At 37.4% G+C, this 72,089-nt stretch overlaps 2 protein-coding genes and 1 pseudogene across 2 annotated transcripts; 1 reads left to right on the top strand and 2 right to left on the bottom strand.

The window, feature by feature from the left end:
* The first annotated feature begins 24,443 nt into the window (after positions 1-24,443).
* Positions 24,444-25,732, top strand: LOC100934107 (annotated as a pseudogene).
* Positions 25,733-40,391: 14,659 nt separating this feature from the next.
* On the bottom strand, positions 40,392-44,267 carry LOC105750620 (hornerin-like; the record flags this gene model as incomplete). The annotated part of the gene is given in 6 exon segments (XM_031968724.1): positions 40,392-40,951; positions 41,040-42,128; positions 42,131-42,308; positions 42,614-42,717; positions 42,913-43,201; positions 44,118-44,267. Coding segments are annotated over 6 exon segments (2,370 nt in total), but the record flags the coding sequence as incomplete, so codon positions are not given.
* Positions 44,268-59,566: 15,299 nt separating this feature from the next.
* HRNR (hornerin) lies at positions 59,567-67,373 on the bottom strand. The gene is made up of 3 exons (XM_031967559.1): positions 67,294-67,373; positions 66,257-66,410; positions 59,567-64,547 (listed from the first exon to the last, which is right to left on the bottom strand). The coding sequence occupies exons 2-3, from the start codon at positions 66,386-66,388 to the stop codon at positions 60,663-60,665; spliced, it is 4,017 nt and encodes a 1,338-aa protein (XP_031823419.1). The 5' UTR covers positions 66,389-66,410; positions 67,294-67,373; the 3' UTR covers positions 59,567-60,662.
* Between the last annotated feature and the right edge of the window lie 4,716 nt (positions 67,374-72,089).

The following is a 72,089-nucleotide window of genomic DNA, read 5'->3' on the forward strand; positions in this document are numbered from 1 at the left end:
CTTTTGTGATTAGCATTCTCTCTCTCTTGGAATTACTTTGCATATACTTCATCTTTACATAGCTGTATATACATTCTCTTCCCTGACACTCAGGTGCCCCTAAAACTGCCCCCTGTACAGGCCTCTAACCCTGAATTTCCCAAATATAAACTACTGGAAGGTAAGGAATTTGTTTTTGTCTTTTTATCCTAACTGCTTAGCAGGAAGCTTAGCACATACTTGGGAATTAATAAATGTGTTGAATTGAAATAAAAACAATATAGATCCCAAGATCTAGGCATAAAAGTCAGAAAAGAACCTTGAACATGCCCAAGTCACAGGTAGTTTCTCTTTGAAAATAATAAAACCCCACACATCATGGGTGGGATCTAGAGGAAACTCCTCAGAAGTGACCCATCTAGCAGTGTAATTTGGAGACAGGTAACTGATGAAATTAAGGTGTTTCCCTAGGAATTGTCAGGAAGCAACCACCCTGAAAATTTAATCCATGTTAAATCCTTGGGCACTTGGAAGTTTTTAGCACGTAATGAAAAGATGCTGAAATGAAGAAGGATCAGGTGGAAGCAAGATGGCCCTGTTGACTTGGAAATTGTAAAATAACTCCTCAAATCAAATTTTGGAGGGGCAGAGCCAAGAAAAAGTCAGAGTGAGATATTTTTTCACCCTAAGACAACTTAGGAGGTTTGCAGGAGAGGTCTGTTATATTGAGATGGGAGCCACATTGGAACTCAGACTGTGAAGTCCTATTGTGAGGGGGCTGTGATAGCAGCAACTTAGTAATAACTTCAGGAGCTCTCAGCATTGACTTGATAAAGGAGTTGGACAAATTGATCAGAGATTATATGGGACCCTTTCCTGACACTGGGTACAGTTGGTACCTGATTGACAAATTTATTTACTCTATGTAGTTCTGAATCACAGTTTCAGGGTAGAGAAGAATCTTGTTAGTCATTTACAAGAAAGCAAGGGCTCTGGTTACAGTTCTGAGGCAAAGAGGAAGACTAGAATTTGTGCTGCAGAACAGCCAGAGTGCTGGTTATAGTTCCCGGAGGAGGCCCTTCTGGGCAAAAACCAGATCACAGACAATAAAAATTCCTAAAAGAGTTTTAAAGTGATGAATGGTAGAGGAAAATTTGGGAAAAGAAATTAGAGTGATTCAGTAAAATTATGATAAGAGAACTCAGCATGTAAAAGAGATGCCAAAAATATTGAAGAAAATAATACCTTAAAAACAGAATTGGTCTAATGGTAAAAGGAGCAAAAAAAGGTAAAAGGTTAAAGGAGTTCCCTGAAGAACTCCCTAAAAAGCAGAATAAGCCAAAAGAAAAACCTTTTTACAAGCCTTAAAGTGTCATATACATATCAAGTATGATGATTATGGCACCATAATTTTTTCAGTTAACATTTTCAAATCTTGGAATCATCATTGACTCTTTCCTCTCATGTCTAATTAGTTGCAAAATGCTGTCAATCCTACTACCAAAATATCTTTGACACCTGTCTTTTTCTTTCCACTCCTATTGTCCATTCTAGTGCAGGTCCGCTTTACTTCCTTCCTGGATTCTTGTAACAGTCCTCCTAATTGATCTCCTTCCTTCCAGGCTCTGCTGCATCCTTCCTACAGCTGCTTATGTAATCTTCCCATTGCACATGTTTGATAGTTCATTTCCTTGCTCAAAAAACCTCAATGGCTTTCCATTGTGTACTAAATAAACCACAAACTTCTCTATCCAAGATTCTTCATTCTTTGGCTGCAAACCTCACTATTCAGTTTTATTTCTCAAGCTACAATTTTTGCATTTTCCCTGCTCTAGCTAAAATTGGACTCCTTATTGTTTTTTTATCTGGTCCTTCCCTTTCATTCATCTCTTATTCTTTCATTCTCATCTATATGAAATCTTGTTCTTTCCCAGTTGAAATGCCAACTTCCCTTATTCCCTCACTTAGATATGATCCTTCTTGCCTTTATATGAGTCCTAGCCACTCTTAGACTAACTTTTGGTTATTTGTATAGGTCTCTAACTTTGTTCCTTGCATAATACAAGTTCCTTGAGAGAAGACACTCCCAGTTTTTCACCTTTGCATTCCTACTGCCTAATGTGGTTCAGGTACTCACTCAATAAATGTTTGTTGAATGCAAGGGGATTGACATCGATTGTTCAATCAGCAAACATTTATTAAATACTTATGGTACTATGTGACAGACACAAGACAAAAAGAAAATAATCCCTAAAAACAAATAAGTATTGTGGATCCAGAAGTATATCATTTTGAGAATCACTTTATTTTGTGTACACATATATTTCTATACTCTCCCATTAGTACTTGCAATACAAGCACCCAAAGTAGGATGTTCAGTGGTAACCTATTGTGCAATAGGTTGTTCTGAGAAAGAATCTAGTACCCCGCAGCTCTTATGAAGAAACCCCTAATCCTGCAATCGACCAAAAGTGTTATTGGACCAGATCAGCTTTGAGCCTTAGCAACAACTATGACCAAACAACTTTTGGCCTGAACTCACTACCCTATTCCTCACTCCTTAAAACTTTTGTAAACCTTATATCTTATTCATTTGGGGAGATTTCATCTCTTTGGATGAGACTCTACTGCTGGTGAACTTAAAAAACTCTAGTTGGTCCAAGTTATGTGTCTTGGCCAATCTGTTGATGATTCCATTTCCAATACTGACAGAATATATACAAAGTATATTCAAAGCTTTTGTATGTGGTTCTTTCAGTCATTTGTGACTTCTTTTGGGTTTTCTTGGCAGGGATACTATAGTATTTTGCCATTGCCTTCTTTAGTTTATTTTCTAGAGGAGGAAACTGAGATAAAGAGTTAAGCGATTTGCTCAGGATCATAGATTTAGTTATTGTCTGAGTCTGGATTTGAATTCAGGTCATCTTGACTACAGATTTGGCACTCTATTCACTGTGCCACTTAACTGCCTTATATTTAATTGCCCATTCAAAGACACATATTGGTAGAGTTCTCTTTGTGGTATCAGAGAAGTGGAAATTTCAGGGATGTCCATCAGTTGGGGATGGCTGAACAAGTTATGGTATGTAATTGTGATAGAATACTATTGTGCTTTAAGACATGATGAGTTCATTAATCTTAGAAAAACATGGAAAGGCTTACATGCAATAATGAAGAGTGAAATTAGCAGAACCAAGAGAATATTGTATATAGCAATAGCAATATTGTTTAAAGAGTGACTTTGACTGAATGTCATTTTGACTATTAGAAATACCCAAATTAACTATAAAGGACATATCCACAAGGCGCTAACTGATTATAGAATGAGGGAAGGGGGGAATATTATATAATAAATTGGGAAGGTAGGTTGTGCCAGGGCTTGTTTTCAAGGGACAATGCTAGTACTTTCTCTGTATGGTTTTCTCCCCCAGCATGTGTTCCATAGCATATAACCTGTGCATAGAATTGGAAATGTGCCAGGATCTTACCCAAAGGGCAAGCTTCCAATTGCTTAATTCATCTGAAAGAAGCTACGTTAGAACTTTTGGAAGGTATCATTTTCTGTAATTGCCCCTCCCTTCTCCAGTGCCTGTCAAGTTCTCCTTTCTTGAGCAGAAGCATGAGTATACATGGATGGTCCAAGGGTCCAAGGGTGGGAATCTTAAGAAAGAAAGGTACTTCCTAGAACAGGATCAAAGAACAAGGGAAGAGTTGTCTTGGGTCCTGGGGATGAGACATAGTTCCAACTGTCTAATCCACTTCCAGCTTTAGTTTTGCCATTCTATCACCAATTCTGCTTGTGCACATAGGGGTTTAATAAATGTGTGCATAATAAATGTATCCTTCCAATAATCCCCTGACTCAGAAAATGGTATTGAATTGCTAAACCTCAGACTTGGAAGGGCTTTCTGAGTTATAGTTGCATATATCCCTGAAAAATGAAGGCAATTGGGGGTAGTGGTGGAGAGGGAACTGATAAGCTCCAGTTCACCAGCCCCCCCAAATCATCATGCATAGAATACATGATATGATGACCAAAATGCCTGCAGTACTTCCCTCTTTGGGTTATAGGGAGAACCAAATAAGATAATGCATATAAATTATTTTTTATAATTATTGAAATGAAATATAAATGAAGCTCAGTTCAGAAGGGCATTGAGTTTGTCATCAGCAGATATCTGAGGTCAGATTTCATCTCTAAAACTTATGAGCTGTACAGTCTTGGGCTAGACATTTACATCTGAGTCTCAGTTAGCTTATCTATAAAATGAGGATAATAATACCTGCTGTACCTAACATATTCTGACAGGAAATTTCTGGTTGCTGATGTGGGAATCACTGCTGACTAAGATGTCTTTGCCTAGTCAGACACCTGACTTGTTTGAGCAAAGATAAAAATTAATGCCCTATTAGAAGAAAGCATAAAAAAGACCACTTGGTATGCATTTAGAGGAACTTCAAATTGACCTATTAACATAAGAGGTTGCTTCTTCTAAATGGGAAGCTAGATAAAAGATGACAATGACATAAACGTCTATAATTTTCTAATGAATTTACTTATATAAATCAATTGTTACAATAAGAAGAATAAAATAATCTAGAAGCTGCTTTAATCAAAATGGATCTTGTTGCCAAATGGAAAAATGGCACAACCAAGTGCAATGCTAGTTTATGACATAAAATTGTTCATATAATATTGTGGGGATCTCAATGGAAAACTAGGGGAAAATTTCCAGTATATTGGATAGATGCTTGTTGAGGATATAGGGGAGCAGATGGACAAATCACACAGAAGAAGATGTGAATGACTTGCAACCTGTGATCAATAAGATCCCAGATCTGTGAGAGTATGGAATTACTTGAAGGGTATAGAAATATAATATATGTGAGAGGCTTCATAAAGACTGTAAATACCCACAGATATTCTGTACTCCAACCTCAGCTGAGATATGAATCCCCTATAACATTCCTGAGAAATGGTAATCTAGCCTGTGCAATAACTTTTTTTTTTTTTGAGGAAATTGGACTTAAGTGACTTGCTTTAAATTACATTGATAGTAGGTGTTTGAGGTCAGATTTGAAGACTAATACTCTATCAACTTTACCACCTAACTGCCCCCTTCTGCAATACTATGGAAGAAGAGAAGTTTACTTACAAATGTTCTCTTCCTTTCCTTTCTGATCTGCTGGTATCAAATTATACCTTTTAAACCTATTCTTTATAAAGGTATCAAAGTGATTTTCCTAATCACTTTTTCTTAATCAATTTTCTTAATCAATTCTATGGTTCCATTTCTTGTAAGATCAAATATGAATTCTCCTGTTTGACTCTTAAGACTCTTAGCAACCCGACTCCAATCTACCCTTTTTTACATATTACATGTTTCATGCATATTTCAGCACAACATGGTGATTTCCTGCAAACATTTTTTTTAGATCCTACTATTTTGAGTCTCCTTATGATCATAGTTGTTTTTTCAATGAATTCCAGTTTATTTATTCCCTTCTTAAAATTTGGTGGCCAGAAATAAATATATAGAATATCCTCTGAAGCTCCTTCCCCAACTCTCACTCACATTGGTGATCCTGGTCCTAGAAGGACAGCTGCTACTATGGATACTCAGGATTTTAAAGGGTTATTATTTAGGATTTTTCTATATCTGATTCACAAGCCCCCACTGATATACTTCTCAGCAATTGTCAGTCATTTGCTTACCTCTTAGGAAGAGTATTTACTAAGCAAATATAGCAAGAACAGTTTTTATAAATCATTCCCCTCTTCTACACACAAGGTTGCTGGAGGAGAGTGGGATCAAATTAAAGTAAAATAAGAATGAGGCTCACATATAGAAAACCCATGCCACAAAGGGGGTGATTCACAGCTCCTGGTTACTAGGAGTCCTTTACGGTATTTATGAAATCCTCATAAAGTTTGTCATATGTATAGGTTTTTTCTGGATGTTGAGAGTTGGTGCCCTCACAGAGCTCTGTGTGACCTCAGTGTGTCAAGCTGTGTTTCTCTATTGTTAACAAAGATGCTGCCGGCAGCACTGATATTCTATGTCACTGCTACCAACACTGCCAGGTTATCAAGTCTTTTTGCTGGTGATCCACCAAAGACCATAACCCAAAGACTAAATGCAGGTTTATTGACCGACTGATCAATTTTATTTCTGGATATTCAGTTACCTTTTCTTGTGGAACCTTTTGCATGCTCTGGACACACTTTTCTCCATTACTGATTGTGTTGTCTTCTGCTTGCTGATCCAGCCTCTGGGAGAGGGGAGCAGATAAAGGGAATTTTGGAGCTCTCTGTCACTTGACTGATTGATTTCAGACTAGCTTGTTGTTTATATTTATAATCCAAGAGGTGAAAATGATTCTCTTCAGTTCATCACAAGATTTTTCTACAAGGAATTAGCTTGTGTTCATTCCAACAAGTACCAGAAGGAAGCTCTTGGACTTTCAACTACTCGCTGCTTGTTTATGCTTGCTTGAGTAACCTGCTTATGCTTTTTTATTTCTTTTTCTGAGAAGAGACTAGCTTTTTAGATGATGGTCTTTCCTTGAATGTTCAAGTGTTTTCAAGTGGCTAAATGATATTGATTTCCTTTCTTCAGGCACTAATGTTTTAGAGGATATGAGGGAAATCATTTGGAAGTTGAGGGACTAAAGCCATGTCATATGAAGACAACAGGTCTGGACTTTGCCAGTTCTGTGATTGTTATGGTCACGATGACTGAAAATGATTTAGGATGTCATGGGTAACCTTGTTCCTTTTAAATTAACGTCTTTCTCAGATCTCAGTTTATCTTAGATATGTTTTATAGAAGCATAGATCCAAATAATAAAGAAAGTTGGAAGCCATTTGGCCAGCTTTCTCATTTTACATATGAGTCCCATAAGGCTTAAGGAATTTATATGACTTGTTCTCTTTGAAAATGAAGAACAAATGGCAACAACATTATCATGGTTGCCCAAGAGCAAAGGTCTGATGGAAAGGAGAATAATTTTATTTATTTATTTTTAATTAATTATTATTTTTTTGGGGGGGAGAATAATTTTTTTAAAACAGCCTCTCAAAGTGTTATCTTCTGGGAGAAGTGTAATAAATCTGTAAACCTTTCTGTCAATGAGGCATACCTACCTACTTTGTCTCTACCTCCTTCTTTAGACTCTTTCCTCCCATTGTAAAGATCATTCTCAGTTCTGTTTTCTCTTTGTCATCTATTCACATTATTCCATTTACCCCAGGCAGACCAACACCATCTTTATTTCTCCTTTTCCCTGATGTAGTTTTAAAGACCATTTCTGTTGTCCTTGGCATATTTTTATTCTTTAGGCTTTCCCATTCAGTTCTTAGAAGTTCCTATTATGATTTTATAATTTTCTTGGGTGATCTCCAAAGAAAACACTTCAGTTTTTCATACATGTTCTCTCTGTATCTGAGTCCATCACAGAGCACCTGGTGAAGCCATGTTAGTCTCTTTAGATGTCACTCCCTTTTCTTCCCTATTGGGATATTTTTCTATTGTAACATCAGAATTGCATTCTTGAGAACCTCATATTCCTTTTGAGTCACTTTGGGTGTCATGGGTTGGTCTCTTTGGAGCCTTTCAGTCTATGAACCTATAAGATTTCAGGTAGTCATGATGTTTATGCCTCTGCTACAATTACTCTCAACTCTGTACATCCACATTTAGTTTTCTTAGAGTAGGAAGTTTGGAAAGAGGCAAAGGAGGATGACTGGTAAAACTTTGGAACTCTTAAGGGAGGCAGAATATTTTTGTGGAAATAACACTGGGTTTGAAGTTAGAGGTCCTGGATTCAAATCCTTAAATGCTCTAGAAAATGTCTGAGCTCTTTTTCTGCCCTAAACCCTATGAAAAAGCTAACATTTATGGGTGCAAAGTCAGCTTGGGCTGACTCTGCCCAACTCAAGTCAGAGTCTTATACTCCTAAAGCACTTGGAGTGTCTATTCTGAGTTCACCCTGGGAAAGAAGTTCTGAGAAGTGAAGGACTGTAGATATTGAGGTGAAAATCTGAGGGAAGATAATTCCCTCTTACTTCAGGTGGACCACAAGCACAGAGAAGAGATCTCATCTAATTGGAATCATTTAAATGTTAAGTAGAAAGTAAGATGATTCAGCAGGCTTTTTGTCCAGGACCAAGTCTAAGATTTCTTTTTTATTTTATTTTTAAATTAAGATAAGTAGGTGGTATAGTGGACAGAAGGCTCAATTTGGAATCAGGATGACCTGAGTTCAGACATTCACATGACCTCTCTAAGCTTCAATTTCCTTATGTTTAAAATGGGAATTATGATATCACTGTCCTAATGGGGTCGCTGTAAGGATCAAACGAGATAACATATATCAAGTTCCTTGCAAATTTTAAAGGACTATTTAAATGTTAGCTATTATTACTATTAAATGTTTTATTGACGCCTTTTGTTTTTTACGATGCAGTTATGTGGTTTATATGCCTTACTCCCATCCCTAACCCCCTTTAACCTTGAATGTTCCCCTAAAAAGGAAGCACATTTAATAAAAAGCAACTGATTTAAAGCTCCCTCTTACAAGACAAGCAATATTTCTATTGTGGTAGAATATCTGCACAGAAGATAGAAGTATTGTTCATTACCGTATCTGATCTCCAGTTTGAATTCTCTTTTTGAAAGGCTTTTCTTCTACAGAGCTTGGAACTAAAGAAATGAACAGTCTCTGTAGACACCTAGTGGCAATGTAGAGACATCAGGTACATGATATTTAGGACTCAAAGCCCATAATTGTGCCTGGGGACTCATTCAAAATAATCTTGTCCTGCATCTAAGGGGCTCCTGTTTTTCAGTCTAACATGTTCAGCCCAGGTTTCTATAACATATAAGGAGTTATATAATTGAAACCTATGTGGTATATTGGAAGTCAGTCCTGGTGTTTTATATAATAAAGGATAATTGCTGACTTTAAATAGAGTTTTAAGATTTTCCAATTAGTTTATATTTACTATCTCATTTATTCTTCATAACCAAGATGTGAAATAAATGGTACACTTATTATTATTCTGCTCCAATCCTGAATCTATGGACTTTTTCCTACCATGCCACAAAACAGCCTTCTCATACTGGAAATTGACTCAATCTTTTTAGCCTTCTCACATTGGAAGTATACTCTGCCCCTGTAGCCCATTCTTCCAAATGGTATGTCCTTTCCCAAATCTCCATTTTATTTATTTATTTATTTTATTTATTTATTTATTTATTTTATTTAATAGCCTTTTATTTACAGGATATATACATGGGTAACTTTACAGCATTAACAATTGCCAAACCTCTTGTTCCAATTTTTCACCTCTTACCCCACCCCACCCCTCCCTAGATGGCAGGATGACCAGTAGATGTTAAATATATTAAATATAACTTAGATACACAATAAGTATACATGACCTAAAACATTATTTTGCTGTACAAAAAGAATCAGGCTCTGAATTATTGTACAATTAGCTTGTGAAGGAAATCAAAATGCATGTGGCATAAATATAGGATTGGGAATTAATGTAATGGTTTTAGTCATCTCCCAGAGTTATTTTTCTGGGCATAGCTAGTTCAGTTCATTACTGCTCCATTAGAAATGATTTGGTTGATCTCGTTGCTGAGGATGGCCTGATCCATCAGGACTGGTCATCATCTAGTATTGTTGTTGAAGTATATAATGATCTCCTGGTCCTGCTCATTTCACTCAGCATCAGTTCTGTAAGTCTCTCCAGGCCTTTCTGAAATCATCCTGTTGGTCATTTCTTACAGAACAGTAATATTCCATAATTTTCATATACCACAATTTATTCAGCTCATTCTCCAACTGATGGACATCCATTCAGTTTCAGTTTCTAGCCACTACAAAAGGGCTGCCACAAACATTCGTGCACATACAGGTCCTTTCCTTCTTTATAATCTCTTTGGGATATAATCCCAGTAGTAACATGTTGGATCAAAGGGTATGCACAGTTTGATAACTTTTGAGCATAGTTCCAAACTACTCTCCAAAATGGTTGGATTCGTTCACAACTCCACCAACAATGCATCAATGTCCCAGTTTTCCCGCATCCCCTCCAACAATCTCATTATTTTTCCTGTCATCTTAGCCAATCTGACAGGTGTGTAGTGGTATCTTAGAGTTGTCTTAATTTGCATTTCTCTGATTAATAATGGACTTGGAGCATCTTTTCATATGACTAGAAATAGTTTCAATTTCTTCATCTGAGAATTGTCTGTTCATATCACTTTGACCATTTTTCAATTGGAGAATGGCTTGATTTTTTATAAATTAGAGTTAATTCTCTATATATTTTGGAAATGAGGCCTTTATCAGAACTCTTTGACTGTAAAAATATTTTCCCAGTTTATTGCTTCCCTTCTAATCTTGTCTGCATTAGTTTTGTTTGTACAAAACTTTTCAGTTTGGTATAATCAGAAATTTTCTATTTTGTGATCAGTAATGATCTTTAGTTCTGCTTTGGTCATAAAGACCTTCCCTTCCACAGGTCTGGAGAGGTAACTATCCTATGTTCCTCTAATTTATTAATAATTTCATTCTTTATAGCCTAGGTCATGAACCCATTTTTGACCTTATCTTGGTGTACGGTGTTAAGTATGGATCAATGCCTAGTTTCTGCCATATTAGTTTCCAATTTTCCAGCAATTTTTATCAAACAGTAAGTTCTTATCCCAAAAGCTGGGAACTTTGGGTTTGTCAAAGACTAGGTTGCTATATTTGATTGACTGTTTTGTCTCTTGGAACCTAATCTATTCCACTGATCAACTAATCTATTCTTAGCCAATACCAAATAGTTTTGTAACTGCTGCTCTATAATATAATTTTAGATCTGGTACAGCTAAACCACCATCATTTGATTTTTTTTCATTGAATTCCCTTGAAATTCTTGACCTTTTGTTTTTCCATATGAACTTTGTTATTATTTTCTAGGTCATTAAAATAGTTTTTGGGAGTCTGATTGGTATAGCGCTAAATAAATAGATTAGTTTAGGTAATATTGTCATCTTTATTATATTTGCTCGCCCTATCCAAGAGCATTTAATATTTTTCCAATTGGTTAGATCAGACTTAATTTGTGTGAAAAGTGGTCTGTAATTTTGCTCATAAAGTTTCTGATTTTCCCTTGGCAGATAGATTCCTAAATATTTTATATTATCAGTAGTTACTTTAAATGGAATTTCTCTTTGTAACTCTGACTGTTGGATTTTGTTAGTGATATATAGAATGCTGATGACTTATGTGGGTTTATTTTATAACCAGCAACTTTGCTAAAGTTGTGGATTATTTCTAATAACTTTTAAGCAGAATCTCTGGGGTTCTCTACGAATACCTATCATGTCATCTGGCAAAGGTGATAATTGGCTTCCTCATTTGCCTATTCTTATTCCTTTAATCTTTTTCTCAGCTCTTATTGCTATAGCTAGTGTTTCTAATACTATATTAAATAGTAACGGTGATAGTGGGCAACCTTGTTTCACTCCAGATCTTATTGGGAATGGTTGCAGTTTGTCTCCATTACATATGATGCTTACTGATGGTTTTAAATAGATGCTGCTGATTATTTTAAGGAAAAATCCATTTATTCCTATACTCTCAAGTGTTTTTAATAGGAATGGATGTTGGATTTTATCAAATGCTTTTCTGCATCTATTGAGATGATCATATGGTTTTTGTTAATTTGGTTATTAACATGGCCAATTATATTGATAGTTTTCCTAATATTGAACCAGCCCTGCATTCCTGGTATAAATCCTACTTGATCATAGTGTATTATCTTGGAGATGATTTTCTGTAGTCTTTTTGCTAATATCTTATTTAAGATTTTAGCATCAATATTCATTAGGGAGATTGGTCTATAATTTTCTTTCTCTGTTTTCAGCCTACCTGGTTTAGGTATCAGTACCATGTCTGTGTCATAGAAGGAATTTGGTAGGACTCCTTCATTCCCTATTTTATCAAATAATTTATATAGCATTGGGGCCAATTGTTCTTTAAATGTTTGGTAAAATTCACATGTAAATCTATCTGGTCCTGGGGATTTTTTCTTAGGGAGTTGTTTAATTGCCTGTTCTATTTCTTTTTCTGAAATGGGACTATTCAAGAATTACTTCCTCCTCTGTTAGTCTGGGAAGTCTATATTTTTGGAGGTAGTCATCCATTTCACTTAGGTTATCAAATTTATTGGCATAAAGTTGAGCAAAATAACTCTTATTATTTCTCTAATTTCCTCTTCATTGGTGGAAAGTTCTCCTTTTCATTTTAAGACTACTAATTTCATTTTCCTCCCTCCTTTTTCTAATCAGATTTACCAAAGGCTTATCTATTTTATTGGCTTTTCATAGAACCAACTCTTAGTTTTATTAATTAGTTCAATAGTTTTTTACTTTCAATATTTTAATTTCTCCTTTTAATTTTAGAATTTCAATTTAGTATTTGATTGGGGGTTTTTAATTTGGTCTTTTTAGTTTTTTAGTTGCAAGTCAATTCATTAATCTTTTCTTTTCTGTTTTATTCAAGTAAGCCTCTAAGGATATAAAATTCCTCTTATTACCGCTTTGGCTGCATCGCACAAATTTTGGTATGATGTCTCATCATTGTCATTATCTTGAGTGAAATTATTAATTGTATCTATAATGTGCTGCTTCACCCAATCATTCTTTAAGATGAGATTGTTTAGTTTCCAATTACTTTTTGGTCTATTTCCCCCTAACTTTTTGTTGAATGTAGTTTTATTGCATCATGATCTGAAAAGAAAGCATTTACTATTTCTGCTTTCTTGCATTTAATTTTGAGGTCTTTATGTCCTAATATATGGTCAATTTTTGAATAGGTTCCATGAACTGCTGAGAAGAAAGTATATTCCTTCCTATCTCCATTCAATTTTCTCCAAAGATCCAACATACCTAATTTTTCTAATATTCTATTTGCTTCTTTAATTTCTTTCTTATTTGTTTTGTGGTTTGATTTGTCTAATTCTGAGAGTGCAAGGTTAGAGATCTCCTACTATTACAGTTTTGTTGTCTATTTCTTCTTGCAACTCTCTTAACTTCTCCTTTAGGAAGCTGAGTGCCATACCACTTGGTGCATATATGTTTAATATTGATATTGCTTCGTTGTTTATGTACCCTTTAGCAGGATGTAGTTTCCTTCCTTATCTCTTTTAATTAGATCAATTTTTACTTTTTGCTTGATCTGAGATAAGGATGGCTACCTGCTTTTTGACTTCACCTGAAGCATAATAGATTTTGCTCCAGCCTTTTACCTTTACTCTATATGTATCCCCTGCTTTAAATGTGTTTCTTGTAAACAACATATTGTAGGGTTCTGACTTTTGATCCAGTCTGCTATCTGCCTCCTCTTTATGGGGGAGTTCATCCCATTCACATTTACGTTAGAATTACTAAATCTGTATTTCCTGCCATCCTAATAACCCCAGATTGTGCTTTACTTATTCTTGCCTCCCCAACCCTCTTTCCCCTTTTAAACTTATGTACCCCTCTTGTATCACGATACTTATCCTCTTTATAATCCCTCCCTCCCCCTTTGAGTCTTTCCCTTCCTTCCTTATTACTCTTTTCTTTTCCCTTTTCCTCTCCCCGTTTTTAATGAGGCGAGAGAGATTTTCTCTAAAACAAATGTCAATTATTTTTTCTTTGAGCCAACTCTGATGAGAGTAAGATTCACAATGTCCCTCCCCTCTCTAAATTCCCTCAGATATGATAAGTTTCTTAGCCTCTTTGTGGGATGTGGTTTCCCTCTTTATCCCTCCTTCCCACCTTATTCTGCCATCATCCCTTTTCCATATCTACTTCCCTTTTTCATGTTATATCAGTACAATCAAATTATACATGTATTCTTTTGTATATCCACAAAGAAATACAATTCTCAAGAGTTATTTTTACCTTTTCTGCATCTCTTGAGTTCTATTCTTGGAGATCAAATTTTTGTTTAATTCTGGTTTTTCTTCAGAAACAAATGGAATTCATTTGTTTCATTAAATGTCCATCTTCTTCCCTGGAAGAAAATGCTCAGCTTAGCTGGGTAGTTTATTCTTGGCTGCATCCAAGTTCTTGTGCCTTTCGGAATATCATATTCCAGGCCCTTCTTTCCTTTAATGTAGAGGCAGCCAGATCTTGGGTGATCCTTATTGTGCCACCTCGGTATTTAAATGGTTTTTTTGGCTGCTTGTAAAATTTTTTCCTTAATCTGATAGTTCTGAAATTTTGCCACAATATTCCTTGGGGTTTTTATTTTAGGGTTTCTTTCAGACGGTGTTCGATGAATTCTTTCAATGCCTATTTTACCTTCTGATTCTATTACATCTGGGCAGTTCTCTTTAATGATTTCTTGTAAAATAGTATCTAGGCTCTTTTTTTCATCATAGTTTTCGGAAAGTCCAATAATCCTCAGATTATCTCTCCTAGATCTATTTTTCCAAGTCTGTCATTTTGCAAGTAGATAATTCATGGTTTTTCCAGTTTGTCATTTTTTGTTTTTGCTTGACTGATTCTTGCTGTCTCAATGAATCATTAGTTTCAATTTGTTCAGTTCTAATTTTTAAAGAATTATTTTCTTCATTAGCTTTTTTACTTTTTCTGTATATGTCCAATTGGGTTTTTGAATGTATTGTTTTGGTCTGTGGAATTTTTTTCCATTTCACTAATTTTTTTTTTTTAGTGAATTATTTTCTTTTTCCAATTCACCGATCCTACTTTCTTGCATGTTCTTTGTCTTTTCCAATTCACAAATCCTACTTTCTAGTGAATTTTTATTTTTTCCAATTCGTATTTCAGGAAATTGTTGCTCTCTTTGTAAGGCTTTCTCTTTCCTTTCCCCATTTATCTTCTAACTCTCTTTTGAGACTTTTTAATGGTCTCTTCTATGAGAGCATTATGTAAAGGAGGACAATCTGATGCATTTTTGCTGTTTGAGGTCTCTTCAGGTTTGCTGACCTGCTCTTTTCTGCATAGAAGCTGTTGATCGTTCTTTTCATCTTTTTATTCATGTTTTGAAGCCTTTAGGTAGGTCTCCTAGGCAAGGGGTTACAGCTTCCTCTGCAGAGCAGGGAAAGATTTAAACCGATTTCCGGCTCCAAGGTATGGGAGTGCTCTGAGGAGAGTTTTCCCTTCCCCAACAGGAAGTGGATTCAGCACTGGCCGAGCTATCAAACTGCTTAGTAGGGCTGAGTGGATTAGCGTTGCCCTCGGCTAGAGACTAAGGGGTGAAAGTGTCACTGCCCCAGGCCGGAGCCTCTTGTGGGACTGTGAGTATTAGCAGCTGACCGCAGACCACAGACCACAGACCGCAGACCGCCGCAAACTCTGCCCAGCGTCTCTGCCTGATGCAAATCGGCCCTGGAAAAGCTCTCATGGCCTCAAGCCGAGCTCCCCACTGCGCAGATTGGAGGCTAACCCGGCTGCGTCCTCCTGCTGTGCAGGATCACAACTGCCCTAAGGAGAAGCCCCGTACTGCGGGTTGGGGCTGCGCGCTTGTGCTGAGATCTGTGCCTTCACCCTGGGTTTGAGACTCTCCTCGGAACCTAATTTCTCTCCCTGTCTGTGCCGATCTCCCCCCTGGCCCCGGAACCAACCTTTTTTGGCGAGACTGCAGATTTTCTTCGGCCGGTGAGTTGTTCTACTTCTTATCTTTACGAATTGTGGCAGTCAAGACTATTTTTGAGGCTCGATATAATATTGATAAAGAGGGTAAGAGAAGAGCTTAGAAAGTCGCATGTGTCTTCTCTGCCATCTTGGCTCCCCCAAATCTCCATTTTAAAGAAAATACTTAGGCATCCACATTTTCATCACAGTCATCCCCATCCCCACCAATACCACCACTAGCATCATCATCATCATTGCCACCACCACCATCATGATCATACCCACCAGTATCATCTTCATCATCATTGTAGCTAACATTCATAAAACATTTTAAAATTTCCAAATCACTATAGATGTGATCTTCTTTTATCATCACCATAATCATAGAGGTAGGTGCTGTTATTATCCTCAATTTATAGATAAGGAAACTGAGGCAAATAGATTAAGTGACTTGTTCAGGGCCACATATCTAGTATATCTCTGAGGTAGGATTCAAATGTAGGTATTTATGACTTCAAATATTCATTGCTATTCATCTGTCTACTGATGATTTTCTGGACTACTTTTTATACCCTTTATGTGCTGTTTTCTCCCTTTAAATACAGGGGTCCTCAAACTACAGCCCAAGGGCCATATGCAGCAGCTGAGGACGATTATCCCCCTCACCCAGGGCTATGAAGTTTCTTTATTTAAAGGCCCACAAAACAAAGTTTTTGTTTTTACTATAGTCTGGCCTGGAGGACAGTGAACTGGCCCCTTATTTAAAAAGTTTGAGGACCCCTGCTTTAAAATATAAACTCATTGAGGATGAGTTTCTACTTTCTTTCTACTTATATTTGTATTCTCAGAGCTTAGCACAGTGCCGGGCATATAAGAAGTGCTTAATAAATAGTTTTGGGACAACAACTCATTATCTGACAAAAATTGGTTGGGAAAATTGGAAAGCAGTTTGGCAGAAATTAGGCACAGACCAATATTTCACATTGTATGCCAAAATGTCAAAATTAGTACATGATTTAGACATAGAGAGTGATAGCTTAAATACATGGAAAATATAATCGTCAAATCTATAGATAAAGGAAGAGTTTGTGGCCAAAGGATCACAGGAATTAAAATGAATACTTTTGCTTCTATGAAATTAAAAAGCTTTTGCACAAACAAAATTAATGCAGTCAAAATCAGAACAAAAACAGAAAACTGGGACAATTTTGTGTACTTATATAATTCTCAAATGTATACTTGATGAAGCAAAATTTGTAAAAATAAGTGCCATTCTCCAGTTGATAAATGATCAAAGGAAATGGATGGGCAATTTATAGATGAAGAAATCAAAACTATCTATAGATCATGAAAAATGCTCTAAATCGAAATGCAAATTAAGACAACTCTAAGATACCACTACACACCTGTCAGATTGGCTAAGATGACAGGAAAATATAATGATGATTGTTGGAGGGGATGTGGGAAAACTGGGACATTGATTCATTGTTGGTGGAGTTGTGAAAGAATCCAACCATTTTGGAGAGTAGTTTGGAACTATGCTCAAAGAGTTATCAAACTGTGCATACCCTTTGATCCAGCAGTGTTACTACTGGGATTATATCCCAAAGAGATTATAAAGAAGGAAAAGGGACCTGTATGTGCACGAATGTTTGTGGCAGCCCTTTTTGTAGTGGCTAGAAACTGGAAACTGAATGGATGTCCATCAGTTGGAGAATGGCTGAATAAATTGTGGTATATGAAAATTATGGAATATTACTGTTCTGTAAGAAATGACCAACAGGATAATTTCAGAAAGGCCTGGAGAGACTTACACGAACTGATGCTGAGTGAAATGAGCAGGACCAGGAGATCATTATATACTTCAACAACAATACTAGATGATGACCAGTCCTGATGGATCAGGCCATCCTCAGCAACGAGATCAACCAAATCATTTCTAATGGAGCAGTAATGAACTGAACTAGCTATACCCAGAAAAAGAACTCTGGGAGATGACTAAAAACCATTACATTGAATTCCCAGTCCCTATATTTATGCACACCTGCATCTTTGATTTCCTTCACAAACTAATTGTACAATAATTCAGAGTCTGATTCTTTTTGTACAGCAAAATAATGTTTTGGTCATGTATACTTATTGTGTATCTAAGTTATATTTTAATATATTTAACATCTACTGGTCATCCTGCCATTTAGGGGAGGGGGTGGGGGGGGGGTAAGAGGTGAAAAATCCTGTAAATTAAAGGCTATTAAAAAAAAAAAACTTAATAAAAAAAAACTGAAAAAAAAAAGAAAAATGCTCTAAATCATTACTGATTAGAGAAATTCAAATTTAAATAATTCTGAGATATCACCTCATACCTAGCAGATAGGCTAACATGATAGAAAAGGAAAATGACAAATGCTAGAGGAGATGTGGAAAAATTGGAACACTAATGCACTATTGAGGAGTTGTGGACTAGTCTAACATTCTGGAGATTAATTTGAAACTATGCTCAAAGAGCTACAAAACTTTGCATGCCCTTTGATGCAGCAATTAGCTGTGTATCCCAAAGAGATCAAAGAAAAGGGAAACATTTATATAAAAATATTTATAACGGCTTTTTTGTGGTGGTAAAGAATTGGAAATCTAGGAGACTTCTGTCTACTAGAGAAGTCTGAAAAGTTGTGGTAGATGATTATAATATATTGTTATTCGAAAAGAAATGAGAAGCAGAATAGTTTCAGAGAAACTGGGAAGACTTACGTGAGCTAAGGCAGAGTGAAGTGTGCAGAATTAGAACACTGGTGCACAGTAACAGCAATATTATAAGGATGATCAACTGCAAAAGACTTAGCTACTTTGATCAGGACAATGATACAAGACCATTCCATAAGATGCATGATTAAAAATGCTATCCACTTCCAGAGAGAGAACTGATAAACTCTGAATACAGATTGAACATACTTTTAAAACTTTCTTTATTTTCTTATTTTTGTCATGTTTGCAATATGACTGATGTGTAAATATGTTTTGCATAGCTTCACATGTATAATTGATATTTGAAACTCAAAATTAAAAAAAATAAATGTTAAATTTTTTTTAAACATGTAATTGGGAAATATTTAATGGAATAACATATATTGAAATGAATATAATGGAATATTAGCATGTTATAAGAAATGATAAAAGGGAAGATTTCAGTAAAACCTTGGAAAACTTGCATGAATCATGCAGAGGAAAGTAAATAAGTCACAGAAATTCTTTATCTAATAAAAACAACATTTTAAAAAGAAAAGCCTACTTTGGAAGACTTAAGAATTCTGATGAATGTAAATAACCAACCTCAATTTCAGTGGATCCAGGATGAAACATGATGACCTCCTGATAGAAAAGTGATATTCTCAGGATACAGTCTCTCTCACACACACACACACACACACACACAGACACACACACACATTTTGGATTTAGCCAGTGTGGGATTGTATTTTGTTTGATTATTTGTTGCAAAGATTTCCCTTTTTCCTTTCCTTTGCTTTTTTTCTCTTTTCCCCTTTCTCCTTTCCTTTCTTTCCTTTGGTGGAGAGGGGGAAGAGAATAAACATTTATATTTCATTTGATCTTCATAAAAATCCTATCAAGTTCACTACCATCAGGGGTTTGTTTCTATGGGAGAGTAGAAGAAAAAGATTACTGTTAATGGAAAAGAATTAATTAAAAAATTAAGGTACCCACCAATATGCAACCCCTTTCAAAGAATTTTATGGGAAAAACATACCATTCATAGGTTGGTAGCCATGACCCCTTGCATTTCTGGGCAGTTCCCTGAAGGTGGCACATGGTCTCCTGCAGTTCGAGACAGCTCTCAGGAGGTAGCATATGGCCTCTTGCAGTTCCAGACAGCTTCCAGCAGGTGGCATATGGCCTCCTGCAGTTCCAGACACTTCCCAGCAGGTGGCAGGCACATGGTCTCCTGCAGTTCCAGACAGCTCCCAGCAGGTGGCATATGGCCTTCTGCAGTTCCAGACACTTCCCAGCAGATGACAGGCACATGGTCTCCTGCAGTTCCAGACAGCTCCCAGCAGGTGGCAGGCACATGGTCTCCTGCAGTTTCAGACACTTCCCAGCAGGTGGCATATGGCCTCCTGCAGTTCCAGACAGTTCCCAGCAGGTGGCATATGGCCTCCTGCAGTTCCAGACAGTTCCAGCAGATGACAGGCACATGGTCTCCTGCAGTTCCAGACAGCTCCCAGCAGGTGGCATATGGCCTCCTGCAGTTCCAGACAGTTCCCAGCAGGTGGCATATGGCCTCCTGCAGTTCCAGACACTTTCCAGCAAATAGCACATGGCCTCCTGCAGTTCCAGACAGTTACCAGGAGGTGGCATTATGGCTTCCATATTTCCTCCAGCATTATTCCTCCATACCTTTGTATCTTGTTTACTTCCAACACAATGCCCTTGCTGACCTTCTCCTGGGCCTCCAGGGACCTACACTGAGATTTCTGAGGCTCCCAGGAAGGCCTTTGCATCTATCTTTTCCCCTGAGAAGGCCAGTACCTGAAATTCCACCATTAGCATCTTACTTCTTTGGATTCAGAATCATCCTTTCCCGTGGGGTCCTTGTCATCATCCTTTGTTTGCTTACTGATTTGAACTTGATCACACTTAATACTTCCTAAATGCCTTTGAAATAGGAAGGCAGCCTGCTGTAGGGAAAATAGTGTTGAAACTTAAGGAAAACATGGCTCCAAATCCTGCTTTTGATGTTTAGTAATTGTAAGCCATGCCTGTAAGCCTCAGTTTCCTTCTTTGGTATCATTTACCCCTGTCTCCTGAAGGGGCCCAGCCTGCCAAAGTGTTACCTGTCAGGCAGGAAGCCCAGTTCTGCCTGCCCTGTGACCTTAACCTTGTAGCATCCCTGATGCTTCCCTCGCTCCCTCGGGTCTCTGCACATCCCAAAGCAAGTCTCTCTTTGGAGCCCCAGGTTCAGATACAATGACTCCAAGATATCCTTTGTTCCTCAGACCGCTGGGAGGGATGCCTTTAATCTGAGTCAGCTGTTTTTATTTGCTCAGCAACTTGAAAATACCCTCACTTCTCCCAAATTATCTCTCTTAAGCCTCAAATTAGAGACAGCGGAGAGGAATGAACAGGTGACCCTCAGAATTAGGAATATCGGGGTTCAAATGCTCCCTGACGCAGTGACGATGAGTCTGGGCACATTGCTGAACTTTTCAACCTCCCAGACAACACCCTAAGACAATAAATCAAAGAACAGTTGCCAAATTTGGATTAATAAAGGGAATTTTCTCCATGAGGAGTCCTTACATCATCATTAAAACCACAAATAGGATCAAAGAGAAACCAAATAATTTCTCAGAATGGGATCATTCAAATCATCCTAAGCTGCTACAACTAAAGTGAGCAATGATAGTCATATCTTAGCATTACTTAGGAGAAGGGAGAGGGGAACAAGCATATATGAAACACATATGGGCCAGGTATTGAAGGGCTGGTACCTGGCACAGGGGATTGTGTGATGGGCCTGAAGTCAAAAGTCAGACTCAACTTTCTGAATTCAAATCTGACCTCAGACACTTACTAATTGTGTGACTCTAAGCAACTCACTTAACCTGATTTGCCTCAGTTTCATCATCTATAAAATGGGCTGGAGAAGAAAATACCTTTTCTAATACCTTTGCCAGGAAAACCTCAAATGAGGTCACAAAAGGTTGGACATCACTGAATAAAGCCCGGCATTGTGCTAAGCATTTTACAAACATTATTTAATTTGTTTTTCACAACAACTTTGGGAGGTAGGTTCTATTATTATCTCTATTTGATAGTAGGAGAAACTGAGTCAGACAAAGGATCACACTGATAGCTAAATATCTGAGTTGGGTTTGATCTCAGGCCTTCCTGAGTCCAATCCTATCTCTCTGGGACTGTACCAGCCACTGTATCATCTGGCTATCTCTGAATCAGAGTTAGGGCACCACTGACAAGCTACATAAGCAGGCCTGAAAACCAACAAGTGTGTTGGAGAGAGAGAGGCTGATTTTTGGGGGAAGGCATTGCTTATTGGTGGATCTTTTTACTTTATTTTTTAATTATTATTGTTTTTCAATGAACAGTAATCAATTTTTCCTCCTCTCCCAGAGAAGCAGCTGGTGGTTTGTGGAATTGTGTCTGGTTATTTGTATTCATCCAAGTTATTAAATTTTTCAGAATGATTTGTTCTTTACAATATTGTTTTTATTGTGCAAATTGTTCTCCTAGTTTTGCCTACTACTTTGCTCTACATAGTTCATACAAGTTTTTTCCAAGTTTCATTGAAATCATCTTTTTTGTCATTCCTTATGACAATTAGCATTTCACTGTATTCACATACTGTATGAGCAGCTAAGTGGCCCACTAGACAAAGCTCTGGCCTGGTGCCAAAGAGACTTGAGTTCAAATAGGTCTCAGATATGTTAGCTGTGTGACTCTGGGCAAGTCACTTAATCTGTTTTATCTCAGCCTTTTCATCTGTAAACTGAGCACAATACCTCACAGTATTGTTGCAGTTTGTACAGCCATTTTCCAGTTGATAACTCCACCTTACCCCTCTAGTTTGTTTGCTTTTGCTACTATAGAAAACCTATGATGACTATTTTTGTACATATAAGCTATAATCTTAATTTTTTTTCCTTTGGCTCTAAGCTTTGTGATATTGCTTGGTCCAAGGGTATCCTTTACTTCTAAAACCTTCCATTCTGAGATCATATTTGTTTTTGCTGATGGACACAATGTCATTTGTAATAATAGTAATAAAACTACATTCTATGAATTGCATGTTTTCGCCTAGGTGCATATCACTTAGGGGCCAAAAGAATAAGAACTTGCACCTGGTCTCTCTCTCTCTCTTTTTTTTTCTTGAGAGGTTTTATTTATTTATTTATTTATTTATTGATACTTCATATTGCTTGCTGTGTACCAAGAGGGACCTGTGGTGATCATAGCCAGTGATTTCAGGGACTGGGCCACTGGGATTTCTCCTCCCTGAGGAAAGAGATCCCTTCACGGAGGAGCTACTAAGAAATTCTGTAAATAGAGCAGCCAGCAGGAATACTGCTGACCAACTTGACCAACCCCCCAAAATCCTAAAAGCCGCAGTACCTTCTTTCTCCTTCTCCTCCTTCCCCCCACCCCCCAGATCTGGAATAGCCAGTAAAATCTCTCTGTCTTTTTCTATTTTGTCCCCTCTTCTCTTTCTCTTTGCCTCTCTCCCTTTTTCCCTCTCCTGCTTTCCATCCACCCATCCATCCACCTGTCTATCATTCTGTCTGTCTGTCTATCTATCTACCTATGTCTGTCTATCTATCTATCTACCTAGCTACCTATCTTTCTTTCTGTCTGTCTGTCTGTCTATCTATCTACCTACCTGTTTATCTTTCTGTCTGTCTATCTGTCTGTCTATCTATATACCTGTCTATTTTTCTGTCTATATTTTTGTGTATCTGTCTATCATCTATTTACCTGTCTATCTTTCTGTCTGTCTATCTACCTACCTACCTGTCTATCATTCTATCTATCTATCATCTATCTACCTGTCTATCTTTCTGTCTGTCTACCTACCTACCTGTCTATCATTCTGTCTGTCTACCTATCTACCTATTTGTCTGTCTGTCTGTCTATCTATCTAACATCTACCTATCTATCTCTCTACCTGTCTGTCTTTCTGCCTACCTGCCTGTCTATCTCTATCTGTTTATCTTTCTGTCTGTCCATCTATCTGTCTATCTGTCTGTCTACCTACCCACATACCTACCTGTCTATCTTTCTGTCTATCTGTCTCTCTGTTTATCTTTCTATCTACCTGTCTACCTACCTACCTACCTGTTTGTCTTTCTGTCTGTCTGCCTGCCTGCCTGCCTGTCTGTCTATCTATCTTTTTATCTCGGTATCTTATTTCCATATATCTATCTCTCTATTCCTCTGGGGAGACAGAACACTTCTGCCCCACCTGTCTGCTTGTCCTCCCCACTGCCACCTCCGCACCTAGGCTACGAGTCTGGCTCTCAGATGTCCACATGTCTGTCCTTCTGTCAGCCTGCCCTCGGGTCGGTACCTGGCTGGCTGTGTTCGTGTCTGCTCTCCACATGTGTGCCTCTGCGTGTTCCTCTCTGTAGTCCGTCCTCAACCTTTTTCACGTTCTTTGCTGCCATATCCCTGCCCTTACTCTCCCTTCCTTCCCCTCTCCCCCCCCCCCAGGTATCTACCCCTTTCCCGAGTCCATAGATTTGCCTCCAGTGGCTCGTTCCCCTCCTGGCAGAGGAATCAGCCTTCTGGACAAGTTCAAGGCTGCTGCAGCCTGTCAGCGGATGAGGTGAATGTATCTCATCTCCCTTTTGGACTTGAGTTCACTGCTAGTGTTTTAATTTTAACAACCTCCCCAATTCTTATGCTTGCCATTATAGAAAAAAGGCCCATATTGAAATAGGGACATTGATATCAAAAGCCCTTTGAAAGGGCAAACTATGCGGCAGACTCAGGGCAGTTTGACATTCATTAAAATTTAGAGGAGGACGGGAAATTCTATTTAGAGATTCAGAATTTTTGACTGAAAGGATAAATAGTAGCCATGACCTAGGAAAGAAAAGGACTCCCCTTCCCCCCATTTGTCTTGAGCTTTTCTGGGTAGCTTAGCATGTTACTGTGATTCCTTGCCCTTGTCTGTTAACCAAATTTTGATTTCAGTCAAAATTTTAAGTGTCTTTTTGCCCTGATTTCAAAAAGAATCACTCTGGGGAAGGGGAGTGGATCCTGCTTTGGGCAGGCTACTCCATGGCCTGCCTTGATGTAAATGACTTGCACTCAGATATCATTGAAACCACGCCGTATGAGAAATTCAGCCCTGTTAGACAGTGCTTCCCATTCGAATCTTCAGGGACACGATTGCCAGGTCTTTGGGGTTTGCTTCTGACAACTTCCAGCAGCCAGCAGGTGCTGAATTGGCCTTGGATCACAGGTGGGATCCCTCAATTGAGGAAATGTGGAATTGGGCCTATTTTCAGTAAAAAGATATCTAGATGCAGCAGTGGATAAAAAGCTGGTCCTGGAGTCAGGAAACTCAGAGTTCAAAACTAATCTGTGTGACCCTGGGATTACTGTCTACCTTAGTTTCCTCAACTGTAAAATGGGGACAATAAAAACTGGAAATGAAGCAAAAGAGACTAAAAAAGAATGATCAGACATAAAAAAAAGCTTTTTGGTGAGGCACAAATGAAATAATCGTAAAGCATTTAGCACAGTGCCTGGCACATAGAAAAAAGCACTATATATAAAGCTTAGTTATCATTATAATTATTAAAAACCTGCACAAATAGCCAACAAAGTGCTCTGTGATATCTTTTTAGCATCTGGTAACGTCTTGTACCACCAGGTAGTGAACGATGAGAGAAATGATTCTCCATCTGAGTTCTTTGAGACCCAGGATGCTGCAGACTTTGGAGAAGATGAAAGGCACAATTCTCAAGGACTGCAAAATATTTTTAAGTAGATCCAAGTCAAGGAAAGAGCAGGAAGATGAACTGAGGGGCAAAGCAAACAAATTCACTGAAGTTTATATCAAAAACTTTGGAGATGACATGGAGGATTAAAGATCGAAGGAACTTTTCAGCAATTATTATAAAACTCAGTGTAAAAATGATGACTGATCCCAGTGGGAAATTTAAAGGCTTTGGTTTTGAGAAAACTGATTGAAAAGACATCAAGTGGAAAATGGTATCTATAGTCTGGGGAGAGAAAAAAAATTGAGTGCCAGGCTGAGTTAAAATGGAAATTTGAGCAGTTAAAAGAGAAGACACTTAGCTACTACTAGAGTATGACTCTCTATCTTAAGAACCTGAATGACAGGTTCTGAAAAATTAAGGAAGGAATTCTTTCCTTTTGGATCAATTATTGATGCCAATGTGATGCTCAAAGATGGGTGAGGCAAAATTGTGGCTTTGTCTGTTTTTTCCTCACTTGATGAGGCTACCAAAAGAGTGACAGAAATGAATGGGTGCACTATGGTCTCTAAACCTCTGCAAGTTGCATTTTGCCAAAGGAAAGAAGAAAGAAAAACCCATTAAAAAAACAATCAGTAATAAGACCATCAGTCAGTTTCAGCTGACTCCTGGGAGGGTTACTTCATGCTAACAATGGCTCAGGTTCAGAATAAACTGTTATTATGCACCCAATCAAATATCCCAGATAAAATTTAATTTATGATGGTAATAACTTGGGAGACTTCATGACTTCCAAGGAGTGTCGGATGTCATCGGCCAGGCTGGGTCATGCCCAACTCACTCCTACCAGGATCCCACCAATAATGCCCAAACTTCTCATGGCCTTCTCATTTTACCTCAGTGAGTTAGGGTCTCTACTGCTGTGCAAAATTGATCTCTCAGAACCTTTGTAGCTACCCTGAACCTAGAACTGTCCTTATAAATACCTTTCAAATGTCCAAACCCCCTGTGCAGCCTTTGGAGATAACTCAGCTTGCAGTTCATCTATAAGATTTGGAACTCTTATAGAGTTCCATCTTGGCTGCTGCTCCTCTAAAGGAAAAGTAGATGGTGGGAAAACCTTTTGTTGCCATTAATTTAGCCATGCCATTAGTTTATCAAGGATAACCACAGGAATGCTGTTAGATACTGATAATTCAGAGCTGCTGCATACACCAGAGTCTCAGAATTTCTCAAAGGGAGAAGTGATTGCTGTATTACATCTTGCCAAGGAAGAAGGTGCTCAGAAGTTCTTGTGGTTGCTACTCCCTTCTAGACCAGGAAAACTGGAAACTTGGAAGGCAAATAACCTCTGCATAGATGTTTGCTCAACATGTACAGACTTCTTCATGTATTGTCTGTCTACAGACTAGCAAAATGGATGCTTTTTGTATGTGTTTTCTTTTGGAAAAGTTAATTTGAGAGCTCTTTTTTTGGAAAATCTTAAGTTTTTTAGTTGTTAAAATTTGACCAAAAAAGTGGTTGAAAAGATTTCTTGCATATGTTAACCTTCAATTCAATTCAATTTAATTTAATGGAAATTTTTTCTTCTAAAAAGAAGTATGATTCTTTTTTTCTTTTTACATGTCTGATCATTTTTTAAAGTCTCTTTTGCTTCATTTCCTTTTGTCATCCCACTAACCATGAATATCTCTTAAGTCTCTGCCCTTTTCTTTTTATAAAACAACTATACTTTATTACATAGTGGTATCATCATTTACCCAAAGTCTAATGTTCATTACATTCTTAATATAGAAGATAAACTAATCAAGAGTATACTAGTTCATTTTTGTCCTTGTATCTCCAGAACCTAGTTCATAGTAGGAGCCTAATAAAATATATGAACCTGGGCTTCATGGAATGACAAGATTTTAGATCTAGATTTGAAAGGGTCTTCAAGTTGTTGATTATTTCATTGACTTTCCTAAATTATTGTAGTAGCCTTCCAACAGGCCTTCCCATCATCTCTTCTTTGCCCAATCTATCTTTCCCAAGCCTGCTAGATTAATCTTCTTCATGTATACACTATTTGGTTGTGTCACTTTTGCCACTTAAAACTTTTAGTAGTTCTATATGTCCCTTGACAATTTGCCAGCCTTATTGAATACTGCTTCTCTCCTCATACTCTATGCTCTGATTTATTGATCACTTAGGATGACTTGTTCATATAATGCTTTTCCTTTCTTCTTGGCCTTTGTTCATGGCCTTGTTCTCTGTGCCCGAACTTCCTGTCCCACTTGATCCTCTTGCCTATTGCCTTAGCATCTTTTTAAAGCCCAGCTCATACATTACTTCCATCATGAAGCTGAATGTAAGAATATCCTCTTCCAAATAGTCTCCCTTGTCCCTCATGACATGGCACTTGGTTTGTTTCTCTCCTATTTGCTTATCTTAAATTAAAGAATGTTATATTTTGATTTTTTTGTGAGTGTTCTATCTCCCTACATGCCAGAAATCTTACTAAGGAAATAAATAGGTCTTATCTTCTTTTCTACCCCAAACCAACACAGCATTCTCCCCCATGGAGGCCAGTTGGGAGGTTACTTGATAGCTTTTAGTTGTTCATTCATTTCATTATGCTTGACTATTTATGACCCCAAATGAGCTTTTCTTGGCAAAGATACTAATATGTTCTGCCATTTACTTTTCAGTTCATTTTTCAGATGAGAAAATTGAGGCAAACAGGGTGAAATGATTTGCCCAATATCACATAACTAGCTAACAAATGTCTAAGATCCATTTAGAATTCATAAAGATGAGTTTTCTTATAGTGTACAGAGCACTGGGCCTGAAGTTAGGAAGACTCTAATTCAAATGCAGCCTCAGGATACTTAGTAGAGTGTGATCCTGGACATGTTACTCTATTTGCCTCAGTTTCCTCAGTAGTAACATCGATATCCTGGGGTTGTGAGGACCAAGTGAAATAATAATTGTAAATAACTTAGTACAGTGCCTTGAACATGGGTAAGTACTTAGTAAATGTCTGTTCTCTTCCATTCCCCTTCTATAATAACTAGGAAAGTTCAATCAATTAATCCACTAGTTAAAATGTTGGAATCCCTTCCCAAATCTTTTATATTATGAAGGTGCTCAATAATTATTGATTAAGCTGAATTAGATTAATCATAAAACCACAGAGGACAAATAGGAATATTGATTTTTAAAAAATGCTTAATTTTATAGTACTAAGAGATTAGGAGGCAGCTAGCTGGTACATTGGGTAGAGCTTTGGATCTGGAGAAGGTAAAATCTGAATTCAAATCCAGCCTCAGACACTTACTAGCTGACTGACTCTAAGTAAGTCATTTAACTTCCACTTACTTCAGTTTCCCATTTGTAAAGATGGGGAGACAATTGGGAAGGAAATGACAAACCACTCCAGTATCTTTGCCAAGAAAACCATGTCAAAAGGGCCACGTAGTATAGTTCATAACTGAATGGCTGAACCACAACAATAGAGATTGAAAGATAGGCACATTAATAAAAACTAGAATAATTAGAAGACACTCCTTGCAGTAAGTGGCATTTGGGCTAGACCTTGGATATAAATCACATGTTAGTAATGATAATGATGATGATAAAAATACCTGACATTTATATAACACTTTAAGATTTGCAAAACTCTTGATTGTGTGAGGTAAGTACTCTAGATATTGCACCCATTTTGAAGATGAGGAAATTGGAATTGTGAGAGCTTAAGTCCTCTGATTCTATGTTTTAACTTACCTTACCACTTATGATGTCTTGTTCAGGCCTTATTCTTTCTTCTGGGCCTTTCCTCATGGTATTCTCTGTGCTGGGCTTCTCATCCCACCTTGACTCTCTTGCCTGTTGAAGGTCTACCATTTTGCAAAAACCTATAGTGTTATGTCCACCATGAATCTATATCCCAACTAATTTAACTAGTATCAGAAATGGGATTTGGACCCAAATCTCTCGACTCTCAGTTTGAACTCCCAGAAACATACATACACATAGAGAAAGAGACAGAGACAAAGAGACATAGACACAGAGAGACACATGCACATACAAACAGAGACAGACAGACAGATTGACAGATGGACAGAAAGATGGACAGATAGACAGAAAGACAACCAGATACATGGGTGGAGAGATAGACACATAGATAGCCAGATTGAACTTCCAGGAGTTTGTTTGGGTGCCAAGAAAAACGGGTAGGAGAGGACTACATAATTTGGGAGAGATCTGGAATTTTAAGGGTAGGGTTCTAGCAGTGGTACCCAGGTGCCAGCCTCTGCCTGTTTGAAAGCACAAACATGGGCATCCTGTACACCGTGCTTGGCATGGCACTGTGAATGGTAAATCTGTCATCAATCTGGGTCAGTCCCAGAGCTAATGATGGAGTTTAGGTATATTCACCCAACAGGCCAGGCTAGGTAAAGAAATCAGGGTGGAGTCCAATCATGTTCACTCTGCATCTCTTTGGTAATAATATCCAGTTTATGGATCAGCCTTATCAGCCTTAGGCCATGATGTCAAGCAAAGCAATGTCATTCTATGAAATCAGCATATGGAAAAAAAGTCCCTTCTAAGGGAGGCTGTCACTTTGAAATAAATCCCACACCCAGGAACACCTTATCCTGGAATTTGTTTGTCCTAGGATGGAGGGACATCCAGGACTCTTTGGGGAAACAGGAAGCGGCTGCTCCTGAAAGAAATGTCATGGAGTTCACATGGAAAGAGTAAGTGTTGCTATTGCTGCCACTAGCCCTCCTTGGGTTCTATGGTCAATGTAGCTTTGGATTTAGCATCTTCAGAATAGCAGCAATCAAGGTATAAAAGCTGCAGCACTAGTCCTTTTCCATCTTTCCACTGTTAGCTAAGAATAGGAAGATGAGAGCTGGCTCTGTGACTACTCCTACCTGTACAATCAATCCTAGGGGCAGGGGAGCCTCAATTCCTTAACTATTCATGCTGTCTATATCCAGGGCCCTCCCTGGGCTTGGAAGACAAACATGAAAACCTGCATGGCTATCAGGTAACTTACTTTATTGAGGAAACAGAGTTACAAAATTCAGCTGCAAAGTTCCCAGCTTGTCCAAACTCCCTGTTTTACAGATGAGGAGAATGAAAGCCAGAGTTAAATGACTTACTTTGGGACCCTCAGGTAATAAGTGTTGGAAGCAGGATTGGACCTTGGTTCCTCTGAATCCTAAGTAATTCCCCCCCCCAATATGCACAGACAGATAAATATAAATTATATAAAGAGTGATACAATGCAGTTGAGAAAGTGACTCACATGTGCAGAGACAGAGACATAGAAACATACATATGTATAGAGAAAGAGACAGAGATAAAGAGACATAGACAGACACATGCACACATGTGCATGCCCAGATAGGAACAAATAGACAGACATACGGACAGACAAATGGACAGACAGTTTGACAGACAGATGAATGGACAGATGGACAGAGAAACAGATGAACAGATAGATGGATGGGCAGACAGATAGATGGATACACACACAGACAGATGTATGGTCAAATGGAGAGATAGATGGACCAACAGACAGATAGACAGCTGGACAGGTAGACAAACAGATAGATGGATAGACAGACAGGCAGGCCAACAGGCACTATTACTATGGAAAACATGGGTGCAGGGAAGATCTTTGCAGGTGACAGCAGGCTCCGATTTGAGAGAAGTATAGGATATTGTTCAGTGCCATAGAAAATGAGTCTTTAGATTCCTATGTTTTGGGGGAAAAATTGGATTTTGGAGACAAGAGACAGGGAAGGACATCAGAGAGACAGATACAGAGAGACAGAGAAGCAGAGATAGAGAGAGAGGGAGACGGAGACAGAAAGACAGATATAGAGAAAACCATAGTAACTAAGGGGAAAGAGAGAATTAGGAAAAATAAAAACTTGTGATGAATGTGATTGAATGGTGCCCTAAAGAAAGCTAAGGATTTTAAGAGGTGTAGGTGTAGAAATAAATACAGTTCAGTAGTAGAGGACTATTTGTACAAATGCAAAGAGAGAAGAGATAGAATGCTGCCTATGGGGAACAGCTAGAGGGTCACTTTGAATCTCTTTCAACCCTAGAACATCAATTTATTTAGAACGAATCTTCAGATTAGAGAGATATGTTGGACTTCTATTGTCCTGTCAGTGAGGGACATTTTGCCTTGTATCTTATTTTAATCTGATAGTAAACACCAACATGATGAGTGAATAGGTCCAGTTTGTTTCTACTGAATTAAACTTAAGCTGTCTGACTACTAGAGTTTATTAAGGAACAGAGGACAAAGAACTCCATAAAGATCAAGACTGGTGGATGACATGCTCCCAAATTCAACTCATTTATCATAGAACTATAGTATTTACTACTTGGAAGGGACCTTACCAATTGTCCTATCTAATCCATACTGGAAAAAAGGATCCCATGAGGATTATACCCTATAAATAATTGTGTAGCTCAGTAGATAACGTATTAGATTTGGAGACTGAGTTCAGATCCTGAACAGTTATTATCTTTGTGATCCTTGGCACTGTCTACCTCAGTTCCTTTCACTATATAATGAGGATAATAATAATACCTATTGCTTAAGATCATTGTGAGGATAAAAGATGATAATATTTACAATGTGCTTTATCAAACTTAAAGGCATTATATAAATGCTAGCTATTATGGTAAATAATAATGTATAATATAATAACATATGTGTAATACGTATTGTTATATGTAGTAATGTGATATAAAATAATATAATATATAATATCATCACCTTTGTTAGAAAACCTCCAAAGAGATATTCTAATACTTTCTGGCAACTTATCCACTGAGCATGTTATTCACTATCCCATCTATTTCCATATGGTACCTAGGATGTTGATTTAGGCCAGGTAGCTATTGTTTCACTTAGGTAATATTTATTGTGGAGATATGACTGAGACTGTAGGAGAGAAAGAAAGTTGGAATTTGACCCTGATTTCCTGCAGTGGCTGACTATTACCATGGAGAAGTCATGGTTTCCAGGTTGGGAATAGTCCAGATGGATTCTCCCTTGACACAGTTGAAACTGGTATTTTTTTGGTCAGTCTCCATGTCTCCATGACATGCAGGACAATGTTCCTCAATATACAGCAGTTATTTCTTTGTGAAGAGTTGAGAGAAGAAGACAGATTTTGATGAAAATGATCAAATTTTCTTGAAGTGCTTCCAGTTTCTTTTTTTTAAAATTCCTCTTACTAGTGATGTTCCCTTGTAGGAAACCAAAGTAAGCCAACTTAGATCAGAATGTTGTATCTGTAAGGAAGGAGCCAGATTATATAGTTCTAGATCTTTCAGGTCACATCAATTGGCTTTGGGAAAAAAAAGAGGATTGAGAGAAGAAACCCAGAGTGGGGTAATGAGATTGGAATGTCTGAAATCCCAGAAGAGAATTTACTCTTGCGGAATGTGTGTGTGTGTGTGTGTGTGTGTGTGTGTGTGCCCATTAGCAGACAAGAACAGGAAAAATGATTCCCTCAGATTGCCTCAATTCAGGCACTATTACTATGGAAATAGTAGAGTTGAGAAAACTTGACTGTTCAGTACCATAGAAAACGAGTCTTTGGTCTTGCTGTACTTTGGGGCAAAGTTGGATTTTGGAGACAAGAGATGGGGAGGACATCAGGTTCCCCGGAAGCTGTTAAAGAAGTTACAAGATTTATCTCTCATTCTATGCCTTTGCTTTCAGTGCCCATAGAGTACCACGGACCTGAGGTAGTTGATCTCTTGATGACCTAGCATGAGAGGAAAAAGCACTGGAGAAGGTGTCATATTCTATTCAAGGTATTCTGTTGTGTTTGTATTCTTAAAAATATCACTTAATAGCCTTTCTTTATCTGTATATCTATATCTGTAGATTTACCACTTAGCTCAAAACAAAGGTATTTGATATGATATCATAAAAATAATAGTAACAAAGCATCCCCCAACAAATCTGGGGTATATTCTCCCACAACTATGCATGGCCTCAATAGGAAGAATAGCCACAGAGTGCCAAACATGTCACAACGTTGGCAAATGATCTAAACCAGAATAAAATATAATTGGAACATATTTAGAAAAGTAAATAATAATAAAATAAAACATAGATAATGTTAATTTGTGGTTTTCTAAGTCAAATATGCAGCCAGAGGGATCTTTAAATATGGTTTAGTGGCTCCTGTTTTATTTGAATTTGACACCACTAATGTTGAGTATAGAGATAATTCATACCTTCAACATTAGAAATCTGATGTTCTTTCCCTTATTGATGGTGTTAGGTAGATTACTCAGCTGAGTTCCATGGCTTTTTCTTAACAGCTTATATCCTGATCACCAGGGTGAACTTTCTCTGAAATCACAATCATCCTTCTGCTCATATTTTGATTCATTTCTAGTGGGTGTAGCGTTTCCCATTGGGTAGACTTCAAGATCATGGCCAGTGGTGGAGGCAAGAGGAAGAAATCTCACCCTTTCCTCTCCCAAAGGCAAGGAGCAGTTTTCATTCTCTATAGGGTATTTATACTCCTCAGAACTGTCTCTTTTCTCCACTGATTCTCTAGATCATGGATTTTAAATATTTTTTGTGTCATAGACCTTTAGACCCCTTCTCAGAAAGTTTTTAAATACATAAAATAAATAGAGCTAAAAAGGAACCAACTGTATTGAAAATCAGTTATCAAAATGTACATATATTTTGAAATTTAGGCATCTCATATAAAGAACATCCCACACATCCCAGAATGTAGCCTGTTTTTTTTTAAAGGGCCACAGGAAATGTAATTAATTAGTTGGTGGCTAATTGTGTTTTAATTTCATTCATTCTGGAAAACTTCTTCATCGCTCATAAAGAATAACAAGTGTAGAATCTTTTTGAACTTCCTCTCAGTTCTTAACATCTCTTTGTTAGCTTCTTGCTACTTTCTGTGATTGCATCAGACTTTCAGATGATCAGTTGATCAGGGTTATCCTAATATACTCCCTTTATTGTTTTTACATTGTTATGACAAAGTCAGTATCAATGGTCTTGATTGGCTAGAATGAAGAACTAGATTATATAAGATAATGTAAATTGTGTAAAATTATATAAATTCAACAGAGACAATGTTAAGTCCTATGCTTATGTTTTTTTAAAATTAGCTTCATAAATATAAGATAGGAAATGAATGGCTAAATGCTGGTTTATTTAGAAAATAAAAGATATCATGCTTTTAGTGGAATGAAAACTTATGATACCCACACAATGGTAGTATGTCTCCCTTCCTGGATGAAGGAATACAGCTAATACTCCAGATGAAACAAGATCTGGAATATCAAATCAAAGAAGTAACAGCATTACTTAGCTACGTGAATGGCTGAAGATGGAAAAAAAAGACTTCATCTATCTATAGAGGAGTAAGCAAGTCCAGCAAACTGATCCTCCCATTATGTTACACCCTTAAAAGAATCCAAAATAGAGACCTGTCCAGGATGGTCTCTCAGCAACTCCCTGGTCTGTCTAGTATATATTTCCCAATTGTGCTGTGGCTGAGCTCCTTGGGAAACAAGAGCAGCGTCTAAGCAAGCTACTTGACCTAGCCTGGCAGCAAGCTGACATATATAACCAAGATACCATCCCCTACAAGGACTAAGATTAGTTGAATTATCCATCTACTATAGATGCCAAACCTAGTGAGAAGCCAGCTCAATGAATAGACTCATTTATTATTGACATCATCCCTCATGGGGAACTTCATGAGGACTCTCTGGAGAAAGAAAGTATATAAATTCCTGTAGTTCTAAAGTAGGGAGTTGAATATGGAAATGTTTTTCTTGACTTCATATGTATAGCTTACATCAAATTACTTGTCTTCTCAATGAGTGAAGGATAGGAGGGGAGAAAGAGAGAATTTGGAATTCAAAGTTTTAAAAATTGTTTTTACATGTAACTGGGGGAAAAATAAAATACTAAATAAGTTTAATTAAAATAAGGAATTGTCTAATGTGTGTTTCTCATATCTGTATCTCATTATCCATTTTATTTTAAGTCTGTGTTCATTTTTCTATGTGTATTTATGGAAGGGCATACTCCTGGTTTTTGGGAAAATGCTCTTTAATTACTATTCTTGCTATGTCATTTAAGTAAAAGCCTTTGCTAAAATGCTAATTGAGATTACTGACTGATTGTAAAGTGGAAACTCACCATTGGAGGTTTGAGGCAAGAATTAAGAGGATAGTCACCTATAAGGTTATCTTGAGAATACTTAAAATAATAGCATCCATTTTTAGGGCATATAATTTTTTTTAAAAAGCATAAATAATTTTTGTATTTTGTGAAAGGATTTTTCATTATTTATGGATGTTTGGTTGTGGTTGTTCTGGTTTTTAATATGATTATATATGTTAATTGTTTTCCTAAAATAGAATTATCTTTTTATTATTGGTATAAATACAATGTTAGAGTAATTTTTTTTTTTTTTGCGAGGCAATCAAGAATAAGTGACTTGTCCAGGTTCAAAAACATCACCTTTCCCTCCACCCCAATATCTCTGATATGATGATATTTTAATATCACTTTCTCCTTCAGTGATTTTATCTTTTCCCAAGTTTCTCCTCTTGTTAAGAGATTAAGAAAAGGAAGACATGAAGGAGAGAATAAAAAGGAGGAAGACCAGGAAGGAAGGAAAGAAAAAAAGGAAGGGAGAATAAAAAAGAAGGGAGAAAAGAAGGAAAGGAAGAAGGATGGAAAGAAGATCTTTTTATACTTTCTTTAATCTTTTTGGATCTAGTACTGGCACGAGTAAAGATAAAGGGTAGAAACAATTTAATGACCTTTGGGCCATAGTTCCAAATTATTCTCTAAAATTATTAACCAATCTACCAAAAAGTATATTAATGTGTCTCTTGACCAATGATTAGTCCCTTCAATATTTGCCATTTTCCCTATTTTAGGATCATATTTGTAAATCTGATAAGCATTAGATGGAGCCTTAGAGTCACTTAAATTATTGTTTAATTATTAGTGATTTGAAATTTTTGACAAGTTGGGTTGTTGATAGTTTGTTTTTTTCCTTTTAAGAAGTACTTGTTCATATTTTTTGACCATGGTCTATTTGAGGAGGGGATGGAGGGGAGAGGCATTTATATATTGTTGATCATGTGCCAGACAATGTGTTAAACACTTTACAATAAATACATCATCTGATCCACACAACAATCCTGAGAAGTATGTGTTGTTGTTAGCCCCATTTTGCCACTAAGAAAAGTGAGGCAAGTTAGGGTTAAGGGACTTGCTCAGGGTAACATAGCTAGTAAGTATCTGAAGTTAAATTTGAATTTTGATCTTTTTGACTTCAGGGATATCACTTAACCCACTGCATCACCCAGCTGCCTTGTTGCTAAAGTATCACTACCATTTGTATAGAAATGCAACAGATGCCTTTTATTGTTGTCCACATTCCATTTATAATTATAATTAGATCCAACTTTGTAGGATATGTTACCTTGGATTCTAGCTTGAGCTTGCATACGTTTGGGGGGATATTATATTTGATTCAGTTCTGTGACTTCATGTAGCTGAAGAATAATTCTTATCTATTTAAAACAATGTTCCTTCATAAATGAAAAACCATAAATGAAGGTTTTTCTCCTAATAAATTTAAAATCTTGTTCTTTTGTACTGGAACTGTGAAATTTCAGCACTACATGACAAAGGGTTTCTTTCAAGCAAGGGGTTTTCCTTTGGAATTATTCTGAGAATTTGATCAAGTATACTTATAGTCTATATTCAAAAGTTATATCTAATTTTCTTGTATTAATCCCTATAGCACAGCTTTATCATATTCTTTTGATTATATATATATATATATATATATATATATATATATAGCCTATTAAAGTTGTTTCCTAATAGGTTTCTCACCTCAAGTCTCTCCAGATTCCAATTCGCTTTCCACAAAGCTGTAGAAGTGATTTTTTTCCCCTTTTCCTAGACTCTCATTCTAGAGATGAATGTCATTATTCACAAATAAGTGTGTGTATACCTATATAGTTATATCTATATGTATGTGTATGTAAAGCTATTCTATACATACTTCTATTTATTAGTTCTGTTTCTGGATACAGATAGCTTCTTTCTTTATGTGTTCTTTGTAGTTAATTTTGGTATTAAGAATAGTCTTATTCATTCAAAGTCAATCTCAAAATAAAATCACTGTTACTGTATACAATGTTTTCTTGGTACTGATCATTTTGCTCTTCATTCATTATTTCATTGAAGTCTATGCATGTTTTTCTAAGATCATTGAGCTCATCATTTCTTATAGCCCAGTAATATTCCATCACAATTATACACACAGCTTGTTCAACCATTCCTCAGTTGATGGACATCTCTACTATTTCCAGTTTCTTTTGCCACCACAAAGAAAGGTGTTCTAAACATTTTAAAAATATTTGGTTATTTTCTTTTTTCCTTAATCATCTTTGGAAATAGACTTACTATTGATATTGTTGAGTCAAAAGCAGTTTAATAACTCTTTGAGCATAATTCCAGATTTTTCTCCAAAATGATGGGAACATTTCACAATTCTACCAACAATAAATTAGTTTTCCAATTTTTCCATATCCCCTCCAACATTTGTTTGTTGCTTGCTCCTTCAGTCATTTTATCCAATCTGATAGGCATAAAATGATATCTCAGGAATGATGATCAGGATGCTCTTGGGAGAACCTGGAAAGTCTTACATGAGCTGATGAAAAATGAAATGTACTGTGTATAAAGTAACAGCAATATTGCAAGATGATAAGCTGTGAATAACATAACTATTCTCAGCAACTTAATGATCCTAGTCAACTCAGGCATTTATGAGGAAAAAAGCTCTACATATCCAAATAAAAAACTGATTATTATGGAAATGTTTTACAAGACTGCACATATATAGTCTATATTAAGTTGTTTGCATTTTCAAAGGGGATGGAGTGGAGAGGGAGGAGGGGAGAGAATCTGGAATTCAAAGATTTTACAATGAATGATAAAAATGTTCTATACATATAACTGGGGGAAATTACCAAATTTAAAAAAATGATAGATCAAGGTCATTATGATTTGTATTTCACTAATCAATAATGATTAAGAACATTTTTTTTCATATGGGTATATATTGTTTTTATTTCTTCATTGGAAAACTTTCTGTTCATTTCCATTGACCATATAGAGGAACGACTATCCTGATACTTTCAAGTGCCTTCTTACCTCTACCTATGACAATTTCTGCTTTTTTAAAGATGCAGTTTGTGTTACATTTTATAGAAAAACTGGATAGAAAACCTTGAGTTCTCTCTTATAACTAGCTATATGCTATTGTGTCCCATTACTTTCCTAGTTTTCCTACATTTGTTTTCCACTATTGGGCTAAATCATTATCTTCTGAATTTTGTTACTATGAAGAATAACAGATATAGACCATGTTATTTGATAACCAATTGTTTATTGTCAATTATAATGAGATTCATTTTAAAATTTACCAAATGTCCTAAAGAAATGAAATGTTTCCAATTCTGAGGTTGTTACATTCAATTACAAGAGCTGTACAATAGTAACACATTTATGTCTCTTTTCCTAACATACAAAATTCTCCTAAGTGCAATGGTTAGTGAAAGGAAGAGTGGTCTAAAGTCAGAGGTCCAGGAATTATTCCCTATATTTCTTTCCAGGCTGCTAGAACAGTTTCTGAATGAGCTTCCTTGAATATTATTAGAGTTCACACTTTTGCTATTTGGATCAAAATGGGGGAAATTCCTATTTCAATTTTTTCTAAAATTTTATCTAAAAGTTTTGGAGGAAAAAGAGCATGATTCCTAGTCCTTTTTTGAAAAGTTATTAATTCACCTATTAAATATGCACTGAGGAATCAGCAATTAATGACAATTATGTTTAAAAGTGCTGAAGTTGCAACAGTATTTTTATAGCCCATTTACCGTGGAAGGGCTTGACATCTGCAACATAAGACTAGGAGAACAAATTTGGCAAACAGGATTATTGATCAACAACAATATTAATTCACCACCACAAAGAAGTCCCATAAAGTGAGTTCTCAAAAACAGAAAAACGGAAATTATATTAGGAAAAGACATTTTCTAATATAATCCCCTGATCAATAACAGACTTATCCAAATCCATGAATAAATGTCCTGGGTAGAAGAAATAAAAATTAAATAGAAAGAAATGAAGACAATTCTATATTGAATGGTTAAAAAAAAAGATGATGTTGATTGTATCAGAAAATGGTTTGATGAAGGAATAGGAAAGAGCATGCATAGTCCGTTTGTTTTCTTATTTAATGGGTCAGTATTGTGAAGATATTTAAGTGAATAAGACCAATCATCCTCTAGATTACAAAAACTGTAAGTAACGATATGAGAGGTAGAGTGAGAAAATAAATGGGTTCCACCAAAGATCACACATATGTCAAAGAAAAAGGATAGAAGTATAACAGAAGTAATTGAGTACTTGTGCTAATTAGAAGAGTCCACTGTGCAGGATTAGAGAAATCTTGCTCTCTTCATGTGATGAATACCTACCTACCTACATACATATACAAATACATATACATACATATATATATATATATATATATATATATATATATATAGAGAGAGAGAGAGAGAGAGAGAGAGAGAGAGAGAGAGTACTTGATTATTCCTCCATTTTGTTCAGAACAAGGTGCTGAATTATTTGGTTTAGAGGATTTTCCCATTTGCAACTTCAAAATCACAAGAATTGTAGCTTTCGCCTCTAAAACTTCTTGACTTGCTACTTGATTGAGTTCCACATTCCAGCCTGCTAGGTGACTGACTTGAACCAGATCCCCTTAGACTAGAGCTAGAGCCAGAACCTGAGCTGACCTGCCAGAACTAGAAGACCACTGAGAACTGAAACTTTGTCCTTTTGTTCCAGAACACCCTGATTCTTCCTCTGAGCTCTATTGTAAGAGGCAGATTGACCTGAGTGTGAGTCAGAACTTGAACCATGTCTTCCAGAGGTGAAAGAATGTCCTGACCCAGACCCTTGTTTCTTAGAACCCAGAAGACTGACCTGAGCTATATTCTTTTCCAGATTCAGAGTCAGAGTCTAAATCATAGCAAGAACAAAAACCAGAGCCAGAGTCAGGATCAGAACCAGCTGGAAGACTGGTTGAAACTGGACCTATGCCTTTGTCATGGAAGACTCCTTGACGTTTCATCTGAACTAGATCCATGTTCCTGGCTGTTAGATGACTGACCTGACACAGACCCCTCTCGACCAGAGAAAGTGAGATTGTGAGCCACACTTCCCAGAGCTGGATGACTGCTTGGAGCCATAGGCAGAAACTGAGTAAGAGCCGGAGCCCAAGCCATGTCCAGAGTTGGAGAACTTTCTGGAACTGGAACTGTGCCCTTGTCTTCCTACTGCCAGGCCTGCCACCTGAACTAGACCATGGCCCTGGCTGCTAGATGACCGACCTGATCCTGAGTCATGTTGATCAGACTGAGATGACCGCCTGGAACCAGAGCCAGAGCCTGAGCTGTGTCTTCCAGAGCTGGAAGAGTGACCAGAGCTAGAACCCTGGTTCTTAGAACCTGAAGATTGACTTGAACCAGATTCTGAGCCAGATTCTGAGCCAGAGCTGGAGCCTGAACCTGATCAGGAACCCAAACCAGAGCTTGAGCCTGAGCCATGTCTTCCAGAGCTGGATGACTGTTGGGAACTGGAACTGTGCCCTTGTCTTCCCCTACTGCTGGACCTGCCACCTGAACTGGATCCATGGTCCTGGCTGTTAGATGACCGACCTAATCCTGAGTCATGTTGACTACTGAGATGACTGCATGGAATTGGAGCCCGAGTCTGAGCCATGTCTTCCAGAACTGGAAGAGTGACTGGAGCCAGAGCCCTGGTGCTTAGAGCCTGAAGATTTACATGATCCAGATTCTGATCCAGATTCTGAGTCAGAGCTAGATCCTGAGCCGGATCCCGAGCCAAAGCCGGAGCCTGAGCCATGTTGGCCTGAGCTGGATGACTGTTGGGAACTGGAATTGTGCCCTTGTCTTCCAATACTGCTGGATCTGTCATCAGAACTAGATCCATGCTTCTAGCTGCCAGACAAATGACCTGAACCTGAGCCATGTTGGCCAGACTGAGATGATTGCCTGGAACCAGAGCCAGAGCCTGAGCCATGTTGGCCAGAGCTGGAAGAGTGACCTGAGCCAGAGCCTTGGTGCTTAGAGCCTGAGGATTGACTTGAACCATATTCTGAGCCGGATTCTGAGCCAGAGCTGGAGCTTGACCCTAATCCTGACCAGGATCCAGAGCCAGAGCTGGAGCCCGAGCCATGTTGGCCAGAGCTGGAAGAGTGACCTGAGCTAGAGCCCTGTTGCTTAGAGCCTGAAGATTGACTTGAACCATATTCTGAGCCAGATTCTGAGTTAGAGCTGGCGCCTGAACCTGATCCTGAGCAGGATCCAGAGCCAGAGACGGAGCCCAAGCCATGTCTGCCTGAGTTGGAGGATTGCTGGGAACTGGAACTGTGTCCATGTCCTCCCCTACTGCTGGACCTGCCACCTGAACTAGATCCATGGCCCTGGCTGCTAGATGACTGACCTGAGCCTGAGCTATGTTGGCCAGACTGAGATGACTTCCTGGAACTGGAGCCAGAGCCTGAGCCATGTCTTCCAGAACTAGAAGAGTGACCTGAGCCAGAGCCCTGGTGCTTAGACCCTGAAGATTTACCTGATCCAGATTCTGATCCAGATTTTGAGCCAGAGCTAGATCCTGAGTAGGATCCCGAGCCAGAACCGGAGCCTGAGCTATGTCTTCCAGAGCTGGAGCATTGCTGGGAACTGGAACTGTTCCCTTGACTTCCCCATCTGTTGGACCTGTCACCACAACTAGATCCATGCCTCTGGCTGCTAGATGACCAACCTGATCCTGAGCCATGTTGGCCTGACTGAGATGACTGCCTAGAACCCCAGAACCAGAGCCTGAGCCATATTGGCCAGAACTGGAAGAGTTTCCTGAGCTAGAGCCCTGGTTCTTAGAGCCTGAAGATTGACTTGAACTATATTCTGAGTCAGATTCTGAGCCAGAGCTGGCAGCTGATCCTGATCCTGAGCAGGGTTCTGAGCCTGAACCCGGACTGGGCCATGTTGTCTGGAGTGGGAGGACTGTTGGGAAGTGGACCTATCAGAATCAGAACACCCTGTTTCCTCCTCTGAGCTGGATCTATATTTACTTTGACTGTGGGAAGACTTTTGAGTAGAACCTGATTTGGAACATTTTCCTTCCCTCCAATTTCTTGAGGAATAATCTGAATTTTTTCTTTTTCCTTGAGAATTTGAAGACTCTGTGGTAGCTTCTGATTCTGAGTCATTCTCTGAGTCTGATTTAGAGTTGTAATTTTCTTTTGTTGAAAATTTAGAGCTTTTGTTATTTTTTCCTTGTCCTTCAAATGTCACTGAATGTCTTTCTTTTTTTGATTCATTTTCTTTACTACTTTTGCATCTATATTTTTTCCTATTGTGTTGCTTTGTGTCCTCAATGCCCATTTCGTATTGTTCTCCTTTTATTTTGGAGGGGTTTTTCCTTGAATCCTGTTGTTTTTCTGTCTGTTTGTTTGAGCTGGATGCTTGTTCATCTTTATTACTCTGTCCTGAGTTGCTTAAATCTGACCTACAGTGTGTTTTCTTTGAGTCCTTCTGTTGTGAGCTTGACAGAGAATTTTTTTTCTCCCTCTCTTGTATGTCAGACTTGTGACCGGATTTCCGTCTTTCTTGTGATTGTCCAGTTCTGGATGTTCTATCTTCTTCCTCGTTCTCCCTTCTTGAGTTTCTAGATTCTGATTTCTCCTGTTTTTGTTCTCCCTCTTCATCACTTTCTGGATGATCCTCATGATGACCATGACAGTACTCTTTCTTGAAAGCTTTGTTGTATGCCATTGTCAGTTTGAATATCATCAACAGGAACTCAGTAAAATCTATTCTTCTATTATGATCCCAATCCAGATTAAGCATGATTACATCCACTGTATCAGGATCTCCAGGATTCTTTATAGTAGAAAAGTGGAAAAAGAAAATACATGCAGCTGAAACATTCCCTGTCATTAATGAAGTTTTGTCTAATAAAGTCTGCTATCCTGCACTTCTTCTATTGCTTGCTACTAAGTAATGAGTAATTTTAGGGAATAAACATTATAATTTAGATGGGAATCCTGCTAGATAATAGGTTGAGTGAATATAAGATAGCTGGTGTTTTGGAAACCATGAACACAACAGTAACAACAGCAACAACAACAACAAAAAAAACAGGGTAAATTTGCACTAGGTATTTGGGAATCACCCATTAGCAAATGTGATTGGCTTTCTCTTTCTCTTTGTTTCTTTGGCCTCTAAAAGCCCCTGAATATGTTCTTCTTTCCTTCCTCCATAGTCTTAGAAAGTTGCCTTAATACTTAGATATTAAGTGACTTGTGTAGGGTTACACAATCTGTTCGTGTTATTGGTGGGAGTTGAATATAGACTTTTTTTTTTGTCTCAAGGGTAGCTAACTATTTACTACTTCATTAAATATTAGATATGAGTAGATTTTCAAAAGTTTAGTTCTCAGAGATGGAATATTGATTTTGTGAATCTTTTGCTTCCTCCTTATTAGAAACAAATGATAATTAGGGTTTTGTATAGTTCTTTAGGGTTTGTGAATCACTTTGTATATCCTGTTTTATGATGATCCTCACAATAATCCAGGGAATTAGGTGCTACTCTTTTCCCCATTTTACAAATAAAGAAACTGAGGCTGAGACATGTTAAGTGCCTTGTTCAACATTATATCACTGATAATTGTCTGAAGCAGGATTTGTTCTGTTCACTATACCACCCAGCTTCTTCTTTTTAGATATGGCTCAATGTGACAAATACCATGGCTGCCCGTGGTCTGAGCCCATTGCTCCTAATAGAAAGCTCTTACCTTCAGAATACATTGCAACTCATTTTCCAGAATTTCCTTCAGTTCACTTTGGCTCATTGTGTCACATTCCTCATCTTGGCCACAATATTTGTAGAAAATATCTAAGATGGTGGAGATGCTTGTCAAGAGATGAGATGTTGGAATCTTTACAAAGTGTTAAGACATTGGAGTTGATTTGATCTTAGAAAGACATATTTTGGTCCAGAACTTGAAACAAAGTACTAAGTGGAACTGATAGAACAATGCTTGTGTTCACCCCTTTAGAGAGCTCATAAGTATCTAAGTACTCACTGGAGTTCACACGTTTGGGAGAGTGCAGGGTTAGGGTTTTGCAGTCTGGGAGATAACCCAGAATCCCTCTCCCTCCAGAAGGCAGAGTTAACCTTTTGTGAGATCACATATATAGGGGGAGCTCTTGGAGCTTGGGGGCTGACTGGAGGTACTTACTTGAAGTACTTACTTGAGTTAGTTACTTAAGGAGTTACTAGAAACTCTGGGAGCTTGAGAGAGTTTTACTTGGAGTCAGAGCTCTTGGAACCCACAAGCCCTATCTTCAAGTCAAGAGATTCATTGCACTTCTACCTTGGTGCTGGCTGGAGGCTGAAGAAAGCAGAGGCAGAAGCCAAGGACAAAGCTGCAAGAGCTCAAGCAGAGAGATAGGTCTCTGGGCTAACCGGGCTAATTTGGAAGGAGAAATAAACGTTTGCATTTTTACCAGCTGGCTGCATTTTGGAATAATTATTGATTGTAACTGAAACTAAGGTTGCCTCCAGAAAACCTCTCACAATGAGACATCTTGGTGCACAATTTAATGGACCTAGAGGGGGAAATGTGAACCCTTACTGTTATTTCTTTACATCCTTTTAGAAGCATCTATAGTAATTATCTGGAATTACATTCTTGAACTTATTTCCCATCTCATCTGTTTCACTTGTGAGAAATCATGTTATGGGGAAAGACGGAGTAAGAACAATTCATCTTGATCAATGCAATGAAACACACAATCCCAGAGATCTTAAATTCCAAAGTCCCTCAGGAAGCAATGAAAGAGAGACTGGAGGCAAAGCCTGCTCTTAACTTGAGGATGGCTTTAAAGGGAGGGGAAAGCAAAGCTCCCAGGTGTTTATGGTACCTCAGCAACTTTAGGCATCTGAACTATCCGAGTTGTTTTGGAAAGGAACTTAGAGAATATTTTGGTCCCACTTCAAACAGTTCAAATGACATGCTTAAGGGAAGGGGACAGATTAAAAGGAAAGGAAAAAGAATAAGCATACATAAAGTACTTACCATGTGCCAGGCATTATGCTAAACTCTCTACCAATCTTTCATTTGGTCTTCATGCCCAATCTGAGAAGTAGGTGCTGTTATGATCCTCATTTTACAGATGAGGAAACTGAGGCAAGCAGTGGTTAAGTGACTTGCCCAGAGTCACACAGATAGTGTCTTTCTACAAATTTGAACTCAAATCTTCCTATCTCTAGACCCAGTGCTATGAGCACTATGGTGAAGTTGCCTAAAGTCACTGATGTGAATCAAGATCTTCTGTCTCCAGTTCAAGGCTCCTGTTCCAATCACCCCAATCCCCAGATTTACCCCTGTTAAAATACCAAGTGTCTGCAGTCTTAGCAAGATTGGAGAAGTCCCCACTTACCTAGTTCGCCAAAGGAATGAAAGATGGAGATGGAAGCAATTTGCAGGGTACCAACTGCCTGGTATGCTGGGCTTTTTATACTGGTTTTAATTGTCCATCTTAGAGTGGTGACACCCTTTTGCTGGAATGGCCTGATTTTTTTTTTCAACCTCTTTCTCTACCCCTGTCATCAAGGACATTAGCTAAGCTAACTGCTTCCCATCTACTCTTCTGTGATTACATTAGGAGCTCCCCAATTTGGGCCAATATTGGTCCCCACCTATCATTGTATTAGGACATTTTACACAAGTAACTTTGTGGACATCACACGTTTGCTAAAGGCAGGGGCCATAGAACATAAGGTCACAGGATTTAGAACTGGAAATGGGCCATGGCAATCTCAGAATCCTATCTCCTAGTTTTCCAAATGAATAAATGACCTGAATGAATGAATGAAAAACATTCACCAGTTCTTACCATATGCCAGACACTGTGCTCATTGCATAAATACAACACCAAAACTGCACTTGCTCTAAGTCAGCTTCTATTCAAACAAGAGGGAACAATAAAGAGGTTTTGTGGCCAGGCAAGGGTGTCAGGATCTGGGACACAGAAATGTCACGTGGAACCATAGGAAATTTTACTGACACGCTAAAGATTGGATGCAGAAGTCATGGTTGGTAGAGAGAGACGATTCATAATATTTATCAGTAAGAATCCTAAAGTGGTTGTTTGTATGGGATAAAAAGCATGATTTATCCTGGTCTAGGGCAGGCTAGATATAGCCAATATCCTTTTTCTAGGATGCTATCATTAGTTAATTAATAATCATTAGTCATATTGTTCTATAGTTTCCTGAATTATAATGGCTATACACTTATATGATCACTGAGTGTCCCCAAGGCCAAGTTATTTTTCTTTTATTCTATATTCCTTTTATCATTTTGACTTCTGGTTGGTCCTGGGGTCCTTTGCATAGCCTTTTCGATGATTAGTTGAAGCCTTCAGAAGTACAACCTTTGTTTAAAGAAGACAGTCTCACTTTTTGCCTTTTCTAATCATAAAAATTTATTTTAACATATCTTTATTTTTTGAGGTGACAGATGCATTGTCCTTCTTCCTACCCTCATCTCTGTGATAGAAGTGATTTTAATTGCATCCCTGAAATTCCCTTTCTAGAAATAAAGTTGATTCCCAATCCCTTCAACTCTCCCATCCTTTGATTATATTTTGCCTGCAGTTAATGAGAGACCAAAAGGATTATTTTCCTTCCCCCCCTCACCACAGTATCAGGTGGGCAAAAATCCCCTGGATCCATCTTTTTTCTGTTTCCCATCTTCCCAAGCATATGGCTTCCTATTGTATAATCCCCTCAATAAAAGGGGATTGAATAAATATTGATTTATTTATAGGCTCACTTGGAATATTAATTTCCTTATTCCTTTTCCCTCTTTCTTGATTTTTTAAATGTCCTACTTTTGACTCTTGGTGATCATTTTTAAAACTACTCAGTCCAAGATTTTTGAAAATAACAAAACAATACAAGGCTATAAACATCAGAAACTTTAGTTCACTGATCATCTTGGTTTTTTTTTTTTTTTTGGATAATTGTCCTTATTTATCTCTCTTATATTTTTCTTATTTTGAGTATTCTGAAATTCAATATCTTTACCCAATTCCATTTTAACTTAAAAAATTCTGAACATAATCAACACTAGATAAGATTAGTATTACTATACACATTCTATAAAAGGAGAGCAGTTTGTACAGAACTGCAAGCTTCTATTCTTTAGAACTTGCTTTTTCTTTTAAGTAGGGATAAATTCAACATGAATTTCTCTTTTTAAAAATAATATTTAAATTTAAAAATTTTTTTCTTCCCAATTACCTTTAAAATGATTTTAAACATTTGTTTCTTAAAACTCTGAATTTCAAATTCTCTTCCTCCCTCCATCCTTTTTCACTTCTTGACATGGTAAGCAATTTGACAGATTATACATGTGCGATCATACAAGACATTTCCATATTAGTCATGTTTTAAAAGTAAGTATAAATAAAAAACCCTCAAGAAAAATAAAGTTTAAAAAAGTATGCTTTGATTTGCATTCAGACTCCATCAGTACTTTTTCTGAAGATGGATAGCATCTTTTCATTAGAAGTCCTTGGAAGCTGCATTGGATCATTTTATTGTTGAGAAGAGCTAAGCCATTCACAGCTGATCACTGTATAAAATTGCTGTTATTGTGTACACTGTTATCCTGGTTTTGCTCACTTCATTTTGAATCAATTCACATTAAATCTTTCCAGGTTTTTCTGAGAGAATTCTGCCTGTCATTTCTTATAGAACAATAGCATTTCATGATAATCATATACCAGAACTTAGTCAATTATCCCCCAGTGATAGCCATTTCCCCCATTTCCATTTTTTGCCACCACTGAAAGAATTGCTTTAAATATTTGTACATATAGGTTCTCGTCCTTTTTAAAAATCTCTTTGGGATATAGAATTAATAGTGATATTGCTGGGTCAATAGATATGTGTGGTTTTATAATCCTTTGAGCATAGTTCCAAATTGCTTCACAGAATGATTGACTCAATCTACAATTCTACTAACAGTGCATTAATGTTTTAATTTCCCCATATCCTCTCCAATATTTATTATTTCCCTTTTCTGTAATATTAAGCAATTTGATAGGTATGGGATGTTATAATGTAGAGCTGTTAGAATGTGCATTTCTTTAATCAATACTGACAGTTTTTTAAAAATGTTGCATAGGTTTGATTACTTTATCTGAAAATTGCCTATTCATATCATTTGACTGTTTATCAATTAAGGAATATTTCTTATTTTAATAAATTTGATGCATTTCTTTACACATTTAAAAAAAGAACATGATGTGATGATATTTATTATTAAAGCTTTTTATTTTCAAAACACATGCATAGATAATTTTCAACATTGGCCCTTTGTAAAACTTTGTGTTCCAATTTCCCCCCTTTCCTCTACCCCTTCCCCCAGAAGGCAAGTAATTCAATATATATAAAACATGGTAGAAATAAGTGTTAAATCCAATATATGCATACATATTTATACAATTATCTTGCTGCACAAGAAAAATCAGATCAAAAAGGAAAAAAATGAGAAAGAAAATAAAATGCAAGCAAACAACAAAGAGTGAAAATACTTGTTGCGGTCCACCTCAGTTCCCACAATCCTCTCTGGGTGTACATGGCTCTCTTCATCACAAGATCATTGGAACTGGCCTGAATCATGTGATGATATTTTTTAAAAATTAAATTAAGAGATACGAAAAATGAATTCACTAGGAAAGAGGTATAATTGGACAAATTATCTCACATAAAAGAGACAAAAAAGGGCTTTTACTATGGAACAGAAGATGGAGGCAGTAGGTGGAAGCCCTTGAATTTTATTCTCATCAGAATTGGCTCAAATAGAGAATAACATACACTCAGTTGGAATAGATATATGTATATGTATATATATATATTATATTTTTAAAAATGTCATCACATGATTCAGACCAGTTCTAATGATGGTTGTGATGAAGTGAGCCATCTACATCCAGAGAGACCATGGGAACTGAGTATAGATCACAATATAGCATTTTTCACTCCTTTTGTTGTTTGCTTGCATTTTATTTTCTTTCTCAGTTTTTTCCTTTTTGATCTGATTTTTCTTGCGCAGCAAGATAATTGTATAAATATGTATGCATCGGTTTTAATACACATTTTTATCATGTTTAACATATATTGGATTACTTGTCATTTGGGAGAGGGGGTAGGAGGAAGGCAGGGGAAATAGGAACACAAGATTTTGTAAGGGTTATATAAAAAAAAAAAAGAAAAATCACATTTAAAAAAAGTCTTATTTTTTCTGGTTATATATGCATATTAATTTTTTTCCCTGAGGCAATTGGGGTTAAGTGACTTGTGCAGGGTCACACAGCTAGGAAGTATTAAGTGTCTGAGATCAGATTTGAATTCAGGTCCTCCTGACTTCAGGGTTGGTTCTCTATCCACTGTGACACCTAGCTGTCCCTCTATATTCAGTTTTATTTGTGAATCATGTTGAGAGAGAAAAATCAAAACAAAAGAGAAAAACCATGAGAGAGGGGAAAAAAACCAGAAAAAAGAAGTGAACAAAGCACGTTTTGATTTACATTCAATCTCCATAGTTTTTTTTTTTTTTTTTTTTTTTTGTAGATATCATTTTCTATCCAAAGTTTATCAGAATTTCCTTGGATCACTGAATCACTGAAAAGAACCAGGTCTTCCATAGTTGATCCTTGTACAGTCTTGCTGTCATTGTATACACCATATTCCTGGTTCTACTTATTTTGCTCAGCATCGATTCATGTAAATCTTTCTAGATCTTTCAAAATCTTTCAGCTTGTTCATCACTTTTAATAAAACAATAACATTCCATTCATTGCATATTCTATTGCTTACTCAGCCATTCCCCAATTCAGGGGCATCTACTCATTTTCCAATTCTTTGCCATCACAAAAAGAACTGCTACAAACATTTTTGCACATGTGGTTTCTTTCCCCTCCTTTATGATTTCTTTGGGATTCAGATCCAGTATTGGCACTACTAGGTCAAAGGGTATGCACAGTTTTGTAGCCCTTTGAGCATAGTTCCAAATTGCTCTCCGGAATGACTGGGTCATTTCACAATTCCACCAACAATGTATTAGTGTCCCACATCTCCTCCAACATTTATGATTACCTTTTCCTGTCATCCTACCCAATCTAACTGGTATGAAGTGGTACCTCAGAGTTGTTTTAATATGCATTTCTCTAATCAATGATTTAGAGCATCTTTTCATATGACTAGAGATAGTTTTAATTTCATCATCTGAACATTGTTCATTTCCTTTGACTATTATCAATTGCAGAATAACTTGTATTCTTATAAATTTGAAACAGATCTTTATATATCTTAGAAATGAGACCTTTATCAGAAACACTGGCTGTAAAAATTTTCTCCAGCTTTGTACTTCCCTTTTAATCTCGTTTGAATTGCTTTGGATTGTACAGAAACTTTTAAATTTAATATAATCAAAGTTTGTCCATTTTGCATTTCATAATGTTCTCTAGTTCTTCTTTGGGCATAAATTTCTCCTTTGGGATCCAATAGGTAAAATATTCTTTGCTCTCCAAATTTGCTTATTTTATCATCCTTTGTGCCCAAATCATGTACATTTAGACCTTATCCTGACATATTTTCTAGTTTCCCAGAGATTTTTGTGAAATAGTGAGATCTTATCCCAGAAGCTGGAGTTTGGGGGCTTATCAAATACTAGATTATTATAGTCATTAATTGTTGTGTCATGTGTATCTAACTTATTCTACTGATCCACTATTTATTTCTTAGCCAGTAATGGTTTCAATGACTGCTGCTTCATAATATAATTTTAGGTCTGGCACTGCCCTTTAATCTTCAAATGTAGAAACTGCTAAATCTTATGTTTGCCTGACTATGACTCCATGATATTTAAATTGGTTTTTCTGATTGCTTGCAATATTTTCTTCTTGACTTGGAAGTTGTTAAATTTAGATATAATGCTCCTGAGACTTTTTTCTTTTAGAAGGTCATCAACAGATTCTTTCAGTTTCTGTTTTACCCTCTGGTTCTAGATTATGAAAGCAGGGTTTTTTGGTAATTATTTTATTAATTTTAAAATTAAAATTATTTTGGTAATTAAAAATTTTTGTGGCAATTTAAAAATTAATTTTATACTTAAATGCAAAATGAGAATAGAAAAAAGAGCATTTCCATATGCACAGCAGAGCATAAGAAAAGATTCAATGTAAAACAATACATTTCCATTTCAAAAGTCTCTCTGTATATATATCTCATATATTATATATATATAAAACACAATATATTGTTTTCTAAGCTACTCAGCTTTTCTTTGTTTTTTTGTAGCTTTTCTTTTGCTCTCTGTTGTATACTTTTTACTTTACTTTTTCCCTTTCTCTCCACCTTAAAGAAGGTTACAATTAAACACAGATACACACTCATACATTCTCATATACCCACATATACATCTATAATCACACATGTATATGCACATAGGCATCATAGAAATACACACAAATACTTGTATACATACATGCAAGTCCAAACTATGCATATTCTCTGAAGGTGGATAACATCTTCCTTCATAGTTCAAAGTCTTTCATGTTTTTCAAAATCAGGCAGCTCATAATTTCCCACACAATTACCTCCTAAGTGAGAGATTGTCTATGACGGTTTCTTTTCCCAGTTCAATTATCTGGATTCCTTCTATTCTTGCTACATAAATAAAATAAATATTTTATTTATAGAAGGCCATTTTAATTTAAAATAATTGAAATTATCGATTTTACACTTCAGCAATATCTTATAATTTAGCTTACGGTGTGATACTGTTGAATCTACTTTCTTTATATCTTTTCTCCCTTGTTTCATTGCAGTTCCTGACCTTTTGTTCCTCCAAATGATCTTTACTATTATTTTTCTAACACAATAAGACATTTTAAAAATAATTTAATTGGAGGGCATTGAAGATAGTTTGGAAAAACTGTCATTTAAAATTATGTTGATTTTGCTTTCATATGAATAATAAATATTACTTCAATTATTTAGAAATCAGTTTATTTGTTTTAAAATTGTTTTATATTTATGTTCATATAATTTCTCTGTATGTTTTGGCAGGTGTATTCTCAGGTATTTTATAGTGTTTAAAGGCTTAAAACAATATAAAACAATATTGCTGGCTCATAGGCAGTTTTCCTTGATAATTTTTTGAAAAATAATTCTAGGGTCTTTTTTTGACTGCGGCTTTCAAATAGTTCAACAATTCATAAATGATCTCCTGCATCTATTTTTCAGGCCAATTCTTTTTTCAGAGACATTTCACATTTTCTTTTTTTTAATTTTTTTTTGATGTTTTGATTGTTTTTTGATGTCTCATGGTGTCATTAGCTTCCATTTGCCCAATTCTGATTTTTATTTATTTATTTAAGCTTGCATTGGAATCAACTTTATTATTTTGTGAACGTTAATTTTACAAAATGTTTTACAATTAATGATCATATCTTCCCTTTTGGATTTTGCATCTGATGGAGACAGCTATGAGCTTTTTCAAACTCTTGTGGTTTCTTTGGTCAATTGTTCAATGTTGTTTTAGTTACTAATATAATATGTCACCCATGGCTAAAAAGTAACAGTGTTACCTATACAGAGTAACAACCATAAATACTTGGGAAGAAACAACAAAACTTTTAAAATATGTTCTTAAAAATTCAAAAACATAAAACTAGCATCTTTTGTGACTGAAATGTAATTCCGTGTCACTGTGAAGCTGCCTGTCCAGAGTAGGATCAATTTATTTTATTCATTTTTTTAAACAGTCATGAATTACAGTACTACTTTACTACCCTAAAAAGACTTTATTAAAAAATTATATAAACAACCATCTACTTTTAAAAGTCTCTTCCCCCCTCCCCAACATTCTGTCTAAAGGATTAATGTTCTATTTAAGTGCCATTAAAATCTTCAAGTTAAATATATTTATACATTTACACTTAAGGTTTTTGTTTTGTCTACTAAAAATGGTATCGCAAGTTTTGGCATTTTTTGACATAAAAATCGCAATTGTGCAAAACACTAACAATGAAAACAACTAATCAGAACATGAGAAGGTTTTCTAATTTGAGTGCTTTAGATTTCTGCACAAAAATTTTCCCTCTTTTATTAAAAAAAGAAAAAAAATGAGAAGAACAAAGATACTACTGTTGTATGATAAGAGCAATATTGTTTTTAAATTTAATTTTATTTTTTAAATAATTATAACTTTTTATTTACAGAACCCATGCCTGAGTAATTTTTTACAACATTATCCCTTGTACTCACTTCTGTTCTGACTTTTCCCCTCCCTCTCTCCATCCTCTCCCCAGATAGGGCAGTCCTATAATTTAAATTGTCACAGTATATCCTAGATAAATATTTAGGAACTGAACAGTTCTCTTGTTGCCGGAAGAATTGTTCAGAAGGTAAAAAATAACCGGAGGAAAAACCAAAATAAAATTTCATTCATTTCCCAGTGTTCTTTCTTTGGGTGTAGCTGCTTCTTCCATCACTGATCAATTCAAACTAGTTAGATCTTTTTTTGTCAAAGAAATCCACTTCCCATCAGAATCCATCCTCCTTCTTGTTGAGTTATAATGATCTCCTGGTTCTTTTCATTTCATAGCATTAGTTTATGTAAGTCTCTCCAAGCCTCTCTGTATTCACCCTGCTGGATTTTTTTAAAACAATAATATTCACAACATTCATATACCAAATTTACCAGCCATTCTCAATTCATGGATCCATTCATTTTCAGTTTCTAACTACAAACAGGGCTGCCAAAACATTTTGGCCAATACAGGTCCTTTCCCTTCTTTTAGTACTCTTTGGGGTATAAACCCGTAGTAATGCTGGATCAAAGGGTATGCAAGTTTGATAACTTTTGGGGAATAACCGATTGCTTCAGAATGGTTGGATCCATTCCAAACCACCAACAATGTATCAGGTGTCCCAGTTTTCCCAATCCCCCAATATTCATTTTTTTTTCCCCTCAGCCACTCTAAGGTTGTAGTGGTATCTCAGAGTTTCTTAATTTGCATTTCTGATTAATAATGACTTGGACATTTTTCATATGACTAGAAATGTTTTAATTTCATCATCTGTTGTCTTTATTTTGACCATTTATCAATTGGAGAAACTTGATTTTTCTGTTGGTTTGTGGTGATAAAAATGTGGGATTTATGGGGATTTTTTTGTACCCTGCAACGCTAAATTAATGAATTATTTTAATAGCTTTTTTAGTAGAATCTCTGGGGGTTCTCGTATCTATCATTTGGTACTTGCTGCTTTATAATATAGTTTTATATCAGGTACAGCTAGGCCACCTTCATTTGATTTTTTTTCCATTAATCCCTTGAGATCCTCGACCTTCTTTCTGTTCTTCCATATGAATTTTGTTGTTATTTTTTCTAGATCATTGTCTGATTGGTATAGCACTAAATAAATAGATTAGTTTAGGGAGTATTGTCATCTTTATTATATTCGCGAGGCCTATCAAGAGCATTTAAAATTTTTCCAATTATTTAAATCTGATTTATTTTTGTGGAAAGTTTTTTTAATTTTGCTCCATAATTCTGACTTTCCTTTGGAGATGATTCCCAAATATTTTATGCTATCGACAGTTATTTTGAATGGAATTTCTTTGTATCTCTTGCTGTTGGATTTTGTTGGTGATGTATAAAAATGCTGAGAATTTATGGGGATTTATTTCGTACCCTGCAAATTTGGTAAAGTTATGAATTATTTCTAATAACTTTTTAGTAGAATCTCTGGGGTTCTCTAAGTATACCATCATATCATCTGCAAAGAGTGATAGTTTGGTTTCCTCATTACCTACTCTAATTTCTTTAATCTCTTACTCAACTCTTATTGCTGAGGCTAGTGTTTCTAATACAATATTGAATAATAATGGTGATAGTGGGCAACCTTGCTTCACTCCAGATCTTACTGGGAAAGGTAGTTTTTCCCCATTGCATATGATGCTTACCGATGGTTTTAAATATATGTTCCTGAATATTTTAAGGAAAAGTCCATTTATTCCTACCCTCTCAAGTGTTTTTATTAGGAATGGATGTTGGGTTTTATGAAATGCTTTTCCTGCATCTATTGTGATGATCATATGGTTTTTGTTAGTTTGCTTATTGACATAGTCAATTATGCTAATAGTTTTCCTAATATTGAACCAGCCCTGCATTTCTGGTATAAATCCTACTTGCTCATAGTATATTATCCTGGGGATGATTTTCTGTAATCTTTTTGCTAATATTTTATTTAAGATTTTAGCATCAATATTCATTAGGGAGATTGGTCTATAATTTTCTTTCTCTGTTCTCAACCTACCTGGTTTAGGTGTCAGTACCATGTCTGTGTCATAAAAGGAATTTAGTAGGACTCCTCCAATCTCTAATTTTTCAGATAGTTTATATAGCATTGGAGTTAATTGTTCCTTAAATGTTTGGTAGAATTCACATGTAAATCCATCTGGTCCTGGGGATTTTTTCTTAGGAAGTTGGTTAATAGCTTGTTCTATTTCTTTTTCTAAAATGGGACTGTTTAGTCTATTTACTTCTTCCTCTGTTAATCTGGGCAAGCTCTATTTTTGAAGATATTTTTCCATTTCATTTAAGTTGTCGATAAGTTGGCATAAAGTTGGGCAAAGTAACTCCTAATTATTGCTCTAATTTCCTCTTCGTTAGTGGTGAGTTCTCCCTTTTCATTTTTAAGACTAACAATATGATTTTCCTCTTTCCTTTTTAAAATCAGATTTACTAAGGGTTTGTCTATTTTGTTGGTTTTTTCATAGAAGCAACTCTTAGTTTTATTAATTAATTCAATAGTTTTTACTTTCAATTTTTTGATCTCTCCTTTTATTTTAGAATTTCAAGTTTAGTATTTGACTGGGGTTTTAATTTGTTCCTTTTCTAGCATTTTTAGTTTTGCAAGCCATTCATTGACCTTCTCTTTCTCTATTTTATGAAGTAGGCCTCTAGATGTAAATTTCCCTTATTACCGCTTTGGCTACATCCCACACATTTGGTATGATGTCTCATTATTGTCATTTTCTTGGGTGAAGTTATTAATTATGTCTATGATCTGCCGTTTCACCCAATCACTCTTTAGTATGAGATTATGTAGTTTCCAATTATTTTTTGGTCTATTTTCCCCTGGCTTTTTCTTGAATGTAATTTTCACTGCATCATGGTCTGAAAAGGATGCATTTACTACTTCTGCCTTACTGCATTTGAGTTTGAGGTTTTTATGTCCTAATATATGGTCAGTTTTTGTATAGGTTCCATGAACTGCTGAGAAGAAAGTGCACTCCTTTCTGTCTCCATTTAGTTTTCTCCAGAGATCTATCATATCTAACTTTTCTAGTACTGTATTTATCTCTTTGACTCTTTCTTATTTATTTTGTGGTTTGATTTATCTAATTCTGAGAGTGCAAGATTGAGATCTCCCACTATTATAGTTTTGCTGTCTATTTCTTCTTGCAGCTCTCTTAATTTCTCTTTTATGAATTGGATGCTACACCACTTGGTGCATATATGTTTAATATTGATATTGCTTCATTATCTATGCTACCCTTTAGCAAGATATAGTACCCTTCCTTATCTCTTTTAATTAGATCAGTTTTTGCTTTTGCTTAATCTGAGATCAGGATGGCTACCCCTGCTTTTCTGATTTCACCTGAAGCATAGTAGATTCTGCTCCAACTTTTTACCTTTACTCTGTATGTATCTCCCTGCTTCAGGTGTGTTTCCTGTAAACAACATATTGTAGGATTCTGACTTTTCATCCATTCTGCTAAATGCTTCCTCTTTATGGGGGAGTTTACCCTGTTCACATTTATGATTAAAATTACCAATTCTGTATTACTTGCCATCTTATTAACCCCTATTTATGCTTTTCTCCCTTCATTCCCCCTTAACCCTCTCCCTAGTATTAAAGTTGTGAGCACCACTTGCTTCTCACAGCCCTCCCTTTTTAGTTTCCCTCCTCCCACCTTAGAGTTCCTCCCTCTATCTTACTCATTTTTCTCACAATTTCTGTATTCCCTTCTGCTTAAGCTTATTCCTTTCCTTTTCACTTTTCCCTTCCCACTTTTCATTGAGGTGGGAGAAGTTTCACCATAAGTCGAATATGTCTAAAATTTTTCTCTTTAAGCCAATTCTGATGGCAGTAATATACACACTATATTCATCCCCCTCCATTCTTTCTCTCAGATACAATAGGTTTCCATTGCCTCTTCATGAGATGTAGTACTCCCACTTTACCCTTTTTCTGGTACAATGTCCTTTCCACCTCTAGTTTCTAGAACAAGGTATACATGTATTCTTTATACATCTTTACAGCAGAAATATAGTTCCCAAGATTTCTTTTTATCTTTTTAGGTTTCTCTTGAGTTCTATAATTGTAGATCAAACTTTTTGTTAAATTCTGGTTTTTTCATCAAGAATAGGGCTTATTTCGTTGAATGTCCATCTTCTTCCCTGGAAAAAGATGCTCATTCTGGCTGGGTAAGTTATTTTTGGTTGCATCCCGAGTTCCTTAGCCTTTCAGAATATCATATTCCAGGTCCTTCGACCCTTTAATGTGGATGTTGCTAAATCGCTCATTTTGTCAGAGAAGAATCAAAGACAAACTAGCAAAGAAAAAAAGAAAAAAAAACCCCAAAGGAATCTGCTTTTTTTTTTGGGGGGGGGAGGCTGGGTGGTGTTACCTCGCTTCCTCTACAGACTGTGGGGGGCAGCAGTGAGGCACTAGCAGGACAGCAATGGCTGTGCTGTGCCTGTGCTCTGAGACTCGGAGAGCATGCTGAGTCACTGTGGGGGAGGGGTAGCCAGATCCTGAGAGACCCTAGCTTTTTGGGGTTGTATTCTTCACCCCCCGTGTTTTTAGCTTCTCTGCTGGGCTACTGGCTTGCTGCCAGGGCAAAGTATCCAATCCTGTAGCAAAGCTCTCCCTGCAGAGATGGCTGAGATCACACCCCACCCCCCCTCCGGTCTGCTCACCTGTGAGCTGCCTGCTGCACTCTTGCTGCTGCTGCCTTGCCCTCAGCCTGTGCCCGATCTAAAACCGTCCCCGCCCTTGAGCAAAACCAGACTTTTCCTAGCGAATTTCAAGGATGTCTTCTCTTGGTAACTATTTGTGGGGTTTTTTTTTTCAGTCAAGCATTAATTCAGAAGCTTGTCATGAAATGAATTTTGAGAGAAAACACAGAGCTTACAGAGATGTGTGCCTCCTCTCTGCCATGTTGGCCAGAAGTCCCAGCAATATTGTTTTAAGAACAACTTTGAGTGAATAAATCATTTTGACTTTTATAAATAATCTAACCACAGACACATGAAGGAAGATTCTATCTGCACCCATAGGAATAATGATTAATAGAAGTCTGTATCGAATGACATTACATGGAATACATATTTCTGCCTAATAGTTGCCATCTTTAGGGTGAGGGATGGACAAATTTACTTGATTACATTACTATATATTTAAAAGGAATAGCAAGTTGTACATAATAGATTTGTGGGTTTATGTGCAGTTATCTCTTTTTATCATACTCTTTTATGGAAAGGTTTATTTTATTCCATAGATTTAAAGGAAACTAAATAAAAAACAAAAAAAAGTGGTTTTCTACTTGGAACAATACTAGATTATCTTACTCTTTTATGATGATCTTTGGGGAAGCTATAGATATATCTTTTGTTCATTGCCAAATTTGGGTTCATTTTTCATTATACATATACATATAATATGTATATGTTCATATGCATACAAACACAGACACATCTTATATGTTTCCTATCTTCCATGAGTTTTTATCCATTTTTTTATGCTTGTGAGTTTTATTTCTTTTTTTTTTAGATTGCTTTTTGCCTTCTCATTCTTTGTCTTTTCTCTCTTCCTCTGCTGCAAATGCCTCCAAGGCTAAGTATCCTGCAACTGAGTAATGTGGGCACCCATTTGGATACAAGTATGCACTATATTATGTGTGAAGATTACCCCTGGATGAATTTTTTCATGACCTTTCTTTCAGGAAGATCATGACTCATCTCTTATAACTAGCTACCTGGTATTGCCTTCCACTCCTTCTCCAGTTTTCCAACTTTTATTTTCCACAGTTGGGCAGAATCAATACCTTTTGAGTATTATTTTGAAGCAGAGAAGATACACATCATATTATTTGATAATCAATTGTTTATTGTCAATTATGTTGAAATTCAATTTTAAAAATTTACCAAATGTCCTATAACAATTAAGAGTCAATAATCTTGAATTTATTATAGCCAATTAGAAGAGCTTCACGATAATAACATACATTTTCTCTTCCCTTCTCATAGATACCATTCTCTTAAGTGTAACGTTTGGTGAAAGGAAGAGGTAGTCTAAAATCAGAAGTTGAAGAAATTATTCTCTATATTTCAAATTTACAATAGTTTCTGAATGCACATTCTTTAATGTTGTTAGTGCCCACATTTTTGCTCTTTGGATCAAAATGGGAGACATTACTGTCTCTCAACTACCTCTTTTCGTCCGCTTCTGAGGGAGAAGGGCATAATTCCAAATTCTCTTAAAGATTGTTGGTTTTCTTATGAAAATACTCTAAGGAATAAGGGTTTTATCACCATTGTGAACTTCAAAAGTACTGAAGATGCTTCCCTGCTTTTATAGTCTTACTTCTTATTCCCACAGTATAGCATTCTATCTGGAACACAGGACTGGAAGTGCGATTTTAGAATTAAAGACCAGGAATCTATTCAACTATCTTTTAACTCCTTAGAGATTATTGATTGCCCATAATATCAATTCACAATCACAAAGGTGTTTCATAAATCGAGTTCTCAAATGAAGAACAGTACCATTGTTATACCAGACACCCCAAATACTTCATAATTTGGCTTTCCAATCAATCCCTGACTCTGTTTAGCTTCTTTCATTTATTCCCCTCTTGATTAGCTAATCAAGTAATCAACAAGCTACATTACTAAATGATATAGCTAAAAGAAATCAAAAGTAAGTAGGAAGAAAAGCATAAAATTCTACATAGAACAGAAGAATTTTTAAAAGGATTGTGCTAACCCCAGAAAAAAGTGTTATGATAAAGGACTGGGTCATATAATTGTCAAAAAGGCAGAGTGAAAAAATGAATAGGTCTCTCCCATAAGTGGATCCATATATCAAAGAAGAATCACAGAGGTATAGGATATAGGCCACCAAATCTGATTAACTAGAAGAGGGAGAACATGGATCCTTTAGGATTAGAAGGTGGCTACTCTTAGAAATATTCCTGCTTTCTCTTCAGAGAAAGCTGATCTGAGCCATGTTCAGAGGCATGTTGCCCAGAGCTGGAGGACTGCTGGGAATGGGAACTATGACCTTGACCTACATTAGATCCATGACCCCTATTGCTTGATGAGTGATCTGATCTTGACCCATGTTGACCAGAGCTAGATGACTGCCTAGAGCCTGAGCCTGAGCCTGAGCCTGAACCAGAGCCATGTTTCCCAGAGCTAGAGGACTGATGGGAACTATGTCCTCGATCTTGAGAAATTCCAGATTGCTCACCTGAGCTGGACCTATGTCTTCTCTGAGAGGAGGATTGAGCTGAGCCTGAGTCATGTCTCCCAGACCTAGAGGAATGGCCTGATCTTGAACCCTGTTGCCTAGAGCTTGAGGACTGACCTGAGCCATATTCTGAGTCAGATTCAGAGCCAGAGTTAGAGCCTGAGCCAGAATCTGAGTGTGAGCCATGTTGGCCAGAGCTGGAGGACTGCTGGGTATGGGAACTATGCCTTTGACCTCCAGTAGATCCATGACCCCTGTTGCTTGATGAATGATCTGATCTTGACCCATGTTGACCAGAGCTAGATGACTGTCTGGAGCCAGAGCCTGAGCCTGAACCTGAACCAGAGCCATGTTTCCCAGAACTAGAAGACTGATGGGAGCTGGAACTATGTCCTTGACCTTGGGAAGTTCCAGATTGCTCAACTGAGCTGGACCTGTGATTTCTCTGAGAGGAGGAATGACCTGAGCCTGACTCATGTCTCCCAGACCTGGAAGAATGGTCTTTTCTCGACCCCTGGCGCTTAGAGCTTGAAGCTTGATATGAGCCATATTCTGAGCCAGAATCTGACTGTGAGCCATGTCGGCCAGAGCTAGAAAATTGCTGAAAACCGTAACTGTGACCTTGGCCTATATTAGATCCATGACCCCTATTGCTTGATGAATGATCTGATCTTGACCCATGTTGACCAGAGCTAGATGACTGCCTAGAGCCAGAGCCAGAATCTGAGTGTGAGCCATGTTGGCCAGAGCTGGAGGACTGCTGGGTATGGGAACTATGCCTTTGACCTCCAGTAGATCCATGACCCCTGTTGCTTGATGAATGATCTGATCTTGACCCATGTTGACCAGAGCTAGATGACTGTCTGGAGCCAGAGCCTGAGCCTGAACCTGAACCAGAGCCATGTTTCCCAGAACTAGAAGACTGATGGGAGCTGGAACTATGTCCTTGATCTTGGGAAGTTCCAGATTGCTCACCTGAGCTGGACCTGTGATTTCTCTGAGAGGAGGAATGACCTGAGCCTGACTCATGTCTCCCAGACCTGGAAGAATGGTCTTTTCTAGACCCCTGGCGCTTAGAGCTTGAAGCTTGATCTGAGCCATATTCTGAGCCAGAATCTGACTGTGACCCATGTCGGCCAGAGCTAGAAAACTGCTGAAAACCGGAACTGTGACCTTGGCCTATTTTAGATCCATGACCCCTATTGCTTGATGAATGATCTGATCTTGACCCATGTTGACCAGAGCTAGATGAATGCCTAGAGCCAGAGCCAGAATCTGAGTGTGAGCCATGTTGGCCAGAGCTGGAGGACTGCTGGGTATGGGAACTATGCCTTTGACCGCCAGTAGATCCATGACCCCTGTTGCTTGATGAATGATCTGATCTTGACCCATGTTGACCAGAGCTAGATGACTGCCTAGAGCCAGAGCCAGAATCTGAGTGTGAGCCATGTTGGGCAGAGCTGGAGGACTGCTGGGTATGGGAACTATGCCTTTGACCTCCAGTAGATCCATGACCCCTGTTGCTTGATGAATGATCTGATCTTGACCCGTGTTGACCAGAGCTAGATGACTGTCTGGAGCCAGAGCCTGAGCCTGAACCTGAACTAGAGCCATGTTTCCCAGAACTAGAAGACTGATGGGAGCTGGAACTATGTCCTTGATCTTGGGAAGTTCCAGATTGCTCACCTGAGCTGGACCTGTGATTTCTCTGAGAGGAGGAATGACCTGAGCCTGACTCATGTCTCCCAGACCTGGAAGAATGGTCTTTTCTAGACCCCTGGCGCTTAGAGCTTGAAGCTTGATCTGAGCCATATTCTGAGCCAGAATCTGACTGTGAGCCATGTCGGCCAGAGCTTGAAGACTGCTGAGAACCGGAACTGTGACCTTGACCTATATTAGATCCATGACCCCTATTGCTTGATGAATGATCTGATCTTGACCCATGTTGACCAGAGCTAGATGAATGCCTAGAGCCAGAGCCAGAATCTGAGTATGAGCCATGTTGACCAGAGCCAGAGGACTGCTGGGAACTGGAACTATGCCCCTCTCTTACGGGAATATCTATCCTGCCATGTGAACCAAATCCACGTCCCTTTCTAGTAGATGACTGACCTAATCCTGAGCCATACTGATTAGTGCTAGAGGACTGGCCAAAGCCTGCTTCAGTGTCAGAGTCATTATTCTTGGAACTTGAAGGCTGAATGGAGCTGAAACTAATTACTCTACAAACCTGGCTTCCTGATTCTTCACCTGAGTTAGACCTATGTTTTCTCTGAGAGGAGATCTGACCTGATCCAGAGATGGAGGACTGCTGGGAATGGGAACTACGATCTTGACCTACATTAGATCCATGACCCCTGTTGCTTGATGAGTGATCTAATCTTGATCCATATTGACCAGAGCTAGATGATTGCCTAGAGCCAGAGCCAGAATCTGAGCTTGAGCCATGTTTTTTTGAGCTAGATGACTGTGAGCCAGAGCCAGAGCCAGAGCCAGAGCTTGAGCTGGAGCTAGAGCCATGTTTTCCTGAGCTGGAGGATTGATGGGAACTGGAATGATGTCCTTGATCTTGAGAAGTTTCAGATTGTTCACCTGAGCTGGACCTATGTCTTTCCTGAGAGGAGGAATGAGTGATGCTGGAACCATGTCTTCCAGAGCTGGAATGACCTGATCTAGACCCCTGGTGCTTGGAGCTTGAAGTTTGACCTGAGCCAGATTCTGAGCCAGAATCTGAGTGTGAGTCATGTTGGCCAGAGCTGGAAGACTGCTGGGAATGGGAACTATGACCTTGACCTACATTAGATCCATGACCCCTATTGCTTGATGAGTGATCTGATCTTGACCCATGTTGACCAGAGCTAGATGACTGCCTAGAGCCTGAGCCTGAGCCTGAGCCTGAACCAGAGCCATGTTTCCCAGAGCTAGAGGACTGATGGGAACTATGTCCTCGATCTTGAGAAATTCCAGATTGCTCACCTGAGCTGGACCTATGTCTTCTCTGAGAGGAGGATTGAGCTGAGCCTGAGTCATGTCTCCCAGACCTGGAGGAATGGCCTGATCTTGAACCCTGTTGCCTAGAGCTTGAGGACTGACCTGAGCCATATTCTGAGTCAGATTCAGAGCCTGAGCCAGAATCTGAGTGTGAGCCATGTTGACCAGAGCTGGAGGACTGCTGGGTATGGGAACTATGCCTTTGACGTCCAGTAGATCCATGACCCCTGTTGCTTGATGAATGATCTGATCTTGACCCATGTTGACCAGAGCTAGATGACTGTCTGGAGCCAGAACTTCTTGTGCTTGAGGACCGAGGGTTACTGAAACTTTCTCCTTCTTCAGAAGTTGCTGATGGGCCCTTTTTTCTAGATTCATTTTTTCTTTTTTTCAATCCATCTGCTTCTCCCCCTTTTTGTTCTTCCTCTTCTCCTTCAGTCTGATCCTCATGATGATGATGAAAATATTCTTCCTTGAAGGTTTTGTTGAATGCCATTGTCAGCTTGAATATCATCAACAAAAACTCAGTAAAATCTATTCTTCTGTTACGATCATGATCCATATTAAGCATGAAGACATCCACAGTATCAGCATCTCCTGGATTCTGTACAAAAACAAGATGCAAAAATACTTCCAATGCATCTGAAATGACTACATCCCCAATAAATGAAGGTGTGTTAGGCACTGGTGCATGTAGTTGTACCTAGATGGACTCTAATAAGTCCCTGCTACCCTGCTGTTACTCTGTTCAATGTCCGTAGACAGTCATATTTAGGGAACAAATAGCATTAGTTATTAGGTGGGAATTCTGTTGAGCAAGAGAATGAGTATATATAAGACACAATTTATGGAAGTATGATGATTTCAACAGAAACAATAGGTTAAATTTGTATCAAGTCTTTGGGAATCACCAATCAACAAATATGATTGACTTTCCTCTTCATCTTGTCATGGCCCTTTGAAAACTACTGAATGTGTAGTTTCCCCTTTTTCCTCCCTCCTTCCTTTTCTTATTTCCTTCCTCCCTTCCTTCCTTCCTTCCTCCCTCCTCTCCCATGTCCTTCCTTCCCTCCTTCCCTCCTTCCTTCCCTCCTTCCTTCCTTCCTTCTTTCCTTCTTTCCTTCCTTCCCTCCCTCCTTCCTTCCCTCCTTCCTTCCCTCCTTCCTTCCTCCTTCCTTCCTCCTTCCTTCCTTCCTTCCTTCCTTCCTTCCTTCCTTCCTTCCTTCCTTCCTTCCTTCCTTCCTTCCTTTCTTCCTTCCTTCCTTCCAGAGGCAATCATGATTAAATGATTTGCCCAGGGTCACACAGCTAGTAAGTATTTGATATTGGCTTTGAACTCAGGTCCTTCTCACTATAGGGCCTTTGCTGTATCTACTCCACCAATTAGTTCTCCAGAATGTGTGCTTTCAATGAATAGGTAGACTATTATCTCCTCTACCAATACAGAGCAATACATAGTCTTAGTTGTAGTACTTTTTTAGTACTTCAAAGTTATGTGATTTGTTTAGGATCACACAGCCTATATGTATTAGTGAGGAATTGGATATAGATTTTGCGGGTTCAAGGCTGGTTCATTATCTATTACCTCACTAAACATCAGAAATTATCATTGCTGTATTTAATTTTAGAATGCTCTTTAGAGGGCTCAGATGGAATATTGAATATGTGAATTTTTTGCTTCCTACTAATTAGAAGCAGGTGTTAACTAGGATTTTATATACTTCTTTGAGAGTGCAAAGCACTTTATATATGCTCTCTTCTGAATATACACATATATCTCCCAATAATCCTATAAGGGAGATGCTATTCTCTCTCATTTTACAGATAAAAAAGACTGAAGCTGAGACATGTTAAGTAGCTTGCTCAGGATCACACAGCTAGTAAATGTCTGAAGCAGAGTTTGACCTCAGTTTTCCCTCCCTCTCAGGGAAGTAGGTAGAGCAGTGGATAGAGTACTCCTCCTCTTGTGTGGAGTCCCTGAATTTAAATCTGGCCTCAGACACTTATCAACTATGTGATTGTGGGCAAGTCATTTACCCTTGTTTGTTTCAGTTTCTTCATCTGTCAAATGAGCTGGAGAAGGAAATGACGAACCAGTATCTTTGCCAAGAAAAGTCCAAATGGGGTCACTAAGGTTTTAGTACTATTAGAAAATCACTCAGCCACAACAATAAGAACTTCCTCTCTCCTGTACTCTATCCACTATACCACCCAGCTCCCTCTTTTTAGGAATGGCTGAATATGAAAAATACCAAATCAAAGAAAATACACCTGCCTTTTGTCCCAGCCCATTGCATTTAATAGAAAACTTACCTTCAGAATACATTGCAGCTCATTCTCCAGAAATTCCTTCAGTGCACTTTGGCTCATGCTGTCCTCATCTTGGTCACAATATTGGTAGAAAACATCCATGATGGTGGAGATGCTTGCCAAGAGATGAGACATCTTGGTGCACAATTTAATAGACCTGGAATGGGAAAACATGACCCCTTACTGTCATTTTTCATATTCTTTAAGGGGCTTCAAGTGACAATTTTCTACAATAACATTCTTGAATTTATTTCCCATCTTATCTGTTTTCCCTTTGAACTGTGTCATGGGGAAAGATGGAGCAGGGAAATTCTTCCTCATCAATGCAATGAAACACTCAGTCCAAGAGATCTTAAGCTCCAAGGTCCCAGAGGAAGTCATGAAAGACAGAACTAGAAGCAAAACTAACTCTTACCCAGAGGATGGCCTTAAAGGGAGGGGAAAACAAAGCTCCCAGATGCTCTTATAGGCCCCTATTGGCATCCTAACAGAGAAGTGCTGGAAAGCACCTTAGAGATCATCTTGTTCCCTACCCTCAATTTACAGATAAGGAGAATATGACTCAGACAGTTCAAATGACATGTCTAAGGGAAGGGGCAGATGAAAGAAAAAGGAAAAAAAATAAGTACTTATAAAGTGCCTACTATGTGTCAGGCACTGTGCTAAGCTCTCTGCAAATATCTCATTTGGTCTCCATGCCAAACCTGAGAGGTAAGTGCTATTATGATCTCCATTTTACAGATGAGGAAACTGAGGCAGATAGTGGTTGAATGACTTGTCCACAGTTACATGGTTAGCAAGTGCCTAAAGTCAAATTTGAACGCAGGTCTTCCTGACTCTAGTCCTAGTATTCTATATACTATGGTGCCACTTACCTACCCAAGGTTACACAGCTATTAAGGGGAAGAGCTATAATCAGAACCCTGATCTTCTGGTACCAGTTCAGGGTTCCTGTTCTAATCACCCCATTCCCTAGATTTATGCCTGTTACAACACTAAGTGCCTATAGTCCTAACAAGATGGAAGAAGTCCTCACTTACCTAGTTCACCAAAGGAACAAAGAGGATGGAGATAGAAGCAGCTTGCAGGGTATCAGCTGTCTGGGATACTGGGCTTCTTATACTGGGGCTAATCATCCATCTCAGGGTGGTGACTCCCTTTATGTGGGATGGCCTGATTCATTTTCAACCAAACCCAGCGCCACCCCTCTTTCTCCACCCTTGTCACCAACAATATTAACCAAGCTAACTGCTCCTCACCTACTCATCTATGATTACATTAGGAGCTCCCCAATTTGAGCCAAAATTAGCTCCCACCTATCATTGTTTTAGGGTGTTTTACACAAGAACCTCTATGAGCTTCATACCTTTGATGAAGGCAGGGGCCATGAGATTATAGGATTACAGAATTTCGAATTGGAAATGGGTCATGAGTTCTACCTCAATGAATAAATGAAAAACATTCTGTTTATTATATAAATACAACAACAAAACAGCATCTGCCCCAAGTCAGCTTCTAGTCAGAGAAGAGGAAACACTATATAAAGGCGTGTTAAGGCCAGGGAAGGGCATCAGGATCTGGGTCACGGAGATGTCAAGTGGAACCATAGGAATTTTCCTGACATGACTTTACCAGAAATAATGGTAGTATCGAACTGATTATAATTTCTAAATCAAATGGCAGAAAATTGGGTACAGAGGATTTGATTTGCAGGGTGGAACAGAAAGCACATGATAAATAATGGATATCAAGAGTCTTGAAGTGGTTGTTTGGACAGGATATAAATCATGTTTCATCTAAATATGGCCAATATCTTTTTTTCTGGGAAGATTTAATTTTTTTCATGATAGTCATTAGTCATATTGGTCTGTATTTCCTGAGTTATTATGGCTAATCCTGCAACCTGCCCTTATTGTGATCACTACCTGTCCAAGTTATTCTATCTTTGGTTCCATATTTCTCTCACCATTTTGTATGCTGGCTTCCCTCAGAGCTCTATATGAGATGAAGCCTTGAGAGGTAAAAGCATTATTTGAGAAAAGACAGCCTCTCATTGTACCCATTCTACTGAAATGGAATTCATTATAAGGTATCTTTTTTTTTTTTTTTTTTTTTTTTTTTTGGTGTGTGACAGATATGTTGTCCTTCCCTGCACCCCTTCTTCCTGGTATGGTAGTATTTCTTCTTCTTGGATAAATCTTAATTTTCAATCCTTCCAACCCTCTCCTCCATTGATTTTATCTGGTTCTCCCAACTTTTTCCTCTCATTGGAAGATTAAAGAAATTATTATCCTTTCTCTACTCACCATAGGACTAGGTGGCAATACATCTTCAGAATCTCTTCTTGTTTTCCATCTTTCCATGTATGCGACTTCCTTTTATGTAATCATTTCAATAAAATATATTGACTCAGTTATAAGGTAGTGGAATTTAGTCCATTGAATGTTAATTTCTTTCTCTCTTTTCCCCATTTCTTGATTTTAAAGGCTTTTCCTTAATGGTTTAGTGATACTTTTAAAAAAACTATGCAGTCCAAATTTTTTGAAAACAACAAAGTATGAGATACTTTATTTCACTGATTAGCTTTTTCATAATAATCATGCTTATTTTCTGTTCTTACGTTTTTTCTTTTTTGAATGTTTTTAAGTCAATTACTCACATTTAAACTTAAAATATTCTGAACTTAACAAATACCCAATAAGAAGAGTATTTACACATACAGTCTGGAAAATATGATAGATAATTAATAAGATTAATAAGTTATTCCATTCAGCATTAATCTGTTTGATAGTGATTTTAAGTTTTCTATGTTAAGCCCCAGAGCTGTGAACTGCAGATTGTAAGTTCACTTGCTTAATCATAGGAAACTAACTATAGAACTTCCACCCTTGTTTTTGCCTTGTTATGATGACCTAGCCCATAGAGGCAGAAGTGACTCAATAACTTGGAAAGTTTTCCACTCCCCCTAGCTATTTTTGTTGCCCCTCTATTCTTCATCATCCCTTTATTGTCCAACATGGGGAAATGGCCATAAGCATTCGGCCAACAAATGACCCTTTTTGCTTGCTTGTGGCCTTCTTTTCTACCAGCCCAGCAGCCCACCTAGATGTTTTTACATCTGTTAACAGCCCAGTCCAAGAGGGTGCTAGTCAGCTAGGTAAGACCTCCTGAAAGATGAATATAGATTTGTCATTGTCTACTCATTGGTTCATTTGTTAACGATGGGATTCTAGGTTTTGTGTTGACCTTCCTGGTAGGCCAAAAGTCAGGTCTGTCAGCCAATGAGATTGTTTTAAAAAATCTTTCTTAATTTTATTTTTAACTTATGGGATAAAACAAGCATTTCTATAACAGTACAGCAAAAAAAGGTAATTTTACATGAAACTAGAAATCTATTATGCAGAACTTGCCATCCCTTTTCAAATACACACAAAATTAAAATAAATATATATTTGTAAACCAATGAAATTGTGTGTTTTTGGTTTAGTTTTCTACATTGTCTAGATATCAAGCACTATAAATCGCAAGTCCTTGGGAAGAGGACATCCCAGATTATAGGAAAGCTCTAAAGTCCACTTTATTGAATGGGATCATAAAGTTCTATAGGTTTGGAGCTCTGGCTCAGTTTCTTTTATTGTATGTTGGATGATTTTGGATTCCAAATTATGGCCAACCCAGATGAGATGGTAATGTGTGGACCCCATATTTTTTAGGCTGGTCCTTACAAAGGACCCAGAAAGAGCACAACCAAATGAATTTTTGTTGATGGCTCCCCCAAAGCTACTAGCCCTGGGAGGCTGGGTTCTCATCATCCACACCCAAATTCTCCAAGCCTGAGGTAAGTCTCTTCAAGATGGATGAGTCTGTCTTAATTTACTCCCTACAATTCTTTTCCTTAAAAAGAAAGGCCTCTAATTGGGTTAAGAGGTATTGTTTGAATTTATGAGCTCTAGAGCATTTAAACAAATTCATTTTTTATGAAAATTATATGACCATAATTTAAACTTTTTAAACATAGGCTATTTTCCCCTTCCATTCTTTCTTCTTATTTTACTTTTGTTAAATAGAAAAGACAAGGAGATTCAGTAGTGAAGAAGTTAGTTTTTTTTTTTTAAAACCAGCAGCTAGAACTTCCTTTTGAAAGAATCTAAACAGGTTTTGGCCTTTTAAAGAATAGTTTTCAACAAGGAATAATTAAATCATTTTGTCATTATTAAATCAATTTCTCAAACTGATTGAGAGGGAACTCAAATAATAGTTCATAAGATAATGAATCCATTCTTGGATGGGTAGGACTTGGGGGAGTGATTCCCCTCTGGAGTGCTCAGACATCACTTTGAAGGAGCAATGATTGGATCTTAGGGCAGAGATGCCCCATTTCAGTAGTAAATTGTCAAGGCATTCTACTACTCTGGGCACAATCCCACCTTTTTCTGATTTGAGAAGAAGGTTCATTTTGGTTTTCAAAGATATGAGAAAAGGGAAGAGTTCTCTTTTAGTTAGTGAGTAAGGCTATTATGAGAAAACAATGTATTTTATTCTTAGGACTAAGTCATTTACTGACAAAGCTAAATTAGGAAGTTTTAAAGGAAAGTTAGCATAAATTTTGCTGGAAATTCAGTCTAAATTAAAATTACTGTATAAGATTGGTCTCTGGGTTTGTTCAATAGAGACTTTCCAGGGACCAATCAATTGATTTTAATGTTTCTGTTCATTGATAAAAAGGCCCTGGTTGATTGGTCTTAAGACTTTAGAGATTAAGTCCTAAAATTAGGAAGGGAAAGAATTCAAGAATATGCCAAACAGATTCCAGAATATTTGAGTTTTAGTTGTGAGAAAGGATCCAAACAATAAGGAACCTCCCCATTAATGGGGAAGAAGATTGACATTTTAGAATTCCCCCCCATTTTTTTTTTAGTGAGAACTTGCACATGTATGAAAGAAAAAGAGGAGAAGCTTTTGCTAAAGCACACTTTAAAAAAATTATTATAGCTTTTTATTTACAAGTTACATGCATGGGTAATTTTACAGCATTGACAATTGCCAAAACTTTTGTTCCAATTTTTTCCCCTCCTTCCCCCATCCCCTCCCCTTGATGACAGGTTTACCAATACATATTAAATGTGTTAAAGTATAAATTAAATACAATATAAGTATACATGTCCTAACAGTTATTTTGCTGTACAAAAAGAATTGGACTTTGAAATAGTGTACTATTAGCCTGTGAAGGAAATCAAAAATGCAGGCGGACAAAAATATAGGGATTGGGAATTCAATGTAATGGTTCTTAGTCATCTCCCAGAGTTCTTTCGCTGGGTGTAGCTGGTTTAATTCATTACTGCTCCATTGGAACTGATTTGATTCATCTCATTGCTGAAGAGGGCCATGTCCATCAGAATTGATCATCATATAGTATTGTTGTTGAAGTATATAATGATTTCCTGGTCCTGCCCATTTCACTCAGCATCAGTTCGTGTAAGTCTCTCCAGGCCTTTCTGAAATCATCCTGCTGGTCATTTCTTACAGAACAATAATATTCCATAATATTCATATACCACAATTTATTCAGCTGTTCTCCAATTGATGGGCATCCACTCAGTTTCCAGTTTCTGGCCACTACAAAGAGACCTGCCACAAACATTCATGCACATATAGGTCCCTTTCCCTTCTTTAAGATTTCTTTGGGATATAAGCCTAGTAGAAACACTGCTGGATCAAAGGGTATGCACAGTTTGATAACTTTTTGAGCATAGTTCCAAAGTGCACCTATTTCTTTGTGAATTTTAATATCAGTTTTTTTTAGCTAAAAAATTCAAAGAAAAAACAAAATCCATAA

This window comes from Sarcophilus harrisii, chromosome 4 (genome assembly GCF_902635505.1).
Source record: "Sarcophilus harrisii chromosome 4, mSarHar1.11, whole genome shotgun sequence".
Lineage (NCBI taxonomy): Eukaryota > Metazoa > Chordata > Mammalia > Dasyuromorphia > Dasyuridae > Sarcophilus > Sarcophilus harrisii.

Bases quoted from the DNA above. Each gene is read 5' to 3' on its own strand.
- HRNR (XM_031967559.1), bottom strand. From the start codon at position 66,388: ATGTCTCATCTCTTGGCAAGCATCTCCACCATCATGGATGTTTTCTAC. The intron at 64,548-66,256 runs GTAAGTTTTCTA...GTTTTTGTACAG, and splicing joins AGCTGCAATGTATTCTGAAG to AATCCAGGAGATGCTGATAC.